This window comes from Chenopodium album, chromosome 11 (assembly GCF_948465745.1).
Source record: "Chenopodium album chromosome 11, dcCheAlbu1.1, whole genome shotgun sequence".
In the NCBI taxonomy this organism is placed as follows: domain Eukaryota; kingdom Viridiplantae; phylum Streptophyta; class Magnoliopsida; order Caryophyllales; family Amaranthaceae; genus Chenopodium; species Chenopodium album.
The window spans coordinates 49478558-49550646 of NC_137844.1; the positions used below are offsets into that span (position 1 = coordinate 49478558).

The 72089-nt window shown below is 33.8% G+C and overlaps 4 protein-coding genes and 1 non-coding gene across 5 annotated transcripts; 3 read left to right on the forward strand and 2 right to left on the reverse strand.

The window, feature by feature from the left end:
• Positions 1 to 16388: 16388 nt before the first annotated feature.
• Positions 16389 to 21452, reverse strand: LOC145566757 (uncharacterized). The gene has a single exon (XM_081626075.1). The coding sequence runs from the start codon at positions 21450 to 21452 to the stop codon at positions 16389 to 16391; it is 5064 nt and encodes a 1687-aa protein (XP_081482201.1).
• An 8741-nt stretch (positions 21453 to 30193) lies between these two features.
• Positions 30194 to 32669, forward strand: LOC145566758 (uncharacterized). The gene is made up of 2 exons (XM_081626076.1): positions 30194 to 30705; positions 32303 to 32669. Exons 1-2 carry the CDS (start codon positions 30194 to 30196, stop codon positions 32667 to 32669), a joined length of 879 nt encoding a protein of 292 aa, XP_081482202.1.
• Positions 32670 to 37406: 4737 nt separating this feature from the next.
• Positions 37407 to 41592, forward strand: LOC145569048 (methylsterol monooxygenase 1-1-like). The gene is made up of 5 exons (XM_081628425.1): positions 37407 to 37896; positions 38412 to 38734; positions 40620 to 40767; positions 40865 to 40897; positions 41213 to 41592. Exons 1-5 carry the CDS (start codon positions 37567 to 37569, stop codon positions 41264 to 41266), a joined length of 888 nt encoding a protein of 295 aa, XP_081484551.1. The 5' UTR covers positions 37407 to 37566; the 3' UTR covers positions 41267 to 41592.
• A 6194-nt stretch (positions 41593 to 47786) lies between these two features.
• Positions 47787 to 47859, forward strand: TRNAK-CUU (transfer RNA lysine (anticodon CUU)). Its single transcript has one exon. It is a non-coding gene; the product is annotated as a tRNA-Lys (tRNA).
• A 3462-nt stretch (positions 47860 to 51321) lies between these two features.
• On the reverse strand, positions 51322 to 55564 carry LOC145567671 (dentin sialophosphoprotein-like protein). Its single transcript, XM_081627014.1, has 3 exons — positions 55438 to 55564; positions 52340 to 53577; positions 51322 to 52216 (listed from the first exon to the last, which is right to left on the reverse strand). Exon 2 carries the CDS (start codon positions 53407 to 53409, stop codon positions 52375 to 52377), a length of 1035 nt encoding a protein of 344 aa, XP_081483140.1. The 5' UTR covers positions 53410 to 53577; positions 55438 to 55564; the 3' UTR covers positions 51322 to 52216; positions 52340 to 52374.
• Between the last annotated feature and the right edge of the window lie 16525 nt (positions 55565 to 72089).

The window sequence follows — 72089 nt, forward strand, 5'->3', positions numbered from 1 at the left end:
CTTTGAACTCATAATGAGTAGGAGTTGATTACTTGTAATTCATACTTTGGGCTTTTAGTCCCATCCCCTCTGATGTTACCAAAACTAGTTTTGTACAAGGCCTTTAGTTAATGGATCCATAACATTTCTTTTAGACTTTATGCAGTCTAGTGATATCACCCCATTCGACAAATCATCTTTGACATCAACCATTATAGGCATGGTTTCAATCAAAAGTAACCACGACTTGCAAATCACAACGAATTCCCCTACATGGGATATTTGCAAGCACATATGCTCATAAGATCAAGCCATATACTCTCAACCGTCATGCCTCATAACCTGCCAATTCAAGAGCAATAAATTTAGATTATTCCAAAACAAACATAGCAAAACAAGGTTGCTTTGCACAATTTCCAAAACATAGCTCCACCACTTAGTGGTGCAGACATAAACACTTGAGTTTGAACTCATTGTCGAACTCCAAGAACTCATGGAAACTTGCAATAGTACAAACACTAATCTTTTGTACTTTTCAAGTACCTATGCAACCTTCTCAAAACTATCTAATGGTCATTGCTCGAGTTAAGAGTATACTTGCTTAATCTACTTACATAATAAGCAATGTCAGATTAAGCATAGTTCCCAAGAAACATAAGATTACCAAATGGACACAAATTGCTCCCATATAATTAATAAATTCAAAAAATTTATCTAATAGCAATGACTCATCCAAATCACAAGTTTAGCCTTAAAGACTTCCAGCAAAACTCAGTGAATTAACAACAAAATCCATAGAAGAAATATCAAGCATTACAATCCTAAGAAAAAAATTGTAGAATTCTACATATAGTTAGACATAACCTAACTCATAATCAAGGACTTCTTCCATGAAAACAATCACTCTTGACATTTTACATATTTCAAGTTGATACTCTAAAGACATAGAGATACCAAAACAATCTTGTAAGGCAAACTCGATCAAAAATCGTCTGTAGCTCATCACTTTTAGCAGGCTTCGCATTAAACAATAGAAAACTCTAACATTAATGCCTCTCATTCCTACTATATTCAAATGTCCACCACTAATAAAAGAAGAAAGAAAGACATGGCATTCCAATGTGCATATCTAATCACTTGAAACATAGTGCTAACAAACATATATGCTCAAAGACAAATTATCCATATAAAGGATCAATCATTAGTAAAGACTTAAGATAAAATTACTCCAAGACTCGCCTACAAAGTCATGAACTAAATGCAATTATCAAGCAAAAACTAAGCAAGACTTAGAGTCCAACACTAATTCTTTATTACTTCCCCCACATTGGACAACAAAGTCCGATTCAAAACCCTTACCAATACACCCACATTCTTAATGAATGAAATATTTGGATATAAAAACCTCCTCAAAAATTCACAAGGGGTCTTTATTAATATTTATAAAGAAAACGCATAAGTTTATAAAACATGAACCCCCACATGAAAGCATAAGGTTTAAATACCAAAATAGAGCATAGACATGGTTGGGAAAAAATTCATAACTATGTCATAACACTGGGTATATAACATATAAGGTGGACAAGAGCAGAGATCTTTGAAACATTGAATTAATCAAAGATAATAATTCAACAACACTTCATAATATTAATTCTCGTGCCAACATATGAAATTCAGGGTATTTACAAATTACTCATGCTTTATTCATAAAGAATTATAACACAATAAAGAGTCATAGGCGGGAACAATAAATCATCATAAAACATTGGAAAAATTGTAGTCTAATTTCCAAAATACTTTACTCAAAAATTCTCCAAAGAGAAAGTCATATAATATCCTTATAGAAAAATTATCACATAATTTCCCTTCACAAAACTCAACAAGTTTATGAATTATAAATTCTACACATACATGTTAATGAAATATCGAGAATAAAGTAATGAAATCAATTGAGTTATGAACAGAGCTTCTCAATACGAGTATTGCATATCATGGATTCAAGAACTTGACATAATACATCTCAACTCCATGCTCAACACATACATGAATCATGATAAAAGTAGTACTCAGAGTACATACATGCACCTCAAAAACATGTTAAAAAACATTGTTCAAATCATTCCGCCAAATAAATATTTAAATCAGTAAAGTTATTTCTAAAGTCCAAATTCAATCCACAAAAAGTAGAACCAACACATTAGAGGTAACCGATTATATGCAATATAATGTTATACTCATAAAATATCGACATTATAAATTTTACTTTCTAATAATCATTCAACAAATATTTAATTGACAAATTCAACATCCAACATTCCTTGTCAAAAACCACAAAAGCATATATTGGTTAAGATGATCACTAGAAGTTATACCAAATAATAAATATAATAACATGCGACTTGGTTTAGAATGAACTTCCCTTGAATTAAATCAAGTAACATGTGTGAGACCTCTATGAGATGCCCAACCGTCCTCGTTGTAAATGTGGGCCTCAAGAGGTCACCATAACTCACTAATTTGAGCATCTAGTGAGAATCCAACCGTTGTAAAATAAGCCTCATGTGTCCTAAACATGCTCTCAAAATTTTAGCCCAAACCGATCAAGGATGAACCTTGATCGGGAGTCATCTATGAGACTGCTCCCAAAAATCCGCGAATAACAAATTCTTAAATCTCAAGAATATTTGCAAAGACATTAGAATATAATAACTACAAAGGAGATATATCTTTGTAATTAGACTAAATCAATATGCAAATCAAAGATTGGGATACACACGATAACCATAGGTAAACAAAATCAATCCAATTAAGAGATACAACATATGAAAACATTCCCAATACAAAAACAATGTAACTAAAATATTGTTAATTTAAACTCCATCAATTTAAGCGTATAAAATAACAAGTTTACAATAACAATATAATTGAGTTCCCAAAAGAAATGACTTTCTAACCAACAAAAATGTCAAACAACTTTGGCCTTGTAAATAGACTGGTCAGCAAGAGTGACATTGAGATTGGAAGTACTACCATGAATCACATGATAATTGGTAACTATGTGACTTTGTGTATCTCAAATCTATTAAATATACTAGCAACCATTGACGTCATTTTTCCCCCAAACCTGTACACATGTCGACTTATTATGAAAAATTTTCCCGCCTAAAAGTGTATGGCTTATTTTAGAAAAAAAAAAAAAAGAATTATCATGTGATAATTTAGATACATTGTACCTAAATAAATCATACCTAAATAAATCATTTAAAGCTAAACTATTATTTCCTAAAATAATGGGATTTGAATTGGTATAGTTGTTTTTGTATTTATCCCAAGTTACTACACATTTTACATAAATCAATAATTTAAATTAATAAAAATAAATTGACTACTATTTTCCTAAAAGGTAGGGATATTAATGGATAGTTGTTTTTCTACTTCGAATTCATATTACTGATTGGTTTGCTTTTAAAATAATGATTAATTATACTGCTGGGGTTGCTTCTTAATACAAGAATTTTGATTGGTTTTTTTTTTTTTTTTTTTTCAAATCAGAATATTTTCTTAATACAAAAATTTTGTTTGTGTGTTTTTTTTTTTTTTTTTAAAAAAAAAATCATCAACCTTAATATTTTGACATACTATTGAACATGTTGTTGATGATACCTTTTTTTTTTTTTTTTTGCTTTCAAAGATTGATAAATTGAACTTTGTAGTATTTTTCTATATTTGATATATTGGGTGTTGTTTCATTTAATTTTAAGTTGGCCACTACAGGTCAATTATATTGAAAGTGTTATTGTATTATTAGTAATATATCACTTAATAACATAGGCTTATGATTTTATCTATGGCAAAAATGTGGAAATATTAATGTAAAATTAACATTAATTACCCGATTGATGTGTGATTTTGTCATAAATTACAAACTTAATACGGAGTACTATTTTAAGTAATATATTAATTAGTTATCTAATGCCTCACTCGAGAATATTATTTGTAGAGTATATGCGAGTTCAATACTATAATTTTATTTGTTAAAACCGTGCATCGCACGGGGCTAATCTAGTAAAGACTAATAAAGCAAACCCTCGAGATTCTAACACATCCAATGTAAGCATATTTCAATCATCACAAACCAATTAAAGATTAACTCAAAAAACATAATCTAATTAGATGTTACAAATACTTACAGAATATGAATTGAAAGCAATACTAAGCCTCAATTAGTTACTGGCGTATACATGCCATAGTCATTAGTGTTAGTTGAAACAAACACTACAAGAGGGGGGATGAATTGTAGGTGAGTTCCTAATGACAATTTTTGCAAAATATAAAACAGAATATAAAGGAACTTAGCAATGCACACAAGATTTTACAAGGAAACCTTCCAGGGCCCAAGTGGAAGTAAAACCTCGACCCTTCTAAGGGATTTCCAAACCAAAATCAATTCACTATAATAGGGCAAACACCAAGTTAAAAACCTATTATAAAACAGACCTTTTACTCACAAGTTCCAGATTGAACTTGCTACACAGTAGAACCCTATCCTACCCAACTCAAGTTCCACACTTGAGTTCACTCGTACTATCACAGTACTACCTCACAGCTTTTCACTCAAAGCTCACGCACCTGTATGCAATATAATTTTTACACACACACCCAATAACCCAACCAATACAGAATGTAAACACCTAAAATATGTTAGGCAAGCAATGCACGAAACCCGAAACTAATATGATAAGATTAAAAGCTTGGCAAACTACACAAATTAAGCTCAAAGATTTCTTCACGCAAAACTCACCAAAACTTATGAAAATGTGATCTCTACTATTTATACAAGATTAACTTGCATAGCAAGTAGGGTTTTTCAAAAGATAAATAAGTTAATTTAACTAAATCACAAAATATAGTTTTATGTAAATCTTTTTAAAGAAAATCTTTTCAGAAAATTAGATAAATAAGTTATAGCAAAAAGAATAATATCTTTTTGTTAGAACCGATTTTAAGAAATAAAACAAATTGAAAATCTTTTCTTAAAATTTATCTTTTATCTTTTCCGTTAATTAAATTTGCCAAATAACTTGTCATGCTTCTAATAAGTTTCGTGCATATCTACTCAACATATTTAACAATAAATCTGGAAGATAAAATCTTAACTAAATAAATATTATTGTGCCGCATTTCTGTACTTGTGGATTACTTGGGCTTCACGCAAACCAGGACCAAGTTCCTGCTGTCACTTTTGCTCCAGTCTTCAACTGGAACTTCGCAGACTAAGTTCTTTTCAGAACTTGCTGTCTTCGGCTTGCTTTCTCCAAGTTCCTGTTAAGGAACTCAGTTCTTGTTAGAGAACTCTTCTTCTACTTTGTTTGACTTTTCTTCAAAGGTCTCTTCATGTCTTCTTAGTTTGAGTTACTCTTTCACCACCATGGTCTACTTTACCTGTGCTAATCAAATACTCGAAAACCTTTATGAGTTGAGTTTGCTTTAGTTTAAGTTCATCATCATCAAAACCTTTAAACTTCAACAATTAGTAAAATAAAATTAGTACTAGACATATAGATCATGAAAATATCCATTTAAGCAATGTCACATTTTCGCAAACGAGTAACAATTAAATACTCGAAATAAGCATAAAGAGAGCTAGAACACTCGGCTGACGATACAAAATTCATATTCCAATATATGCACCAATCGCATGCCGCAGTCGCAATAAAAGAGTAAAAGACTACTCAAAAAATCATTGGATATAGAAGCATGATATGATATCAAATAAAAGAAAACAAAATAGAATCAAAAAATATGTGCATGTATTACTCATGTAAAGAAGCCCAGCAATAAACTAAACTAAATTTCTATTACTAGGAATGCTAGAATAGTGAAGAATACAAATAGTCGAGAACGGCAACTTAACATCTCAACCTTTTCATAACAAATATACATTATAGCCCTTCTCACCGTGAGTGACACCCCTTCATTGGTCTAACAACATACGCAACATAAAATTGCTTCCCCCAAAAACAAACTATTCTAAATAATATGCAACAATCACAAATCTTTGTATCAAGAAAATCTAGTTCGACATATCAAATATTTGGAAGCAATAATTTGTTTTCTAGATTGTTAGTATATAAGCAAATTAAACGAATATACTTATCTCAATGTTGTGTAGACTAAATTGACAATTTCCGCGACGTGGATAACCACTGACCTAAAAGACGATTCCGCGCTATCCTGGTGCAATAGATATCAAGTGGTCGCCCACCAGGATAAGCACGGCGCCGAAATTTGTGTGCACTCACAAACCCGACTGGAACCAGAATACTTGCCCAAAAACTGAAGGGATAAATTTTGAGAGGGTGAAAGAGATAGCTGATATTTTTATTATATATTTCGGAGGTGAATAAGGTTGATTTTATAAAGCTAAGGAATGAAGGAGGCAAAGACCAGCAATTAAAGGGGAAACACTCACCAATCAAGTGGTGTAACATCCACCCATTAATCCCTCATAAGAGCTAGCCTTTTAATCAACAACATTAATCAGCAATAATGCCCATTAATTAGCAATAAGAGGAAGCTAAAATCAAGGGATTCCAATAGCCATTAAATCCCAACATTCAAAAGAGTAAATACTGTAACTTTCTTTCTTTTTACTTCAAGAACTTCCAACAATCTTTAGGTGTTAGGGTTCTTTAAGTATGAAGATCTTTTAAAAGAAAAGGGTTTGACTTTTGAGAAGCTACTCAATTAGTAGTCTTTTTAAATGGCATGTAGTCATATCATTGATTTAAGATAGGAAGAATCATGCATGCTTTAAGTTGGAATTGCACTAAACATAAAAAAACATAGGAAGAAATTTTTTTTCTGAGAAGTAGTAGATTTTTTATTTGTTTGTGATCGATTGTGTATAAAACTAATTTTAAGATACAATAATTAGCTTAAGATTTTTGTTGAGTTGGTCTTTTAACATGATACGTAATCACCAAAAGTCAATGTGACAAGAAGATCCCAAATTCAAATCTCATTCATCCCTCTTACTTTCAAGCACCGATGAGTATGGGAAGGCTCATATTGAATTCACATTAGTTCATTCAAAGGGTTCTCACATAAGAGGATGTGATAGAGTATAAACATTAATCATGAATAACTGTCAACTTGTTTAGAGAGCCATAATGACTGGTGATGAGAATCGATTCCATAATCTCCTAAAATTGGGAAGGAAGCTTTAATCACTTGAGCTATTATACCACTCCTCGATCACTCTCAAACTAAAAGCATATATATAGCATTCCATATATTTAACCAAATTCAGATCATCCGTTCAAATCAATCTAGTATTTGCGAAGTCTTTCAGGTTGAAAAGTAGGTTAAGGATCAAACTCCATATAAACCTCGGCCCACAAGGCCACAATGAATAGGGATATACTTGAAAGCAAGCATTTTTCCTTTTTTCATCAAAACTAAACTTGAATTTAGGGTTATCTTATAGTATTGAGTCATTAAATTGAACCAATAACAAGCTAACTTAAAATCGACCTAAAAATTAATGTGATTTAACAACCACTTACCACTTTTAATTAAAAAATTATATATTGATTCAAATGCAGCGGGCTAATTTATGAGAGCTAACATTATTATGATTATTAGACAATTAGCTAATACAACTAAGCTAAAAAATAATGTGCATGTGTAGCTAATAAGACAACTTGGAGCTTATTAAAACAATTGTTTGTAGCCTGTTTCATGGAGTGGCTAGTTTTGTATCCAAAGCTACGTGCTACCTGTTACATAATTCAATATTCATACATGACCCTTTATCATTGGATCATTACAACAACCGTCGTATGATTTATCATATTTTTAAGTTTATATGTAGTTAAACTCTCTTGTAATATAGGTTCGTGTTAACTTATTAATATTACACCAGTTACACGCTCGCAGCCAGACAGTAATTAAAAAACACAAACATATACTACCTCCATTAATTATATATAACAAACTAATGGAGCTAGTGAAATGAATCCATTGCCTCCATAAGCAGCATGTTTTGACCTTCTTTCTAAGGAAGGGGATCAAGTAATCACGATCACTTTATTTTTTTAAGCATCTTTACATTGATTGGCATTCTTAGAAACAGTAACTCCCCCCTTTATCCGGAGCATGCATTAGTAAAAAAGCCAATTTGGATAATGAAAAAAGGTATTAAAAGCAGTCAATCTCATCATAAGAAAATCTAAGTGACACTTCAACCACTAAGTCGTACTATTTGCTAAGCTATGTAAGGCATGAAAATGATAGATATGTTTATGCTATAAAAAGTCTACATTCCAAATGATTTATAGGCATATTCTGTCATGGAAGCAACAGTTTCATATTTATCCGCATTCAAGAAGAATTAAATGCCAGGAAGCTACTTAGTTGTATGGGGTGTCAGACTGTCAATTGATTCGACACGATGATGCAAGTTTAAAATAAAAAACTATAACATATTTTTTTTTTCTTTTTCATGGATATATACATACTTGTATGGAGTAATTTACAAACATCCTAATTTTCCAAGACCATAATATCAATACTTTGTCTTTAAAATTTTGGCTCGATTTGCTAAGATTATCTTGCATGGGCCAAAGTAATAGTAATGGTGATCACTCTTGCATAGAAAGTGATCAAAAGATAGATACACAAGAAAATAACGGCCCACCTATTATTACATATAGATTCGTATCTTTTCATCACTTTTACCCTTGCACTTACCTCATTTTGTTTAGTTTTTCGTTCTTGTAGATCCATCCAAAGATATGCATGATCCATGTTTTTGTATTTTTTTTGTCGTTACTTAAAGAACACTAGTAAGAGGAGTGAGTCAGATCATCAAAATCTTGATAAGTTGTACATGTATCTTCTCTATTTACCTAGGAATTATGTTGCAAGTCGCATAGAAAGGAGTAGAAATTACAACGATAGTTGCAAACCCTAACAAGTTGATATTATAAAAAATACATTAAATTGAACATTTGAACTTAACAAGATTTTACTTAACTATCTGTTACCTTATATATCAAATATCTTGAAACATACAAGTATCATTCATTATAGAGGAAGGCTCATATAAGAACCCCCCTCTATATAAGAACTCAATCTTATATAAGAACTAATCTCAGCCCTTTATTAGTTTTGATCTAACCATCTAAAATGATCCTTTAGTAATGACATTTCTATAATTTTGAGGAGTTCACGTTTAGAACATAGAAAAAAAAATTTAGAACATGGAAAATTTTTAGAACATAAGCCGAAAAAATTTAAAAGATAGCAAAAATTTAGAACATAAGTGAACAAAAATTTAGAACATAAGAAAAATAATTAGAACATAAATTGAAAAAATAATTTATAGCACAGGAAAAAAATTTATAACATAAGCTGAAAAAATAATTTAGAACATAGGAAAAAATTTAAAACATAAGCTGAAAAAATTTAGAACATAGGAACAAATTTAGAACATAAGCTTAAAAAAAAATTAGAACATACGGAATAGGAAATAATTTGGAACATAAGTAGAAAAAATTTAGAATATAGGAAAAACTTTAGAATATAAGCTGAAAAAAATTAGAACGTAGGAAAAAGTTTAGAAAATAAAGTGTTCTTACATAAGAAAGGGTTCTTATATATATATATATATATATATATATATATATATATATATATAAATGTGTAGGGTACAATAATATTGTACCATTGTAACACTTATTGACTTATATATTGTGGGGGTAAATAAACGGTGAAAAACTTACCCAAGTATTATTAGAGCTTATAAAAGGTGTAACAAATAATGCTTTTTCATAGATTTGCGAAGCTCATGCGCTCCAGCCTTCTCCACTTGAAATAAGGTGGGGGTCAATGGTCGAAGTTAAAATGTGCTATACAAATTGTTCACTCCTCATCATGCCTTTAAGTTTTTATGGATACATATGATCATTGGCCCCTTAAAATGAAGTGAGTTTTGAAACATATATCGCCCACATGGCCACATTTTACATGTGGCAAATGGAGTTATGATGGTTTTGAAGATGGGGGTCAATTTTTATGACCATGCATGGAGTGTCAAATACATACTTGTATAATTTATTTACATTGTATAGGTAATTTTTTAAGAGATAGAACAAAATTATATAGGGATGTCCATTGGCATTTCATGCACCTTATTAATTAATGACTCCGTCATTGAATTGACCACACACCTCCAAACATGACTCGAGAATTAAATCATGTTCTTTTTTTGTCTATACTCTTGTTCTATCATATCATTTCTTAGAGTTATCCTCAGCCAATTTTGTGAAGTTAAGCTCAATTTAGGTTTTTTTGTTGATTTTTTTGTAAAACAAAATTCATTCATTAACCAGCTGCTTAATCAATTAAAATTTATAATATCATTCCATCTAGAATAGGGCTACAACTCTTCCTTAATTCTTTTAATATGGGACTTTTCGTCTAGCTATATACGGATCAGAGTATTACTCTATTTTTGTCTATTTTTTCAGTACCTGACCTTTCTATTTGGTTCATGGTAGGTGTTTATTAATTTAAAAGGGATTCCGATAACTAGAATTATTTTTATTTTGATAATTATATGACATAAGTTGTATATTCTTCATGTAATATAGCAACTTATTACAAAATTCATTCAAAGATTCAGATCCATGGGAGGTTTAAAAAAAAAATGGGAGATGGATGACTACTTATGATATTGTTCATCCACTATAACTTTTTTCTTCAAATAAAATAAATTAAAAAAAAGTGGTTTATTTGACTCGTGAAATCTATATTAGCTGAATCCCCAAAGTTAAAAAGTGCAATGTTCTGGTCAACTGAGTGCATGCTTTTGCCTTTTTATAGATCTTCAAACACTTTCTGTTATACTTATACGAAGTACTAATTTAGATAATTATCATTCAAATCTCTTACAAGATTGCTTATATTATAAAGTTTGGCATGAGGTATGAAAGCGTCATATTAATATAATACAAAATATGAGATTAAATTAAAGTGCTACCTGTTCCGGGTGAGTTCCGATACCAAGATGTCTTGGGGTTGGTAAAGGTTTACCGTCCAATTTGATGCCTGCACAATCAGCACAGATAATCTAGCCCGGGGGTTATCCAGGAATAACCGCTCCGATGCCAAAGTTAGTAATCTGAGGAGGAAGGTTTGAAGAGAGAGAGAGAGAGATTGTACCTTATTGTGAAAATGTGGCTGGGTATATATAGGGGAGTAACCAAGCAGGTGCCACCAGCCCTTATAGGTGGCGCACCGACTTTACAGGTGGCGCACCGACCTTATAGGTGGCAGGTGCCTGCGTGGTTTCAAGCTGCTTTCCACGTGGCCGAGAAACCGGCCATTATGGATGCTAAGTTGGTTCGCTTAATTGCTGGCTAATTAATGTCAATTATCGGCCAAATAGGTGAGTTGTCGGTATTATCCCGTACAACTAGCCCCCCAAGTGGGGACGTTGACAAAAAGTCATCGTTCGCACTTTATGAGTTCGAATGAGTTATGTGGCCCAGCAAAAATTCCAATATAAAATAGATGTAGGAGATTTAAAAATCTCCGATTTGTCTCCAAAGTGAGCAAAGTACCGACAGTGCTTTGCTCAATATAAAATAACTGTAGGAGATTTAAAAATCTCCGATTTGTCCCCCAAGTGAGCAAAGTACCGACAGTGCTTTGCTCAATATAAAATAACTGTAGGAGATTTAAAAATCTCCGATTTGTCCCCCAAGTGAGCAAAGTACCGACAGTGCTTTGCTCAATATAAAATAACTGTAGGAGATTTAAAAATCTCCGATTTGTCCCCCAAGTGAGCAAAGTACCGACAGTGCTTTGCTCAATATAAAATAACTGTAGGAGATTTAAAAATCTCCGATTTGTCCCCCAAGTGAGCAAAGTACCGATAGTTATTTAACCTTAGTCATGCTCCTGTTTGGACATTGTTATGGGCGGGAAAAATTGAAAATAAGTAAAAAGTAGTGGGGCACGTGTCAATCGTCGAGCGTTTCTTGATGAAGAGGTGCTCTTATCTCCGCCGTTGGATTTCATGCACCAAACGTCATATCAAAATACTGTTCACTGGGGGTATAAATAAGGAACACGAACAGTTCCTTTATTTCCTCTCAAGTTTTGCAAAGGATTTCTCAAAAAATTCCCAAAAAATTTCTCAAGAAATTCCCAAACATAGGTCTTGTTTGCTATTCCGCTTGATTTCTAGTGCGAAGATACTTCTGGTTTTATACTCTGGTGGACGGATTTCAGTCGCTTCAAGACTTGGTTGCTCCCTCTTGTTTTTGCGATTCGTCGAAGTTCTTCGCTTCGTGTAGAGGTAAAAAATACTCTGAATTTCTCTTTTTAATTTATTTGTTCGATGTTTGTGACTTGTATGTAGTGGGTTTTGATGTTTCTGCATTTGTTGAGTTGGTTATGCGTAAGTCTATAAAAAATTCTATTACGGGTGAGGCCTGTGAGGCTGACCCGTTTGTACCCTTGTCCTCAGCATCAGAAAAGGAAGCTAAAAAATCTTCTCGGTCTGTTAATCCTGGTATATTAGAAGATATTGATCTTCTTGAACTTGAGTCTGTCAGTGTTATTGAGGACGTTGACTCATACATCTTCCTCGACGAATACGGTTCTAATCTTGGTAAAATTGGTGTCGAAAGAGTCAAAATGCCGAGAACTAAACGTCCCAGCCATGATCCTAGCCAAGGTGAGAGTTCAGTGAGGCGTCCAGGCAAGGAGCCTTTGGTAGAATACGAAGATGAAACAGCCGACATCCCTGATGAGGATGTGGAGTCTACTGAGCGTAGCACAACTTCCGAGAAGAGTGAAAACTCAGGTGATGAGGTTGATGGTAGCGGAGAACAGGTTGAAGGTAATGGCTCTGATGAAGAGAAGACCGATTCTGAAATAAACGAAGACATCAATGTCGGCGAACAAATTATTGCCGAGGAGCGATTGGATGAAGCGTATAATTCAGAAGATGATGATAAGTGGTTGGAGACTGCTATTGAGAAGAATTACTGCGGTGTCGGTAGGAGATTCTTCAGGTTACCCGATGACTATGTGCTTACTCTGCCTTCTTCCGGCAACAACGTTTTTGATTGTCCGGCGGGACATATTGCGGTATATGCTAAGCATTTCGAGTTTGGTCTTCGTTTTCCGCTTCATCCCTTCATAGAAAAGATCTTTAAAGCTTGGAATGTCTGTATTGCGCAGCTAACTCCGACAGCGGTTCGCAATGTTGTAGCCTTGGTCTGGACTATGATTTATATGGACTTTCCACTAACTTTGAATTTGTTTCGCAAAATTCATCGATTGAAAAAAGACAGTCAATCTCCAGGCTGGTGGTCTCTTCTTACTACTACCGGTAAGATTACAGTATGGCCGAAAATGACCAGCTGTAAAAAATGGCAAAATCAATTCTATTTCGTGAAGGTTCCTGATAACTTTGGGTTACGGAAGACCTTCCACCTTCCTCATACTTGGTTTGACACCCTTAGAGATAGAAAGTTAGGCGTTCTTGAACGAAAAGCCTTTCGGTTTTTCGATTGTCTTTATATAAATGAGGGTAGGAAAGTAAAGGCCGTTCCAAGGGAGTGGCTGCCCAATTGTAACTATATTCTGGGCAACGCTCCCCTGTCTCATGTTGGTCTCTGCCATACTGATGAATATGGTATGAATTTAGCCATTGTTTTTAAGTTTGTGTTAATTATCCTTTATACCAGCTCGTTCTCGTGCATTATTTGGCCTCTTGTAATATTTAATTTATTGTTGAGTATCTGCGACCGTTAGTATATTTGCTCATTATACATTGTTTCGATTTTGACTAGTGTTTATTACGTTGGAACTTTTCGCCGTTGTAGCTTTTCGTTAACTGTATTCATACATTTTTTATTAAAAAACAGGTCCTGATAAGTTAGATAACGCTAAATTAGGGCTTCGTCCTGACGGCCGTGTTAAGCAGCAGTGTCCACCTAACCCTAAGGGAAAACTCGACACTCTTCCTAAATTTGCTACCAGAGCCCAGAAAGGCCGTCAAAGAAGTAAGCGAGATATGACAGCCCATTCTCAATCAAGACCTACTGGGGCTACCAGTCTCCCACTTAGACGAGGTGGAGGTACCGTAAGGTCGAAGAGAGCTAACTCGGCTTCTGATCATGATCAGTCGAAAAAGCAGAGAACAACCTCAGCTACTGGCCGAAAGGAGTCTTCTGCTGCCCCGGACGTCGTAAACTTAGAGGATATTGAAATTGACGACTCTGGGAAAGAAATTCAAGGGGCTGATACCCAAGTTCAAGCTGAAAGGATCATTCCTGTTTCTAAGGGGGCTCCCCACGTCCTAATCGGCCTCTCAACAGCTGGTATTCATAACGCTTTTGTGCCCGCGCCGGTTCCAGACTTCATTGAGGTTCCACATGTGAAGGTTCCTCAAGAAATTGCTGACGAACTTCTGGACTTCCCTGTCGGCAATGCTAGTGAGGCTTGGCGTCCTCAGCTGAACGTTAACAGAGGTGAATCCATTTATGCAGATGACCCGTTATCTGGGGGCAGTCTGGGCTGGAGGATGTTGAAGGACTTGCCAACCCCTGCCGATAGGACTAGCAGTAGGTTTACGGCCCCTTGCGGTCAGATGATGAACAATCTTATGAGGGTATTTTTCTCTCTTCTCTTTTCTTCTTCTTTTTTTTTTATTGTATGTATATATATTATTATTATTTTTTATTGTTAAGGGTGGAAACTGTCTCTTTGCAGACTGTCACCTCGGCTGTTGAGGTTGTTCATATGTACTAGCATTATCAGAGGCAGGCCGATAAAGCTGAGGCGGTTTTGAAGAAGGCTGATGAGGAGCACAAAGCTCATCGGATTGAGGTTGAAGGCCTGCAGTCTCGGATCAATCAGCTAGAGCTCAAAGTGGTCGACCAGGAGTCTCTGTCCAAGAAAATTGCTGATTCGGAACAGAAGCTGAAGGCCGAGGAGACTCGGAGGGAAACGGCAGAGAGGGACCTTGAGCTGGCACGGTCAGAGAGGCCTGCGCTGAAACGTCGGGCCGTGAACCAATTTCTGAAATCTGATATCTACTGTCAGAAGCTGATTGACCGTTACACTGGTGGGTGGGTTGCTGCACATCGGTGCGTATGTAAAGCCGAGGACTGGGGCGAGGACAAATGGCAGGCAGTGGAGGATGCTTATGGGTCTGACCGACATCTTTCTCCTACTAGCTACGAGAGGGATTATTTCGATGATCCTCCCAGCCTTGCAACTATGAAGAACCTTGATCCTCGCGGCCTTCCTGATGAAGAATTTGATGACGCCCTTCTTGCTACTCCTTCTCATGATGACGGTTTAGGGAAGGAGTCTGAGCCCAAAAAGAACTGAAGTGTTTTGGGCAGTCATCATCCAGCTGTTTAATTACTTGTCTTTTGAAAAAACTCATATCTGTATGCTATGTCCGATAAGGGACTACTTGTTTTGGTTTTGTATGTCCTCAATCTGACTATGTTTTAATCAGCAAACTTTTCATTTTACTATCGGCTGTAAACGATAATCTGTTCTTTTTTGGTAGCTATGTTTAATTTGTTTATTGTCTGTGATATTGGGCTTGTGCTTGTGTTAGCTGCCAATTTTGTTTATTCATATCATGCTTGCCCCTCAGTTTTGACGAGTAAATGTCTTAACATTTATTCGTGAAACTTAATGTTGTGCTTGAAAAATTACAGCCGTGATGGGCCTGGAAAAAATCCGTTACTTCCCTTAACAAATCTGTGCTCTTTCGTTGCGACCTTTAGCAGGCTGAGCAACGACAGTGGATCAAACCGTCTATTCAACTCACCTTTAGGTGCATGGCTCTTTCGTTGCGACCTTTAGCAGGCTGAGCAACGACAGTGGATCAGACCGTCTATTCAACTCACCTTTAGGTGCATAGTTATCCAACCATCTCAGCACTTGAATGGCTGCTACGGCTAGCTAGGCCGTTTGCATGTCCATATCGAAAGTGGGCAGATGGTCCTCGTTTTCATTACTGAGTGTTTCGCAGTTTTTATTAACGGCTTTCCGCCAAAATGAAATTTGCGTACAAAGTAATCCTTTTAAAGGATAAGTACAAAATACATATTGAATAGTTATGCCGACATCTAAGAACTTCAAATTTAGCTACTACTAGTACAAATTACATAGGACTAAGCATAGTACTTTTTCAGGACAGCTGCGTTCCAAACATTTTTCAACTGGGCTCCCTCTAGTGTCATAAGACGATAGGAGCCTTGGCGTATTGTTTCGTATATTTGATACAGACCTTCCCAGTTTGCCGTGAATTTACCATCAGCATTTCCTTTTCCCGTTGCAGCTGTTCTACGCAATACTAGGTCTCAATCTTCTAACGGCCTATGGCTGACGCGCTTGTTGTAGGCTTGACTCATTCTGTTCTTATAGGCTGCAGACTTAATGAAAGCCGTTAGCCTTACTTCCGGTAAGAAATCTAACTGCTGTCGTAATAGCAAGTCATTTTGATCCTCGCAGAAGTGTTGAATTCGAAATGTCGGTAACCCTACTTCTGCAGGGATGACGGCCTCCAAGCCGAACGCCAGATTGAAAGGTGACTCTCCTGTCGTCTCTTTAGTTGTCGTCCTGTTAGCCCATAATATTTCCGGCACCAAGTCTGCCCAAAGTCCTTTGGCGTCGTCAACCTTCTTTTTTAATGCAGTTAGTATCTGTTTGTTAGCGGCTTCAGCTTGGCTATTGGATTGAGGGTGGCATACCGCGGCATACGCGAACTTCACCTTGTATACACTGAGGAAATCTTTGACCGGATTACAGTCAAATTGCGAACCGTGATCAAAGACCATTGCTATCGGCAACCCAAATCTGGTGAAAATGTTTTTCCAGATAAACTTCTTTACTTCATTAGCAGTTATTTTCGCCACTGGCTCCGCCTCTATCCATTTCGTGAAGTAGTCTATTCCTACTATCAGAAATTTACGGCCTCCTGTTGCCGAAGTAAAAGGTCCGATAATATCCATTCCCCATTGGGCGAATGGGATAGGGTTGAGGATAGGTAATAGGTCGTTAGGTGGTTGATTTATTGCTGGACCAAATTTCTGACACTTATCGCACTTCTTGGCGTAGGATAGAGTATCCGAGCTCATTGTCGGCCAATAATAGCCTCTTTTCATTGCTTCTAAGGACATTGACCTGCCGCCTGAATGATTACCGCAATCGCCCTCGTGTATTTCTTCTATTAATCTCGCTGATTCATATGCCGTTAAACATCTACGCAATGGCAGCGAGAAGCCTCTCTTGTATAGCATGCCCCGAAACATAATGAACCAGACGCTGTCCTTCTTGATCTTTTGTGCTTCGCTTTTATTTGTCGGAAGCACACCCTGCAATTTATATGCCAGAATATCGTCATACCATTCTCGGCTTTGAGTTACGCAATTTACCTCTTTCTGTACTTTTTCATCTATACTTTTTTGTTCCAGAACCTCAACCATCACTGTACGTTCTAAGTTATTAAAACTAGAACTTGCCAACTTTGCCAACGCATCTGCCTCAGTGTTTTGTCCACGGGGTATTAAATTGATCACAAATTGATCAAGTGTTGTTGTTACGTTTCGGAGTTTTTCTAGATAGGCCATCATTGTCGGCTCACGTGCTTCGTACGTTCCATCAAAGTGGTTTGCTACTAACTGCGAATCTGTGGAAAGCTCTACTTTCTTTGCCTCTGCTGCTATGCATAATTGGACCCCGGCCAGCGCCGTTTCGTACTCGGCCTCATTATTGGATGCCTTAAACTTGAATCTTATTGCATATTCGAATATATCTCCCTGTGGGGAAGTCAGGATTATACCGGCCCCGGATCCTGTTGCGGCAGAAGAGCCGTCAACGGACACTTTCCAGATGCCGATTTCGTCCTCCTCTTCATTGTAAGAGGTCTCGACTATGAAATCTGACAAGGCATGCGCCTTAATCGACACCCTTGGCTTATAGATCAACGCATATTCCGACAATTCAACCGCCCATTTCAGCAGACGCCCAGAGGTTTCCATCTTTTGCAGAGATTTTTCTAACGGTTGATTTGTTAAGATCTCAATGGTATGTGCGTCAAAGTACGGTCTTAGTTTTCTTTCCGCTATTACGACTGCGTATGCGGTTTTCTCTACCAGGGGGTATCGTCGTTCTGCGGCATTTAACACATGGCTTACAAAATATATTGGCATCTGCGTCTTCTTGCGTTCCACTAATAGTACTGCCGCTACTGTTTTTGGGGATGCCGATATGTAAAGTTGTAGTGTTTCCCCCATTTCTGGCCTTGCTATTGTGGGTAATGATCGTAGACGTTTCTTAACGGCTTCTAATGCTTTGACCTGCTCTGGCCCCCAAACAAAAGTCTTGTTTTGACGTAAGACTACGAAAAATGGTATTGCCTTGTCTGCCGATTTGCTGATAAATCTTGTCAACGCCGCCATCCGGCCCGTTAACTTTTGTATGTCTTTAATTGATCTCGGTTGCGGAAGGCTGAGGATGGCTTCAACTTTGTCGGGATTAGTATCTATCCCTCTTTCGCTAACCATGAAGCCCAAGAACTTTCCGGACTTGACTCCGAACACACACTTCTCGGGATTCAGCTTCATCCGGTATTGTCGGAGAGTATTGAATGTCTCCTTTAAGTCTTCAATATGATCTGCAACTAGACGGCTTTTTACAATGGAGTCGTCAACATAAACTTCGACATTTCTCCCTTTTTGGTCGGCGAAAACTTTATCTACCAGTTTTTGGTATGTTGCTCCCGCATTCCTCAGCCCAAAAGGCATGGCTTTATAGCAATAAACTCCGGCATCTGTGATAAATGCCGCTTTGTTTCGATCCGGCTGATAGAGGCTAACTTGGTGATATCCAAAAAAGGCATCCATAAAACTTAAAAGTGCATGGCCTGAGGTGGAGTCGACCAATCTATCTATTCTCGACAATGGATAGCAGTCTTTTGGGCACGCCTTGTTTAAATCCGTAAAATCAATGCACATCCTCCACTTTCCTGACGGTTTTCTAACCATTACGACATTGGCTAACCATTCTGGATATGTGCATGGCTCTATAAAACCTGCCGCCAACAACTTATTCACTTCTGCTTGTATCGCTTCGATTTTTTCTGTTGAGAAGTTTCTTTTCTTCTGTCGTACTGGTCTGGCTCGCCTATCAACATTCAACTTGTGCACCATTATATCTGGATGAATACCTGGAATTTCATCGGCCGAGAACGCGAAAACATCCGCATTCTCCCTCAGGAGTTCAATCAAGTGGCACTGCATATCGCTATCCATATCGGAGCCAATCTTAACCGTACGATTAGCTACTCCGGGCTGTAATTCAACATCAATAGTTTCTCCTCCCGGCAGCGGTCTTGGGATGGTTATGGGCCTTGTGTCAAAATTCCTCATTGCTAAATCTTGGGTAGAAGGGGATCGTTCCCTTTTCTGATTATGCAAGTTCGTTGAACTTTGTCGGCCAGGTTGCTTTAATGCCGATACATAGCATTCTCTTGCCATTGTCTGGCTGCCTCGGATACGTTCTGTTTTGCCGATATTAGACACATAAACCATCGTGAGGTGATATGTCGATACCACTGCTTGTACATCATGAATCAATGGTCTACCAACGATAACGTTGTATGCTGACGGCACGTCTACAATCAGGAATTCCGTCATCACGTCCCGTGCCATCGATCCTTCTCCAATTCTGACCTGTAATATTATGCTTCCTTCGGGTCTGACTGTTGACCCGTTAAAACCGATAACCGGGTACGACACCGGCGTCAAGTACTTTCGGCCTATCATCATTGCATCAAACACTCTTGCGAACAAAATGTTTGCTGAGCTGCCCCCATCTACCAACGAGCGCTTGACGTCGCACCCATTAATTGCCAATATCAACACTAACGGGTCGTCATGAGGAAAGACTATACCCTTTGCATCGTCCTCGGAGAATGATACACATGGCATCATCGCAGGCCGAGGCCGTTCATCCACTCCTAAAGCATTCACAACATGCTTGAACTCCGACAAGCTTTTCTTTGCTCCGCTAACGGAACCCCCATGCACGAGCCCTCCGGTAATTACCTTTATGGTTATCTTACGTCCAAGAGGTGTAGTACCTTGCCGGTAAGAATCAGCATGACCTGGACGGTATGTATCATCTTGTGTTGACGGATCTCCTTGTTTCCGATATTCTGTTTGCCGGGCCAATGGTGCGGGTTGTCGGCTTGTTCCCCCCTGAGACCGATATTGGGAGAGGTGTCCCTTTCTAATAAGGTCTTCAATGTTTTCTTTCAACTGGATACAATCTTCAGTATAATGGCCGACGTCTTTGTGGAACATGCAATATTTCTTTATATCTCGGCCCTTCGTTATCATTGGTGCTGGCCGAGTCCAATCTTCCTTCTGCTGATTTATTGAATAAATAGCGGCCCTTGGTGTGTTCAGTTGAGTATAATTATTGTACCGTCCCAGACCTCTGGCAGGTCTATTCGCTTTCTGTGGGTTCTGCCTTCTAACCCCTTCCACCGGGGTTTCTACTGGTACATACGTGTTTTGTCGCCGAGACGGTTCTGCCGAGACAGTCTGGTTGCCTGCTTTCAGAAGTTCTTCGCTCTTGATATATTCATGAGCTTTGCTGAATGCTACCCCCAGGTTGGGGAAGGATTTCCGCGCCATGTATCTCTTAAAATCACTGTCGGCTAGACCACTCATCAAAGCCATGACGGCTATCTCTTGCTGTAATTTTGGAATGGTATTAGCTTCATTATTGAAACGCCGAACGAAATCTCTTAGTGATTCGTCCCTTCTTTGCCTGATAGACATGAGTTCCCCTGAGGTTCTCTGTCTTGCACTGTTGCTCACATACTGACTTGTGAACATCTCGACAAGGGTCTCAAAACAGTCGATAGACCCGGGTGGGAGATTAGTGAACCAATCTGAGGCAGCCCCCACCAACGTTGTAGGAAAAACCTTGCACCACACCGCATCAGTATCGGTGTATAACAGCATATGGCTTTCAAAGGCCGCTACATACCTCTTTGGATCACCCTTGCCGTCATAGGTACATGCCGGCATTTTTATTTTTTCCATTTGCTGATCAAGGACCTCTTGCGTAAAGGGAGACGTCCTTGGTCGAATGATGGTCCTGGCTAAGTGCCTCGGCGGCCCGCTACTGGCCTCCTGTCGGTATGATTCTGATTCCCCCCTTTGCGCAGTTCTTGTAACCTGTCGTTCAGAGGGCATCACCGTTTCACGCGGTGGTGGTCGTGGCTGAGGCTGCTGCTCGGCCTGATTGAACTGATCTTCGAGGTTGATGATTACGGGTGGTGTCGGCCTTCTCTGTGGTTCCTTCGTGGCCGCGATCCCGGCCTCTTTCCTTTTCCGGGACATTGCCTGCATGACTTTGGCCGTTATCTCTAACTCTTCCGGAGTGAACTCTCCCAAGGGATCCAGGATAGCCTGAGTTCTTTCGGTGTTAGCGGTACGTTTACAGTGTCCTTATGAAGAAGGTGGGTTTCATCCTCCACCGTTATTTCCGGTACGGTGTTTATGGCCTTGTTGGCGTCAGTGGCCAGGATGCCGCTATCAAAATTCCGATTTTCTGATTCTGGGATGGGTGTAGTTTCGGTATTTCCTTCCATGGCTGTGGGAGGTCTTTTTTGGACGATAGAAAAAATTACTTCCCCTCCTTCTAGCGCCAATTGTTCCGGGTGAGTTCCGATACCGAGATGTCTTGGGGTTGGTAAAGGTTTACTGTCCAATTTGATGCCTGCACAGTCAGCACAGATAATCTAGCCCGGGGGTTATCCAGGAATAACCGCTCCGATGCCAAAGTTAGTAATCTGAGGAGGAAGGTTTGAAGAGAGAGAAAGAGTGTAGAGAGAGAGAGAGATTGTACCTTATTGTGAAAATGTGGCTGGGTATATATAGGGGAGTAACCAAGCAGGTGCCACCAGCCCTTATAGGTGGCGCACCGACTTTACAGGTGGCGCACCGACCTTATAGGTGGCAGGTGCCTGCGTGGTTTCAAGCTGCTTTCCACGTGGCCGAGAAACCGGCCATTATGGATGCTAAGTTGGTTCGCTTAATTGCTGGCTAATTAATGTCAATTATCGGCCAAATAGGTGAGTTGTCGGTATTATCCCGTACACTACCTTTATTCAAAATAAAATAAAATAAAATAGAAGTACTGTTTTTATTTTTAATTGCAACAAAGAATTTTTTTATGTATCACGAATTACTCTTTGTTGCAACTAAAAATTAACGAAGGTAGTATTTATAATTTTTATATTATACAAATGATTTTCTATGATTCATTATATAGCTTTTATTTGCAATTCTTGGTTTGCTTAGTATTCTCATTCAATACTTGTTCAATAAATATTACATATTGGCTAGCGTACTTAAATTAGTTGATAAAGTGTTGGTAAGGTATATCCATGACCAAGATCAAATCCGCCCTAAATTAGTGTCATATGCAACTATTATCCACATATTAAATGATTACAAAAACCTTGATTTTAAATTTCTCAGAAATTACTAATCATTCTTGAGTTATTTAGATCGAGATGATAAGACATTATAATTTAGTATATTTTATTAATTATGCCGTCATATATATATGTTGATGTGTTGTTTCAATCCCTTTAATTTTCATGGTAATTAAAAGACAACACCATCTTATGAAAATTAGATGTATGTGTTGCTTTAAAATGGCACATGATATTGATAAACCGACAAAGGTAGAACCATTTTCATCATAACTCATGATGTTTAAATTGAGCGATCCAAATTAAATCAAAGTCCCTACTCCCTAACATATGCTCTATCCATTAGACCATTACTAGGTCTTAAGGCCTGTTCTCATACAATTATTTTCAGTTCACTTCAACTCTAATAAGTTCAGTTCAATTCAGTTCAACTCCTAATTTCCTTCTCTTATAAAATATTTATTTTAGTTCAATTCAGTTCAGTTTAGCTCTTAATTTCCTTCTCTTATAAAATATTCAGTTCAGTTCAATTCAGCTCTAATAAGTTCAGTTCAGTTTAACTCTAATAAGTTCAGTTCAGTTCAGCTCTAATAAGTTCAGTTCAGTTCAGTTCAAATAGGCCCTTAATAAAATTCAGGAACTAGTCATCATCGTTCCTCATAGTGATTGTAATTATCAATGACTAATAATAATGATAATGAGTTCACAACGTTAGTAAAAAGAAACTGCATTATATATAATTAGTACTGTAAAGATTTTCATGACTTCAATTTTTTGGATCAATTCAAAATGCATGTCTTACCGTTTTGCCTTGCACGTCATATTTTTTGTGTGGCCATGCTGCCATGCAATACTAGTGGATTCATAGTCAATGGATCCTCTTTTTGTAAGCTTTCTTCTACCGTTTTCAGCACATGATTTGGCATTGTAGCTAACAATGTGGTAGGGCCGATAGGCACTCCCACCTTTTAAATAGACATGAGATCAAGTCCTTGTTTAGAAAAAAAAAACAAAATAAAATAAAAGCGAGAATGATAATATAGGGAGAAAGGACGTTATTTTTTTATTTGATTTGTAGGTAGATCACAAGATAAAAGCAACCGTTACAATTTCTTATAAGGTAATAAAAGATACGAACATACGAGTATATATGATTTTTTTTTGACCCAGAGTATATATGTTAGCAACATGCCAATATATATGCACTCATCTTCACCCTAGGGATTATGGTTCGACTTTCAAGGAGATTTAGGATAGTAATTTAGGTTTTTTTTTTTTTTTTTTTTTTTGGGTAGGTAGAGCCGTAGAGATATATAAGGAGTCTATAAGACTATATATAGTTCATCTTAATTATTACAAATGTGATCAAATTAAATCAAATAAGTTCAAATCAGATTAAAATTTAATCCTATTTTATCAAGTGAGACCTTGTATGTGGGTTGGGCTAATTAAGGAGAGAGTAATACTAACAAAAGTAATCTTTATATAAATATTTCTTTGTTATAACGTTTTTTCGCTTGATTGAACTTGTCTTCCAATTTCACACGTATTGCAAAACAATCCCAAGTGATTGGAGGAAATAAAGTTTTGATTTTTGCCTTTCCACATATTCTCCCGTCTCTTATCTCTCCTTAAAAGCAGGAAAGTAGGCGTGCCTCTTAGATTTTACTTGTAATTGTTTTTTAGGCATCTAATTGAAGATGATTGGAAGCTGACTTGAGAAAATGAGATGTTGGATAATCATCATATAATATACAAACAAACAAACAAACACACAAATTATCCAATGATTTTAGGCCTGATTTCGTTGGATACTCTTTATATTTATTTTTCTGCTTTTTATTAATTGGATCCCAATGTTAATGCAACTTTATGTAAGCACTCTCCTCTTAATAAAAGTGTAATTGAGTGAATTATCAAGTTTACTTTTATTATTATTTGTGAAAGCATTCCAAAATTATGTGGACAATGATGTAAAAGGCAATAACCAAGAATGCTACTCGTACTACTCTAAGCCCTATTATGCCCTAATGAGGCGAATCAAGAAATAAATTCCTCACGCATGCTATTAAAATCTACAGTTGTACGGTTTTTGTAAGGCCCTTTGATAATTATTAAGTTTGTGCAATATCGTGACTTGTGTATTCCATTTAGGGTTAAAGAATAGGTGTGTAATGACAAATTTTCAATGCACTTATACATAATATAAGTGCAGGTTTGGGCCGAATCTGTCAATAAGAGTCCTAAGAAAGAGAGTTTATTTCACAAGTCAAAGGAAATCTCATCCCAAAACCATATAGCAATAGGAAGACTAGCCTCTTACTTAGTCTTATAAAGTGCAACTTTCTCTTCATATTTCAACGGTGAGATACTTACATATGTGTAAATGTGTTATTTGATAAGTTAATACCTCAACAATACGTGTTAGGAGAGAGATTGACAACATACTAATTAACTACTTTATACGTGTGTTATCATCTTAATACTTCTTCTCATACCTAATTACCTATGACATATGAGAATATCATTTTCGTTTGCACCAAAAAAAAAAAAAAAAAAAAAAAAAAAAATCATTTTCGTGCAATATAGAAAGTTCACACCATACTCGTTGAGCCTTCGTTTGGACTCCCTACATGAAGTCACATGATTCCTGCTTGGAGTTGTGGCAATTTTTCATGTCAAGCTTCTAGCTCAAAATAAATATTCAATTTAAATTATTTAATTTCTATCTCGCATTATCCAAATCAAAGGGTCATCCCTACTTACATTGATATTTGAACTATGCCCTATGATCATAACCTATGTTCATTAGAATAGTGCAATATATCAGTAGGTTCCATCATAAAATCAATCGATTAAAAACCTTTACTCATTATTACTATGTTGAATCTATACGTGGACCTAGTTTATTTTGAAGTTGACTTGTGCTAAGTCCATTACGTACAGTTTATAATACAATTAACCATGCTTATGATTTGAGGAAACCAAGTATGAAAATGAAACTTATTGGTACAATAGATGAACGTGTATTCACATTTTTACATTAGTATAGACAGTTACAAACACCGCACATACATGCTTTAGAAAGTGATCACGTGCTACAGATAATAAAAACATATACAACCTCCGTTAAATGTTATGTGCAACTATGGGGTATTATTTGTGAAATATAAAATATTTCAAAGTTGCACATAACATTTAACGGAGGTAGTAGTTATGATTTCTGAATAGTGTAACCCTTATACTTCGTATTATCCACATAACAAGCCATATATATTAGCTCAAATGACGAATTAAGTGTAAAGTTGATGATATATACTTCGTAATAAATAATACATATTATCCACATAACAAACCATATATATTAGCTCAAATGACGAATTAAGTGTAAAGTTGATGATATATACTTCGTAATAAATAATACACAATATCAGTGCATGCTTTTTTTTTTTTTAATCATGTCATGACCATAATAGTTACGAGTACATAGTAAGGGCATTTTCTGATTAACTGAACTGAGCTGAAATGAATTTATTGGAGTTGAACTGAACTGAATATTTTATGAAAGAAGGAAATTAAAAATTGAACTGAACCTATTAGAGCTGAACTGAATTAAACTGAACTGAAAATAAGTTGAAGAGAACAGGTCCTAAAGTGTTCTTGATTAGGGGTTTTTTTTTTTTTTAATGTAGATGTTGTTAACTAGTTAAAAGTTCAGAACTTTTATGATAAGAATTTTTAAAATCAATAAGTACAAGAGTCTTTCCGCACCCTGGACCCCAAAATTTGGTTCAAGTGCAATATGGAACTCTTGAAATGATGAATCTCAACTAATACTAGACCACGAGTGTAAAGGCTTTCAATTTATGAATTATAAGATGATTAATGGTTTGAAGCCAATTAGGTGATGCGGCAATTAACGAGCATCGTTAACCCTTGACTAATTTGAACTGTTAATTACATAATTAGCGGCAAATTTAGACAATATAGTACAACTCAAGCTTGGCTAGATTTACAAAAAAGAATTCTTATTTTAGTTCAATTATCATACTACTCTTAATATTATATGGACAAAAAATAATCTATGTCTAGATGTGGCTCAACATACAAAGTAACAGACATTTGGAGTTTGGATTGGAATTAAATATTTTTACGCAAAGAGATTAAGGGACACTTTGGCTAAAAGCCTTTTAGACAATGCACTAATAAAGCAGTATAGGTATCACGTGTGATCGTCACGTGACGGTAAGTGACAACATAAAAATTTTTGATGCATATGTCTAAGTAACCATATTGTTTGAGTTTGATGATAAAAAGGCAATGCAAATAATATTTCATTTCATCAATTGGAAACTAATAATCCCACCTTTACATTTTCTGCTCAAAACAATTCCATCTTTTCGAATTCCCAAAATAATCCCACCTTTGACCCTCATTTGCTCAAAATGAGTCTTTTACTGGTTTGTGAAATTGGTAACTTGTTTTAGAAGGTGACTTGCCACATGTCACCTTCTGATCGGTACAATTTTGCCACGACACTAATCTACACCAGCGACAACCCAAACCTCGCCGTCAACACCCCCTAACCCTTTGTTGACTACCGAAAATCAATGTAGTCGTCGTAGCCAAACACCAGCAACGCGCTAAACTCTGAAACACCCCAGCCCTAGCCCCGATTTGGTTTGGGTTTTGGTTTTTGGGTGCGGGTTTGGGTGGGTTTAGGTGAGGGTAAGGGTGAGAGGGGGGAGGCCAAGGGGTTTCGAGTTGTCGACGGCTTTGGTAGGGGGGAGATCAGGGGGTTCCGGCGGGTTCTTGGCTATCGACGACTTTGGTAAGGAGAGATCGGAGGGTTTCGGCGGGTTTTGGGCTGTCAGCGGCTTTGGTAGGGGGAGGTCAAAGGATTCCGACAGGTTCTGGTCTGTCCGCGGCTTTGGAAGGGGGGAGGTCAAGGGATTCCGGCGGGTTCTGGGTTGTCGGCATCTTTAGTAGGGGGAGGTTAGTGGTTGTGGTGGTCGTGGTTAGTGGCACTGGGGTTGAGGTTAGTGGTGTTGGGGTCGAGGTTAGTTGTGGTGGGGTGGTTGAGGTTAAGAGAGAGAAAGAAGGTGGTGGGGTTAGGTTGTGATGTGGTGGTGCTAATGGAAGGCGGTGCTAGTTATGGTGGGTAGCTAAGGTGGGAGATGAGAAATTGAAAAAAATAAAAATTAAATAAAGTAAAGTAAAAAAAATTAACATGTTAAACTAGTTGTAGGTTAAAAAGGCTCATTTTGAACAGATGAGAGTCAAAGGTGAGATTATTTTGGAAATTCGAAAAGGTGGGATTGTTTTGAGCAGAAAAGATAAAGGTGGAATTATTATTTTCCAATTAAATATTTCATGATGGACTTGATGCATATTACTCCATATATTTATTATAAGGTGAAAATAGATTGGATAAAGTTACATTAATTAGGTTCATGTAGAAATGTTAATTATATACGAATTGGATCGGGTATATTTCAAATTTGAATCATATTAAACAATTGTGTTCATACTAGTCAAAATCTAAATCTGATTAATTTTCTAATCGACTTGTTCAGGTATTTGGCACTTCTAGATTTAGGAAAATTTATAATTATTTACCACCCTTAAAAAATACACTTTTTGATTTAATTAAGACTCCGTTTTTTTATTATTATTTACTTTAAAATATCACCTTTTAATTTTATTTTTTTTTTAAAATTCGACACCATTGCCTGAGTCCAGCCATTTTTCCAAGGGGGGGGGGGGGGGGGAGCCCTTTTATTTTCCCTCCCTTGTTATTTTTCTGACTTGAAGGTCCGCCAAGGAAATTAAAAACCAATGGCGCCAAAAATCAGTTCTTAATTTCCTTCGTGGGCCAACCGATTTTTAGCATCGATTGGGCTGATTTTGGGAGCCGATAGGGTAGGTAGCGGGTAATAATATATATAAAATAACAACTTTTTCGCAGATGAGGGGAGGTTGTAGGATGCTAGTGAAGGGAAGGTTGTGGGTCACTGATGAGTGATGACGGGAAGAAGGGAGGTGGTTGCAGCTGCAAGGTGGTGGTGAAGTAGTAAGGTGTTATATAATTTTCCATTCACACCAAATGTTAACGATAGTGATAAATATTATTGGTTGTGCAGTGTTTAGCGATTTACTTTTATAATTGTTACTAACGTGAAATTGAAGTTATTCATTTAATAAAAAAAAAAAATAAAAAAAAAAAAACTCAAGATTGTGCAAAATACAAACGGGAAGATCTTAACTAAAAAAAAAAAACTCAATAAATATCTTAATTAAATTAAAAGGATCTTTTTACCATGATATATTACTACGTAAGTACGTAGTAACAAGTACTCCCTTTGTTTTCTTTTTCTATTGTCTAGAATGTCTTAATTTCAAAACAAACCTTTAACAATTTTCACCATTACAATATGTACATAAGATTGAAAAAAAAATTCTCATCATTTGATATCTTAATATAGATTCGTCTTTATATTTATTTTTCAAATACTATGGAGAACAACTGCTTTTTGAAATCTTTTAATTATTATATTATTTTGCTCACTAATTCAGATGAGAGATAATTATGATGCAGTGATTGAGTGTAAAAAAAATGAATAAAGTAAAACAGAATGTAATGGTATGCGTAAGAAAAAAATGAGTAGAAAAGTGTAAATATTATAGGGTATGGGCAAGAGGAGTAAAAGAAAAAAGTTATTGCATTTATAAGAAACTAATACGCGATATATTTTAAACCTTAAGAAATAGAAGAAAGCAATGAAATTTGTACTAGTAACGTACTTTCATAATTTTTGAAAAACACATACTTCCTCTGTTAATTGTTAATTGCAACAACGGGGTTGCGCGCGGACTCCAATGCAAAACTTTAAAGAGTTGTTAATTGTTTTCTAAAGCCATGTGATTAAGAATTGAATAAAAATGAGGGAAAGTGTGTGGGCCACATGACTTTTTAAAAAACATTTCCAATTTGAATTATGGGTGGGTGTACTTTTCCCTCCCAAAATCTTCACCAAAATTCAAATTTTCAAGTTTTAGCCCTAAAATTAAAACTTCCACTTCCAAAATTTTCCCTCCATGCTAAAAACCCAATGCGAAGGAGGGTATACATACTACAGACCATAAAAAATTTCACAAATTCAAAAGTACAAACCAAATTCTATCACTAACCAAATTACATCCCAATTTAAACCACAAAAGTTAGCACTAATTCTATCCTAATGTTATCTTAAAATCCCAAAAACTACCATCCTAAGTCCTGCAATTAGTGCTAAGTTAGTGACAACATATTCAACAGCATTTGTACATGATTCGGTTCAGCTTGAGTTGTCCAAAAAATCGCCACCTCCACTTCATCACCTTCCTTATCTGAAAATTCACAAGGGATAAAACAAAATGACAGATTTTTTTGAACAAGATCATTGTGGAATTGAGCAGCTACTAATGGAAGAAGAGATGAATGCATTTTCAGATTCAAGCTCAAATGAAGAATCATCATATGAAGAAGACACAGAAGCAAATCAACATGCAAACAACTAAGACAACACACATGGCAGAGCACCAAATTATGGCAAAAAAGACCTCACTATTGAGCAAAAAAGAAAAATTGTGGATGTTATTATGTTAACAATGACAGATGGTGAATTGCCAAGGGGATTTCTCACTCAACAAGCCAAGAAATTTAATGTTCACATGTCAACATTATCAAGATTATTCAAGAGCATAAAGCAACAAATGAGTGAGGGGAATGTAATTGATGTCAGGTCTAAAAAATTGGGCAGATATGGTCCAAAACCCAGAGAATATTCAGATGATGAGCGGTTGATGTCAGTCCCACTATACAAAAGAACCACAAAAAGAAGATATGCAGCAGCTTTGAAGATATCTCATGTCACGCTGCATAATTTAAAGAAAAAAGGAAGGCTCAAAACACACACAAGTAGCAACCATCCAGCCCTCACCTCTAACCACAAAATTGCAAGGATTAAGTGGTCTTTAGCTCACATTAACCCCATACCTGCAGATACAGACCCTACATTTGTTAATATGCAACATGTTATTCATATTGATGAGAAATGGTTCTACTTGAACCTAGATGAAAGGAGGTTTTATCTCCTTCCTAAGGAGAAAAATCCATACAGGTGCCAACAGTCTAAAAGAATCAAGGTTAAGACTATGTTTATGGGGATGATAGGGAAGCCCCTATCACTACTAGAAAACGGGCCGTTTCCGACGGAAACACCCTGAATTCCGTCGGAAAACCCGTTTCCGACGGAATTCCGTCGAAAACGGTTGTCGGAAAAAGGGTTGTAGGAAAATCGAACTTTTCCGACAGAAATTCCGTCGGAAGCACTTTTCCGACGGAAAATCCGTCGTTGCCAAATTATCCGGTACCGGAAAAATCCGTCGTAAATCTCCGACGGAAACAAAGTCCGTCGAAACTTTCCGTCGGAAATTCTGTTTAAAAAAATAAAAAAAACACGCCGCACCACCACCGGTGCGGGGTATCACCACCCTAACCACCGCCATTGTCCCCTATCGTACCACCACCACGATCGACCACCACCACCGAACCCAAACCCAAACCCACCGTATCACCTTCCCTAGAAATTCCTAACTTAAACCACCACCGCGAATTCACACCCACCACCACCGAACTTTCCCACAACCTTAACTTCAACGACCCACCACCACAACCCACAACCAACCCAGATCCACCCATAATCCAAACCCTAACCTGGATCCACCCACCCAAACCCTAACCCGGATCCATCCACCCAAACCCAAACATCAAAAATTTCGACCAAAAAAAAAAAATCAAAAAAAATCCAACTAAAACCCAGATTTATCAACCATCAACACAAATTTGTTAAAAAAATCCGAAAAAAATAAATATAATCAAAATTAAAAAAAAAAAAGAGATACAAACCTTAATTTGACCACAAAAAACCACGAAATTGGGTTTAAAAGGCCAAATTCGAACATGAAAACTCTAGATCTAGAGTTTTCATGGTCGAATTCGACCTAACAAACCTTCGTTTGCACCGTTGATGTTAAAGTCGACGTTCATCGTTGGTGTTCACGTCGGCGTTCGATCTTGTGGCGGCGGGTGGTACTGTTGGCGTTGGAAAGAGAAGGGGAAAGAGAAAGAGGAGTGAGAAGGTGAATGAGAAGTAGAAGAAGAGTAAGAAGGAGAACAGGGGACGAAGAAGAGGGAAGAGGAAAGAGGGGACAAAGAAGAGGGAACAGGAAAGAGAAGGGGCAGAGAGGAGGGAGGAGTGAGAAGGAGAACAGGAAGAATGAGGGAGGAGAGAGAAATGAAGGGGTAAGGGTAAGGAGCGGGTTTATTAGGGTTCTGAATTTTTTTTTTTTTTTAAAACAAAAAATCAAAATTCCGTCAGAAACTTATAATATTCCGTCAGAAAATTTTCGACGGAATTTAATTCCGTCGGAAACTTTAATTTCCGACCGAATATTCCGTCGAAAAACAAATAATTTACAACGGAATTTTATTTCCGTCGTAAATTTCCGACGGATTTTCGGTGGAAATTCCAAATTCGTCGCAAATTTCCTACGAAAAATAAATCCGTCGGAAATTAAGTGTTTTCCGACGGATTTTCATGTCCGTCGGAACCGTTCTGTCGGAATTAGACCTTTTTCTTGTAGTGTATATAATACATCAGGGCAACTAGTTCATTCAGGAAAGTATGATATTTTCCCTTTTGTGTACACCACAAGGGCAAAGAAAAAGAGCAAAAATAGGGAAGCTGGAACTTTGGAAACAAAAGCTGCTCAGAGTGTCAACAAAGAAGCCATAAGGAAAATGATACTGGAACACATCATTCCAACTATACAGTCCCAATGGCCTGCTTGTCTACCCAAAAATGTGATAATTCAATGGGATAATGCTAAGCCCCATCAGATCCCTAGGGATGATGAGTTCATTACAGCATGTCAAGCAAATGGATTCAACATACAACTGGTATACCAGCCAGCACAGAGTCTAGATCTAAATGTCTTAGACTTAGGGTTGTTCAAGGTGATTCAGTCTTTACAATACCAGTCATTCCCAAAGACTCTTGATGACCTTATTGAGAAAGTATAAGAAGCATATTGGGAGTTTGATCCAACTCTAAACAAGTACACATTGCTAAGTCTCCAGGAATTCATGATTAAAATTCTAGAGAAGGATGGAGGTAATAATTTCAACCCTCCTTAAATCACATGGCCAAAAAGAAGTTAGACAAGTTGATAATTCTCCTTTAATATTTAGATGTACCAAAAGAACTCATTATATGAACACAATTTTCATTCCAATCACAAGGCCAAGTGGAGGACACAGAAATGGAGGTGGATGCTAACTAATCAAAGTATGGGTGAATTCATTATCAACATATGGACTTCCACACATAACCAGTGAAGAAAGAAGCAAGTTAGTCATGGTAACATCTTAGTTTTTGCCTATGTCTTAGTAGTGTATTTTGGTGGGTATTTTGTTGTTCTTGTAAACTGGTTATGTGTATTTTGGTTTTAAAAGTATGTACTAAGGTCGTCCTGTATTAGATTGTATGTGCTAGCTTAAATTTTGGAATGTATGTTTTATGTTATGTCATGTATGAGGTGTTATGACAATCCAATGATGAAATGAAAGAAGATAGACTTTTGACCTCATAATTGCAAATGTCAAGATATTTGTTTTACTCCATTAGAAAGAGTGTTTGTTTTCACAAAAATAGGCCAAGTTGTTACCTCAACAACAATTCATTTCTGAATATGTTGGAGCAAATCAAACAATAGCCATTCTTTTACAAATGAATCCCTTCATCATTTGGAGTGTGTCTAGGATTAAATCATTAACATGAGGGACTCATTTCACATAAGGCAACCACAAAAACAGTCACATATGGGACTCATTCAATATACTGTAGGTGAAATATTTAGGCTAACACATAAGGGACTCAGTTCTCTTTACTAATGTCATTGAGAACATATTCATATAGGGCATCTTTTCCATCCAACACTATCATTAAGTTGATAGAATTTACAAACAACATCATCATCCATCAATTACATTCCCCAACAGCACACATATATAAACAAAAAGTAGTCACAGGCAATCAGTCAACAACAAATTAAATAACTAGCACACTTCCAAACATGCCAGATATTTAACTCAAAAAAGGACTCACTAAAGCAACTCATAACCACAATACAAAATGAGCAGAAATTTAGGGTTAGATTGTAGTTATGCTGCTTAATCAATTGTCAGGGAACATTTCTGGATGGAACTCCTTCAAATAAGCAAGATAGTTTTCATCAACATTGTCCATATTAATAGGGTACCCTGATCGAACCCTCTTGTGTCCAGCCAGAGCAAGGGTGCTTTGGCTTTGCTGCTTACCATGAGCAGATTTTGCAACCTCAAGGTCAATTTTTACAGCAACATCAGTGGAATCAGGTGCCTTCCTTTCAGATCTAGATGGTGGGGATCAATTTCAATCTGGACAACATGTTGTTTTCCTAGATGTGGCTCAGGAACGTTCTGCCCTACAACTTTCTTGCTCGGTTCTGTCTTACCAAAGGAATCCTCCTCATCTGAGATGTACTCAACGATTTTAGCATCACCCCCACCTTTTTTGAATCTGGTCCAAAGCAAAGAGCATCAACGAACTGGTTCCATTTTACCATTTTCTCGCTCGCACTTGTAGCGTTGGATCCATGGGGGTGGAAGATCGTTCTCCTCCTTCTCGACACCCAAATTCCCATACGAGAAGAGATCAGATGGTTTTTATTTGGGGAACTCATATTTTTGGGAGGAAATTATTCAGATAAACAACAAGGTTGAAATTTGGAGAAGAGAGAGAAGAGAAGTTGAGGTGAGATGCAGAAACGTCTGGAATGTGAGCAGTGAGGGTTTTATTGACAGATCTAGGTTAGGGTTTGAAGCCATGGAGCAGGGACGAAGCCATGCAAATGAACCCACTTAGCTTCTTAAAATTGGTTAAAAGTAGGGAAAGTATTTATACAAAATTAATAAATTTCTCCAAGAATGAGTGGATTGACCCCACATATACTAGCCTAACCATGCATAAAAATTACTTTTCAATATAAAATAACAAAAGTTTAAAAGATAATTACATTAAATTACTAGTATAATTTGTTAATTTTATAGCCTTTTATTTCAAATATTGGTTGTAAATGCCTAGAACATAGAGGGAATACATAGTATTCTATATTATTAGTGCAATATAAAGTATGTTGTAGAGTTTTTTCTAACTTCTTTTTTCATTACGAATCATTCGTTCAAATCTACAAATACATGCAGATTTATATAATTTTAATTTATTATTATTTTATAAAAAAATTAAATATTATGGAACCAACTCAATTAAAAGCTTAATATAATGGTTGAAACTCAAGATTATGTTTTATATTCTATATGTTACAACAGTAATAAAATAAATAGAATATAATGTCAAAAATATATGGTAATGGTAAAATTTAAAGCGCATAAGATATTTTAGAAACAAAGGATGTACACTAAAATTTGTCAAATTTACTTAATTAAACCCACTTGGGCCAAACTCTAGATCCGCCACTGCCATGGAGTAAATGCAAGTAGTTGAAGGTGTTGCATTGAATGATGCAGATGGGAAGTTGAATAAATTTGGGGGAAGTGATATTAAAAGAATTGAATGAGGAAGTGGGACCTGTTTTTATTTTTGGTGGAATGGTTAGAAACCAATGTTAGATTATGATTTTAATTGATTTTAGTTAAATGTATAAGTATATTTTATTCAGTTTTAATAAGGGTAGTGTCGTAATTTTGGTATTAAAAAATTGCCATAAAAAAGAAGAAATTTTTTTGTTGCAATTAAAGCTTAGCACCCATTTTTAATAATTTTTGCAATTAAGAATTAACGGAGGAAGTATTTACATATAAACTTCCTTTAAAAAGTAATCCCAACTAAAAAGCAAACATGAAGAAGTTTTGGTAACAAAGTGCGTACCTCTAATAGTACAAGTAGTCAGTACAAAAACATATACGGAGTAATCAATTTCAATTCCATTGATCAAACAACAAATTATGTGCTAAACAAAACCTTGTAATCAAATCAAGATCTTAAGACCCACGTGGATCACTACTTAAACAATCTAATCTCGATGTAATTAAACTTAATTTTATTGTTAACAACACTAATTTTATATTAAAAGGGAGGACAACTTTTAATAAAGTCCTACAAACATCACGTATGCTCGATAACTACTAAAACCACCAATCCCATTAATATCCATCATCCTATTGCAACAACCCTAAACAATTAGAGCACCCAACTTAAGATATTCAAGGTTTTTGCCTTTTCGGGCATTGCCCCCCATTTCAACATTACATAGGGTCCACATATTTTGCTTTTGGGAGCTTTGGTCCCTACTCTCACTTTGCCTTACTTCACTAAGGGCACTACCACCACAAATACATAGGATTACTTCTCCACAATGTTTATTTATGGCTTATTTAGTTCACTTTATTTTTGCTTATATGGACTATTTTAGTATAATCTGATTTGATTTGATTATTTGATTACAAAACTTAGACCTTATTTATACGATAATATATAAAGAAAAAATATTTTTAATGGTTTTTTTTTTATATTTGTAATCATGTGTATTTTATTAATATATAATTTTCATTATGAAATTAAAGATATTTAGCGATAAAAGCCCACACATAAAACGATAGAGTGTACTGCGTCAGAACTTATTTTTCTGATCTGTACTTATTTTTTCTGAAATAAGTAAATATAAGGTGAACTAAACATGGACTTAATCACAATATATGTATTCATATCATCAAATTTTTATAAGTTAAACTAATACCAAATTAAAGATGTTAATGGTCAAAATTATGCTTTGGCTAATTCAGTTATATACTCCATCTTTTTTTTATAAGCTAGATTTGTATTTGCACATTTGCCGAGACACAAACTTTGACCATTAATATCTTTAATTAGAGCTTAGTAAAAAATGGTGATAAAATTAATTTATAAAAGTAGACATTATGACAAATCCAACAACATACTACATGATCATATTTTTATATTATTTCCTTTGTTATTTTATAGGTACAACAGTTTGCCTTTTATACTTTGACTAGATTTGATGATTTATACTAAAGCAAAAATATAGTTATGTGGGATTTTGTTAGATTCGTCTCTATTTATACTATTTTAATATCAAATATTTATAATTTTTACATATTGGTAATTAAAAATATTAACGATTGAAATCATATATCGACAAACGTGAAAAGAGAAATGTTGCAACTATTAAAAAAACAGAGGAAGTATATAGTGGTAAAAAAAATTAAGTCAATGATGGCATATGAACAGTGGAAAATTCCAACTCTAACTTATACAAAAAGAGAGAGAGTTTATACGCAATATACTTTTTTTTTTTTTGAAATACGAGATACGTAATATACTAATATAACATTTTTCATGTAAATCTATATTTTCTTTTTTCTAACTCGCAAATACAAATGTTACAAATAATAAAGAATGAAAAAAAAAAATAACTATAAAAACACATTTAATGCATATAAATTTCAAAGTAATCATAATCATCTACGAAGTATAATATATTTAATGCTTATATGCAATCCGTCAACCCAAAGTAGCGAATTCGAATTCGATTTAAGAAAGACAACCTCTCACAACCTCTCACTCACTTCTTTGTACTTTAGCCACCAAACATAATATTCCAACCCAAACAGTAAACACCCCCTTCAATTTCTTTAAATAACAATCACTTCTCCTCCTTTTGCCAGCCCAGTCCAGCACACCATACAAATTACAAAAACACCTTCCCTAAACAAAACAAATCCAAAAAAACTAATCAAACGCATAAATCAAACCCAAAAATAGAAATCAAAACTCTAGAAAACAAAAACCACATTCAATTCATTCATACTCTGCTTTTCTGGAAAATTCTACATACATACAATGTTGCCATACTCTACGATCGGAGAAGCCGAAGCTGCTTTGAATCGAACACTAACATTCCCAGAAACTCTTTGGTTTAATTACTCTGCTAATAAATCAGATTATTTTTTGTACTGTCACAACATTCTCTTCCTTTTTGTCATTTTCTCTCTCATCCCATTCCCTCTTGTTGTTGCCGAGCTTCTTCGCGCTGCCAATGTCGAGCGTTACAAAATCCAGCCTAAAGTCAGATTATCGTTTTCTGAGATCATTGCTTGTTATAAGACTGTTATGAAGATGTTCTTCTTTGTTGTGGGTCCTCTTCAACTCGTTTCCTACCCTTCTGTTCAGGTGATTTTTAGTGATATTCTTTCTGGGTTTTCTTTAATCTGAAGTGGGTTTTTGTGTTTTTGATGATTTTCTGGAAAAGTTCTTGTAATTTTACCCTTTTTTTTTTGGGTGGATGCATGTTGATGATTCTTATCATGTTTTATATAAACTGTTGTATTGATTTTTTTGATGATTATGTTTGTGTTGTAGATTGAGTTTTGAGTTGATTAGGATGTTTATTCTAGTAATTTTTGTTGTAGATTTGATGAATTTTTGTGTTTGATAATGTGAATTTGATATCTATGTTCATTAGATTTGGGGATTGATATAGTTGACAAGGTTGATTTTTACTGCATTAATGCATTTGGTAGAGAATTGGAGAATGTGCAATTAGAGGATGAATATGATTGATTGGACAAAACATTAATAGAAAAATGCTAAAATTATGAAATGATTTAGTGAATATCTTTGTATTGAGTGGTTGCAAGATGATAATGATTAGTTGAACTGAATTGATTGATTATGAAATGTGATAGTTAATTGGGATAAGAACGGGACTACCATTGCCATCAGGATGGGAGATGTTGATCCAATTAGCTGTATATTTCATAGTTGAGGACTACACAAACTATTGGGTGCATAGATTTTTACATTGCAAATGGGGGTACGAGAAGATTCACAAGGTACACCATGAGTACACTGCACCGATTGGTTTTGCAGCTCCGTATGCGCATTGGGCTGAGATTTTGATCCTTGGGATTCCATCGTTTCTCGGCCCTGCAATGGTTCCGGGCCATATGATTACGTTTTGGTCTTGGATTGCATTGAGACAGATTGAGGCGATTGAAACCCACAGTGGGTAAGCATGCTTATGGCCCTCCTCTCTTTCTTTTTTGTTTATGCAATGGTCATTCATATTAACATAATGATGAAAAAACAGTTAATTATCACCTTTTACGCCTCTTTTATTTCATGTTCTAAGTAGACGATCAAGAAAGTGATTTGAACTTAATGGACCATTATTAGCATCATGCTTCTTATCCACTGTGAATGCAATCACAAGCCTGATTTTTTCTTTGACTCATTGTACACTTTTTGAATTTCACATTGCTTCCCTAACTGTATCTGTTGATGAACTGTAAAATTAGTGCTTTAGCTTTAATCATTGACTTAATAATGAGATGTGGGTATTAGCATTAGTTTTTTGTAGCTTACTGTTCTCTTCTGGCCTCAAAGTAGAAGTTGACATTGCAATTATGTACTATAATTTATTTGTATTGACATGGTCTTTCAGTTTAATAGCAAAATGTATGGCTTTCATGTCTTCAACAGCATATTCTCATTCAATCCTTGATTAGTAAATGCTTTATATGTTAATTTTTGCATGTTGTGCCTTGACTGAACCATCACAATAGTAATTGTATCCTCTAGTTGTAAGTTTCGTTGATTTCCAGCATTTCACAGTCCAAATTTACTCCAGTTATGTATGGCTAGTTTTATTTCTTTCTTGAAATAGAAAAAAATGGCAGTGTAAATGGAAGGCTAAGCAATGTAATCAAGTATCATGCATTTATGCAAGCCAAATTGCAACACAGCCACATTCCATTTCATTCGATTGTGGGTCATATTTATCATGGTCTTTTCTGGCTGTTATAATATACAAGTACTTCATACCATTTTTGCTTGGATTCATATTTTATGTGTATGAACTCTTAGTCATGAAGTCATAGAAAGGATGAAATTAATTGTGATAAACACTTTGTCATCTTTAACTGGATCTTAATTAAAGTAAATAAACTTAGATACATTATTCGTGTGTTGGCCTGTTGGGCTCTGAAGTTTTTGGACATTTAAGATATCAGGGGTTCGTTTAAAACCATCATCACGAACAGGGGGTGGGATGGAATTGTCACCTTTGATGAGTTCCTGATCTACGGCTAGATTGTAATTAGCCCTACTTTCACCATACCCCTAGAGTCCTGTAGAGTTTATTTTTTATGTGGGAAATGGTAAATGTAGTTTTCCCTTAGGTTCCTGCAGAGTGATTGTGAACTTCCTCTTAATCTGATTGGGCATGATCCTGAACTGGCTTTCATTTTTTTTGACAGTCAGGTGTAAAATAATGATATTTGCAACTGGGTTTGTGCTTTGGGTATGCTTGATTAGCTTTTAATTGAACAAGTGTGGTATATTTGGATACCTTTTTTCTGTTTGCTTTGACTCTATTTTGTGCATTAAGAATTTAAGATACATTTTGGATCATTTCACATGCTATTAACTTTTGGTTGTTCAATTTAAACTTTTGTCATGATGGGGATATTGGACATTGTAGTGCATGATTTTTCCTGTATCCCGCCCATACTACAAACATATCACTTTGTTTTCTTGATAGAGACCAGAGGCTAACAATAATCAGATTTTATGTTAATCTCTGTTCAGTACTACTAATTGTTTCTCACTGTGGATTTTCCTCTTCAAAGGCATAAGCTTTTATAAATGAAATGATTTAAGATTTCTAGTGCCAATTAGATGAGAGATGAGACATAACATTTGTATAAATAATGGCGTACTTCCTTATTGAGCTGCTTTGGTGTCTCACCATTGGAAGGTTTTTATTATTCCTACTTTCCATCATGTAACTCACCATCGTTTATGGGTTCTTTTTGAGCTTTTTGTCGTATATTCTCGCTAAATCTTCATTGTTGCTTATCTTGATATGAATTAGACTAACTGTTTTCTTGCAGATATGATTTTCCTTGGAGCCCCACCAAGTATATTCCTTTTTATGGTGGTGCTGAGTACCATGATTACCATCATTACGTTGGAGGACAAAGCCAAAGCAACTTTGCTTCAGTCTTCACCTACTGTGATTACATCTATGGGACTGATAAGGTGATTACATTCTGTGTCCAGTGATTATTAGCTTTCTTGTCAAATGATCTTAAATGTGATACTCACTGCTTATTCCTTTCTATCCGTTGTCTTACAGGGCTTTCGTTACCAGAAGAAGCTCCTTGCAAAGGTACACATTTGACATCGTGTCTTATGTGCTTGATATTTGCTACTTATCTATGTTGATAAAGGAAGCTTGTCTTAAGTTGGTTAACAGTTAACAAACAAAATTAGATTAATATTAGGTTGGCAAATAAACAACCTTGATCCGTCTAGAATTGTACTCATGAACAACAGAATAAGGTCTAATTATGTAGTTTTATATCTTTCATACCCTATAGTTTTTCAGTCACATTACAGATCAGTTTGTAGATGCTGCTGCTACTTTCACACTAAAGTGTCTCTGGTCTCCATAACTAATCTTGGTGAATTATTTTCCATGCAGTTGAAAGAAGAATCAAGCAGCAATGGCCAACAAAATGGCCTTAAATATGATTAGGGATTTCCGCGGGATGCTTAGTTTTCTCTCTGTGGGTGCATTCTCAGCTATAGTTTTAAGGTAGATGATGCTCGCTATGCTGAGCTGAATGTTCAATTGTGCCCTATGTAGTGTAGTCAGCTGTTGCCCCTTCCTTTCCTTTTTTTTTTTTTTTTTTTTTTTTTTTTTTTTTTTTTTTTTTTTTCCTTTTTCTTTTTTTTTGGGGGAGGGGGAGAAGGTTGTTAGAATATGTAGTTCATACTTACTTTTTGGTATGTAGTTATATGTTTTAATCTCCCATAATGTGTTGATATTTATGAAGTGTTTATGGCATTTTGTGTCTATCTTGGAAAACGATTTGTGTGTGAATACGACGAATACAAAGTTTTTAAATGCGTGCTTTACGATTCAACAACAATTTTTCTCACAATATACAAAGTATTAACATTGAATTTTTTTAAAAAAAAATTTATGAGTAAAAAGGTAATTAAGCTATTTTATGATGAAAGAGTATTTTTGTAATTTTGTTAAATTATTTTGTGAAATACGGAGTATTACTACTCCCTCTGTTTCGTAACAATCACAATAATATAGTTTGTACAAGTTTTAGAAAATTTATAGGGTAGGGATCATAGGGTGAATATTATAAATTTATAATGTAAAGTATAGTCAGTGAAGATACATTTAAAGAAAATTGGTTTAAAATAATTCCAACTATTATCAGTGTGTACAAAGTAATACGATTTCAACTGTTAGCTATCAATGGTATCATCTTTTAAAGTATATGTGTGATATGGTATGTTGGCCGCAGAATGTATCTCGAGAAATATTTTGTCCATATTCATTATTATATTATTTTTATTATTATTTTTTATATTAAATATTACTTTGTTTTCTTAAAATACATTATTATGTTACTTTGTCGTAAACCCCATTACTTAGTTAATTACTTATGTATGAAGTAGTCACACACTCACACTATGTGGCTAACCTCATATAAGAATTTGTGTTACACAGATTAAATATTTGAAAAAGGCAAATTAATACTATGTATTAGCATATATGTTTGTTTGTTTTTTAATTTTTTATTTTTTTATGAATTAGCATATATATATATATATATATATATATATATATATATATATATATATATATATATATATATATATATATATATATATATATATATATATATATATATATATAATTCAAATGGTAAATCAAATCAAATCAAACAATTAAATAATAATAATAATAAGTTCAAACAAGATTAACTAAATATAGTCTTACGGTGGAAATTAGGTTATTGAGGATCATTACTTAAAAATTCCAATTTTAAAAAGTCTTGGATTACTACTTTGAAGATCCAATTTCCCTACCTTTTACAAAGTATGAGATATCTCTTATAAATAGTGTTTGAATAATTATAAGTGATAACCTCTAAAATGTTTATTTACTTAATTGCCCATTATTATTAATTAGTTTTTTTTTAAAACTCTTAAGAATAATATGCGAATATTTATACCCATAAAAATATTTGTTTACCTATTTTCCTTTATTAATGCTACTAATAAATAAAATTGTGATGTAAAGCCAAACTGAAAGAGCTTCTTGAATATTGCTAACTATGATAGGCGCGTTATCCACCCTAAATAGATAAAAAGAGATGGGACAACTTTGGGAGATGGCTCCAAAATTCAAAAATATAAAAAGCAATTACTCAAACCTCCACAACCACGAATGTGTCGTTTTATTGTAGGATTGCAGTACCCTTGTCAAATAGAGAAAGCAACTATTTTTGGCCAAATACCACCCCACACAAGTTCACAACATAGGCTCTGAGAAATAGAAAACTTTGGTCCCCGCTCCATTCCTATTTTCTAGTCCTACTAATCTCACGTTTGAAATGAATAATGTTTGAAAGCTCAATTCCAACAATTTTAGAGAAAATTGCCACTTATAAGATTGGTGGAGGAAAATGACCATAAAATCAAGAAAATTTTGTTAAGAACTATGTATCAATTAAAAAAAAATTTAACTAGCACTACCATTCTAACAATTCTAATTAGAATATTCGGCATGTAGGTTTCACTTTTTACCTTTACCTCATGAAATCATCATCTAAATTGACTAAATTACCCTTCATAAAGGTAAAAAGTGGTAAAAAAAAATGAGACCCAATTGTCGGAGATTCTAGCCGAAATTGTTAGAGTGATAGTGCTTGTTAAAGTTTTTACAACTTTGTGGTAGCTTAATTCTTTTTTTCAAAATACGTGCTTTAATTGGTATTTATTGACAAAATTTTCTAAAATCAACCATCATAACTCAATAACTCATAACAGACATTTTGACATTTTGTGATATCAAATTACTGAATTAGCATTCTTCAATGTACTTATGCAAGGAGAGCATTGTTAACAAAATGGGCCACATCTTATGTCTATTTGTATAACATGGGCCACATCTTATGTCTATTTGTATAACATGGGCCACAAAATATTAGTGGGTTTAAAATTGATAGATGAAGTCATGGAGGCTAATAGTAGGACGTGACTTCCCTAAAAATAAAAAAATTACTCGTAAAAAGGATGGTAGGTTTTTTTTTTTTTTTTTTTTTTTTTTTTTTTTAAATATGGTAGTTATTTGTTTATTTTTTTATTTTACAATGGTAGTTTTTTTTTTCCTAAAGAAATTAAAGATTAGGGGTAAGGTAAAATTTATCATCCAAAATCCCTTTTCATTCCTTATGTTGCTGTAGATAACTAATACATAAAATGGGCTACATCTTAAGTCCATTTGTATAAAATGGGCCACATCTTATGTTTATTTGTACTTATGCAAGGAGAGCATTGTTAACAAAAAGAAGGCAAATCTTTCATTTCTTTCCTACCAATGTCATGGTCATACCACCAAGTTGTTCTACAATTTAGTTTTCCTTAATCCTGATAGAGTTTGGACACTGGAGTTATAGTGAATATTGATTAATTTGTCCCCATACAAAAGTTACCAAATTGCCTTCATTTCTTTTTTGTTTTTATTCACTCAATTACCTAGAATACATATTTTCTCTATATATTTGTGCCTCCACTCATGCACATGTACTTTTTTCTCACAATTTTTTTTGTACTTTTCTCTCTTCTTAATGCATTTTAAATACTTCCTTTTCTGATATCTTATTTCCCGTAAAATTGGACAATTGGGAAAAACAATATGGTCTTATGAGACATGAGGAATAATACACAATTTAATGGATGTGAAAAGATAAATAAAATACTACTTTTGTTTCATAAAATCTGCAACAATTTTTCAAAACGGAAACTACACATTATGTGCAACAAACCAAAAGTTACCTCTTTTAGTAAATTTTTTTGTGTAAAATTACCACCATACCCTTACTAAATTTTACTTAACTTTAATAAACAACATATTAACTCTTTAACCCAAATTAATTTATCTCCAATTAAAACCCTAACCCACATTCTCTCTCCTCCCTCACAACCATATCCACCACCAACACCACCAATTTTTCATTCTCCTCCCTCTCAACCACCACCAGCACCATCCCTACCCTCTTTTCTCTCTCTTCTCTTACCGCACCACCACCACTCAGATCCACCGCACCATCTCTTCTCTATCTTCTCTCTTCTCTCGTGGTTGGGGGGGCATTTCAGATCATGGTGGCGATATGGGGTTTCGATTCTTGATGGTGGTGAGGTCGGGTTTCAATTTGATGGTGGTGGTGAGGTAGGTCGGGTTTCAATTACCCTCGATTGTCGCGCGACCCTCATACTCGTGACAGTCGTCGATTTCTCCAACTCCAGTTCGCCGCCCCTTTCACCTTTTTCAAAGCCGTGTGATTTGGTTGAGTGGGTTTTGTGTAATTGTGGTGGGGTTGTTTTGGTGGTCGTGCGATTTGGTTGGGTGGGTTCGTTGGTGGTGGTAAGTGGGGGTTTTGGTTCTTTGGTGGTGAGTTTGGGGTTTTGGTTCGTTGGTGGTTGGGTGGGGATTTAGTGGTGGTGCGAGTTGGTTGGATGGGTTTTGGGTGGTGGTGAGGTGGGGCTTCGTTCGTTGTTGGTCTGGTTGAGATGTTGGTGGTCTGGTGGTGTTGGTAGTCTGATGGTGGTGGTGGTCTGTGGTGGTGCGAGTTGGTTGGCTGGGTTTTGGGTGGTTGTGGTGGGGTTGTTTTCTCTCTCATCCAATTAATCACATGCCCTTTTGTTTACTAATCGATACTTAAGAAATTTTGCCTTGGGAATTGTGCAAGCCCCTTTGTTGCATATTTTATGAAACGGAGGTAGTAGTAAAGTTTGTTTGATAAAGGTCAATATAGTATAAAAATATAGTGTGGTTGATTGATTATAAATGAATAAAAATTAATTAAGAATATATTCCTCTATATTCTGGAATAGTCACATCATCTTGAGTTCTTAATTGACATGTCATGTGTCGATGCACAAATTTGACCTTTATGTATATTTTATTATGTATTGTTAAATGGGCAAAAAAATTATGCAAAGAGTAAAACATTAGTTAGAGCATTTATCTATTTACCAAACAGTGATAAAGTTGGGCTTCAATTTATACATAAGGTGTGGACTTTTGCATTATTTATGCTTTAAATGGATTAAATCTAGTGGACTTCTGAATGGGAAAATTTACATGTTAGAGGTAAAATGGGCCTCTTATAGTCCACATGATCCATAGATTAGATTTCTAATTTAACAACTGTTAATGGCTGAGGTCGACCTCAGCTAGTGTGACTGAAGTCGCTCCCAAAATGAACATATATTATAGCGAAAATGAACATTTTCTAACTGAACATATTTTACAATAATTTTGTATTTCTCAATAATCACATGTTTATTTTCATGCAGTATGATGTTCATTTTTGTAAAATAAATGTTCATTTTCATGATGTATGATGTTCATTCTTATAAAAAAAAATGTTCATTTTATTTTAAAATTAATACAAATTTTTGTGTTTGTTCAGTTGTATAAAATGTTTGCTTTTATAATAAAGGATGTTCAATTAACATAAGCATTTTGTTCATTATTATAAAACATATTGTTGATTTATTTAAGAAATATGGCCTGTATGGATCTTTTATTTTTCTCCTCCACAATAATCTCTCACGGAAATGGAGGGAGTATTATTTACCCATCTATACTCCAAATCATTTACCACGACATTTACATCTTAACATGGCTTAAGCCTCAAGCATTGCAACATTCTTGAATTGGATCCATAAATATGAAACATAAATATCACATAGGGCTCCAGAAACATAATAGCTAGAATCATACTTCGCATCATATAAGATATAACCTTCGTGTCTGACAAAGCAAGAGCGGAATAAAGAGTAACAATGTAAATGAATTGATCTGATCAATTATGCCACTGATACTTCTGCTATTAATTCCAGTTGTGTTGATCACATGGCACAAACTGATCGTATTATCAACTACACAACTCGATCTTCAAGCCCTGGTTGTAGGCAGCTTAACCTGGATGGTTCCGTCGACAATAGGAGCCTTTATTCAAGCTTTGTCACTCAAGTGTGGGTCGGCTTCTTTAATTTGTTAAAGGCTAACTCTTGATTGCAATGTTCAGAAATAAATGTTCATTTTTCTTCTAGTAAATATTCATTTTTTTCTAGTAGATGTTCATTTCCTGAGCGTGACCTCAGCCAAAAATATGCGCTAATTTAATACTTCGTATTATTTACTTATACTACATTGCACGGCCAACTAGGCCTGGTCTATCTTAGGCATATTAAAACTGCCCTATGCAATTCTTCTTATGTCAACCCTTTTCAATGATAATTTTAGTTTATTGTTAAGAAACGAAAAAAACTCTCCAACTCTGTTTATGCCTTATTTTCTCTCACAAGAAAATCATCCATACGTTGTTTTACGGAATACCCTTTTTTTTGGTATTAAAAGGTATCCGTAATTCAGTGCAAACGTACAGGATATTGTATCATTTACATATGACTTTTTTTGGTTTTTTCAAGAAATGTTGGATTAAGGTAGTTATTGAATAATTTTGGATGTATGATGACAGTTTTTGACTTTTTGAACGAGTTTGAAGTGATTCTTTATAAATTAATGGGTTAATTGGAGTTTTGGATTGATGTAGTTAAAACAAACATTTTAGGGTTCGTTTGGCATTGCTGTGGTTTTCTTTTTTTTTGGTTTTTTGTTGTATAAAAGTATATGATATATGTTACATAATGAATCAAAAATTATTTAAACTTATTAAAATCATAATAATTTTGAAAACTGACAACAAAAAAGTGAAAACACCTTTTTTTTGTTTCCTATTTTTGGTTTTTAGTTTTCAAATAAACACAAAACTGAAAACCAAAAATGATGCCAAACAAGCCCTTAATTTTTTATTTTCTAAAGGTTACCATTTTTATTACTAACAGGATAAGATTTCACTTGGAATATTTTTATTCCCCCTAAATATATGCTTTTTCCAAACTGTTTTATAAAGTGGTTTGTATTATAAAATTATAAGTGAGAACATGTTCAACAAGCCCGTCTAGCTCAGTTGGTAGAGCGCAAGGCTCTTAACCTTGTGGTCGTGGGTTCGAGCCCCACGGTGGGCGTTTATTTTTAATGTTTTTGTTTTCCATTGAAAACACTATTTCCTCAACAAGGCTGAATAAGGTATGGGCTTTTCTTTAATTTTGGAGTGAGATTTTATAGCCCACAATATGAACGCCAACTACAACAGAAACTGGATTTTATTGTATGGACTATTTCCTTCGATCTTGATCTTGATCTTGATCTTGATCATGCTCATCATGTATATAGGATCAAATTAAATGTAATTAAAAAAAAAAAAAAAAAAAAAAAAAAAAAAAAAACTCTATATTGATATTTTGACGAGAAAAACTCATTTCTTGGCACTCCAACAAACAGCCTATTGTGTATTTGTGTCCAAGTCTTCCACAAAATATGGTGGCCCGTGTTCAATTTTGTGTGACAATTAATCTCTGTTATTAACCTTAATGTTAATTCAATTCAACATGATTTTAGCAAACGCATAAATATTGATTATCATTTTGTTCATATGCACATACATTAGATACGTAAACATATATGGCATTGCCATGCGTCTCATGCACCACATAAGCATATGTGCAACAATGATGTATATACTCTCTCTGTGTTTTAATAAGTATTACACTTTGACCAATATATAATTTTAAGCAATTTAATTGACTTAAATGAAATAATAGGTAAGTGGGGTGGTTAGAGTATTAAAAAAATTGTAAAAGAAAGATAGTGAAATTAATAATTTATTGAAAAATAATGAATGTAAGAGGAAATAAAAAAACATTAAAATGTATTCCATAGCTTTCTGTAAAAAAAAAAATGTAACACATAAAAATACAACCGTATTTGATAAGTGTAATAATTATTAAAACACGAAATGAGTAATAAACTCTACATAGCACGAGTCATGTCTCGGGTTGTACTATTTGTACATACATGGAGGGGTATCAAATGTGAAAAATCCGTACTCTTCCACCCAACGGGTCCAACAATAATGTAAATGAAGCAACCAGCTGTATTAAATCCAGCATTACTGAGTAACAGCCTTTAATGTAAATTGCCTGTTAATGGCCCCATATTTCTTTTCAAGGCTTTTCATAAAGACGAATTTTACCCAATGACTTTTGGTCATTATTTCATCCAGCTTTTGGCTTTCTATAAAAAGTAATTATCATAGGTATAGGTACAAGTCATTCACTCAAATGTTTTTCCTCTTTTCCATTGCCAAACATGTGGCAACATTCTTATTGGTAATCATGGGTCCCAATTATAGGGGATTTATGTACCTTTTCCACATCTTTTCTACTCTACTTCTCCTATTACTATACTAGAGACAAATTCTCTTGCAACTGTCCCAATACCTAATTACCTTTGCTAATTACTCAATCAATAACCAAATTTCAAACTCCATATGATAGTTATGGTCTTTTGTACTAACCAAGGATTAGTGATTTATCATATAATCTGGAGATCATAACTCACAAGGTTAAATCTTGCCAACTATAAGTCTACTTCGTACAAGTATTTGAGGGTGATTATACCTTACCATTTCTTTCATTATAAAGTGTCTGACCTATACATACTATACTAAAAAACACTGAAAGTTGAGATTTAATTATGAGTAGCATCAATCTCCTTATCTTAATAATATATTATGGTATTTTTTACTACCTCTATTTCTTTTTATTTGCATCAAAGGGACATCAATCAAAATGAAGCAAACTATAACATGGTAAGTGGATCTCAATCGGAAGATATCGGGCATGAATCGAAGCAAGGTTAGTAATAAAGTTGGGCAATATAATAGCAAGGTTTGTAATAAAGTTGCAAGTCTTGCAACAAGGATAGCAGCGTATGAACAATGGAGCTATCACTAAAGCGGGTATAGACGACGCAGGTGGTGTAGACGAGAATGGAAGTGCATGTGTGCGCACAAGCATGGTCGTGAAAGTGTTGTGGGATTGTGTTGATGTAGTTAGGGGTTGTTATTATTCATCCATGACAAAAGAGATGCGAAGCTTATCAAACAATAGGAGCCATGGAAAGCCTGTATTTTTTTACAGTACTAGAATAGAGGAAATGAGATCTCTAAGAGGGTGTTTTAGATTGATATGGTGTTGATTACATGATGATAAAGGGAATTTTGATATGATGTTATAACATATGACAAAAAACAAATAAGGTACTAGGCAACTTTTAAGTGCAGAACAAATCTAACGAAATCAATATGGAGTAATTTCATATTCTGCTATAATTAGTTAAAGATGCAATCTTTATAGTCTCTTAATTGAAATGTCTGTTTCTAATATCTATTTAGAGTATAATTTTTTAAACAATTTACCTCACTAATTTTTTTTTTTTTTTTTTTTTTTTCCAATGGAGAATTCCAAAGAGTTGAGATTTTACGATGGTTGTCTTATTGCTATGGGATTCTGTCTGATTTTTGTGAACCGTGAACGTGCTATACATTGACCTTAGTTAGAATTTAAACAGCCTCTGAACTAGTATTTGACCAGTTAAAGACAATAAGACAAGCTAAAATTGCTCAAGTGTTGTAAATTGATACAGTACCCATTTGAAATTGAACTACTAGTACATTTACATCACTTCATTCTTACAAAAAAACAAAACTTCTTTTATCCAAAAGATATTTTTTTTTTCCCCTTAGGCCTTGTTCAAATTGCCTTATTTTCACTTAATTTAGGAAAAATAAAATTCACACAAGACCTTAAGGGTTATTGAATTCAGATAAATAAATTAAAAAGAAATACGGAATATGTTCAAAGCAATTTTAGGCGGCTTAAAAATAAGGCTACCCAAATTCAATTAATAATACAAGTTCTACTCCATAACAAGTTTTCACAAGTTCAAATAAGTTAAGCATCACTAGTGATAAGTTCATTTTGAGATAGTACTATTATATACGGAGTATAAACCATACTCCATATATTAACAAATGAGTCCACAAATTCATGGAATTGCTTACCAAACATAAGTTCCATAAATTACTCTACCAATTATCCTCTACACCAATTACTCTATACCCATTGTCCCATTTATATTTATGTTTTTGAGGGAATAGTCCCAATTAATTTGAGTTATCGGCCATATTGGCAGTTCTTTTTTTAATATATATAAAGCAAGGTTAGTAAGGGTCTAAGCCTAGGCTTTACTGTGATTAGCTCAGGGTTTTGGTGGGTTATATACTATTATTAAACAAAACTAACAGAAAACGAAGTCTCTAATGGAAATTTTAGGTGCTTTGCTTTTTAAAGTGAAAATTTGGTCCAATCGATCCGAAGTGATAAAACGTAACACAAAACAGTACAGTACCATATAGTAGTGCTTGTTACGTAGTATTGACTATATGATATGAGTAATAGATAGCTAGTGAAGCAACTAGTAGACCGTGGATGCAAAAAACGTGCTATATATATCTACTATACTTGCATTTAACAGAATGATCCAATACATGGGCATGACCTATATGGAATATGTGCCGCGAGAGGGTTTCATATAGTATGTGTATATTCAATAATGGGATATGTATGCTTTGACAAAGGGATGTCAAGAGGTCTTTTGAATAACACCACCCGAAATAAGAGAAAACAACATGCACAACATAACAAGATGGTATGTATATGTTCAAAGATGGCACTGGGATGTTGACGTTGAGTTCATTTCAAGGGATTGCAAAAAGTAGAGAACTAACTGAGATTGTAACAGTCTCAAGTAGTACTTACCAAGGATATATCCTCAATAGAAACTGAGGTACTCCAGGATGGCAGTTTGTTCATCATTCTCCTTCCAACGATCCACAATTTGGACTAGGAAAGTAAGAGGCCACAAGAATTGGGGACGGACATTCAGGCCAGCAATGTATACTCATACAGTAAGGTTCCGCCCAACATTATTACAGTGCTTTCTGGGAGATAACAAGTTGCCCTTGAGACAATCGCTACATAACCTACAGTCAGTTGATTCGTAGAAAAGCTTTTTTGGGGGCAAGACAAACAAGCGAGTGATTTCATGAAATGACACTGCAGTAGCTAGCTACTAAATGTGTTGTATTGAGTTGATTAGATCCTAACTATCTTCTAGACTTATATACATTCATTCAACCACCCAAATGGTCGAAAAATCAAATAATTTGTTAGATGCAACGATGTCCTCACTGGGATTGTCATGATGTGCTTAAGCATTGAACTTGAAGGCAAGGAAACAAGAAAGCCCACCCCATCATTGAAATTACAAAAGAGCAGAGACAATAGGAAGTGTAATACCGTTAACCAGATGAAAGCCAGGTTACCTTCTTAATCAGCAATCCTTCTGTTCATCAGTATCAAATTGTCAGTCTGCAAAGCACCAACCACCAACTAGCATGGACCTGACTTCCCAGGAACACTGCAAAAAATTAAATATGTTAAGGGCACCAATTGACAATGTAAATCTAAAAAATAAAAAACAACTTTTTCGCCTCAACATTTTTTTTTTTTAGAGGGGAAGCCAGAGGGGTAGAGCTCATACCTGAATCTCTACCCGGTGGAAAGGAGCTCACAGGCTCAAGTTGTATTCTTTATTCCATTAGTCAATGCAAGGGGTGTACTTCTAAAGGAAGCAAAAGGTGTATAGTTAAGCTGGTAATTGACTGGAGTTGACCCAAAAATGTTATACGTTGCAGCACTACTATAAGCAACTTCAGCATCTGAACGCTTCTTAAATACCACTCTAGCACGACTACTTTGCACATCTATTTCTGTCTCAGATTCCTTCAGAGGCCCAAAACGCCTTAACATTTTGTTCAAATTCACTTCTGAAGGTACAGAACCCATCTCACCAAAGTTCAGCCTGAGCTCTGCTGGCAGGTCCAGCTGCTTCTCATCCTCAGTTGATACTATAGGAGTTGATACATGATTACTATGATGTAACTGTTTCCTGGAATGCTTCCTAGGATTCCGTTGAAGGGGCTTCTCATGATCACCAAAAACAACCTGTTTATCCTTTCTCTTGCGACTACGTCGAGCTGATTTAGCTTCAGCACTATCTTGGACAACCATGTCCGTCCAATAGGAGTCATTTCTGTCATCAAATTCAAAAGTCACAGGGGACCCAACAACTGGAGCAGATGGCTTCTTTTTTCTGCTAGACCCTTTGTGCAATCTTTTACTCTGAGTTGTGACAGCTACTTTTCTAAATTCAGAGAAAAAACTGATAATGTCATTAAAGAAGCTGTATCCTTTCATGGGATCACGTGCAGATAAGTGAAGCTGTGAGAGCAATTCAACCAAAGAGCTTTGCTTCGCAGTGCTTTCAGTCAGAGTGTCATTAGGAGGTTCCAAAATTTCATCAGCAACATCTGAATGCTTGTCATTGCTTTTCTCGCTGCAACCTTTGATGGTTCTTGATGATCCAGTCAGCTGGGTAGCAACTCTGCGAATACAATCACCAACTTTAAAGGATTGCTGGGGATTTGGAGATGCTGTATGTGAAACCTTGGCCACAGAAACAGTTTTTGTGTTCTGAGGAGCAGCGAAATCGTCTTCAAAGGATCCAGGGTTTCTCCCAGCACCAGCAGTAGGGGATGCCTGTCTTAGCATTGACTCTGGTCTTTGAATCTACATGTTCATTCTTAATAGACATCCCCTGATTTCCAAAACATGTACCAGCATTTTGGAATGCTTCTGAATTGTTTTGCCTTTCTGCCTGGGAGAAATGGTTTCTGAATGGCCTTAATACTGATGCTTCATTCCATGCAAATGTCCGATCTCCAAAATATGCCACCAAATAACAATCCTTTTTAAAATATTTCAAAGTAGTACGTTGGCAATCATGTGAAGACAAAACATGTATTTTGGAGATGTAATAAAGTTACTTAAGAGCTTTTCATGCTTATATTTTGGATAAGAGAAAATTGGAGCCATAGGGAAGGCCGTTCCAGGATTAAACATCATCATGGAAATGAAAAAGGTAGGGGGAAAAAAAAAAAAAAAAAAAAAAAAAAAAAAAAACAAGGTGAAACACACAAGGGCCAACTTTGAACGTATATGACTCAAGTCTCAACTCTCAAGAGACAACCAGACAAGGTGTAAGACCAATAGACCACTAGAAGGTGAAATTACAGTTCAAAAACTCTCCAAAGAGAGGTCGGATGCAAAATTAGGCCAAGAAACAAGAGACATATGACTATTCTAAATTTCTAAAGTTATATTGTGTCACCTCACAACCTGGCCAGGATTGGCTGCTTCTTTTGTTTTCACCGCTGACAATGGCTCATAGCCTACACTTGACTTACTCTTTAGCCTCGACTAAACAACTTGGCATTCATTATTCTGCTATATGTTCCACTTATTACGCTATTAATTCTCAACTTTTTTCATATTAATCTAGGGCCTAGATTAAGAATTTGGTAGAGCTAATGTTTTCCTTAGAAGCTTCCTTTCAAATAGTAGCTAAGAAGATAGAGGAGATTTGGATTAATTGAATTTTCCTCTATACCGTTTTCTGGACCAAACATTAAAACTACTGAATCTAAACCGAATTTCTTTTTCGGGATGGGTTTGGAGTTGTCCCCTGGTTTCCGTACCATAAACACCAAAATAAAACAATCCCAAATTTTCCACTTTTCTACCAAAACAAATTAACCAAAAATCTAACTTCCAATTCGGCCTAGCATTTTCCACATCTATATTAGCAAAATTTAATCTTCACTCCACAATTAGAATCAACCTAAATGAGCTACACATGAAATTAACTAACATCTTTACCAAAAATGGGTTCACCTAGAAATAGATGTATCAGCACGCTTAATATCAACTATTATCAACGATGAAGGATATTTAGCTTCATAATTCCCTGGATTACAACTTACAAGCATCATTAAACAACTGATTTATATAGCTACTAAATGTCTACATCACCAATAAGTTTATTAACCAGCAATTTAACACAAGTTCTTCTACAAACCTCATAGTCAAGCAAGATTCTCCAACCATGATTACAAAAAACATGAACAATACGTCGTTTAGAAGCTTAAGACCTAATACTTCCTCCAAACCCACTCAAAACAAGTTCCCTAATTCCATTAAAATAAGTCTCCATAAAAACAAAATTCAACTAAAACCAGGCTCGTCCCTGAGCCATGGCAGGAGGGGCGGCTGCCCGAGCCCGGTGAGATAAGGTCCAATATCATAATTCCATTCTAGCATTAAAGGTTCTGCAACAAATTAGCAACTAAACTTGATCCCATTAACAATTTAGGCTCGTAAAATCACAAGATTTTTGGTCGAAAAGGTCCAATATCATAATTCCATTCTAGTATTAAAGGTTCTGCAACAAATTAGCAACTAAACTTGATTCCGTTAACAAATTAGGCTCGTAAAATCACAAGATTTTTGGTCGAAAAGGTCCAATTTCATAGTTCCATCCTAACATTAAAGACAAATTTGATTAAAGCAACAAATTAGGGTCGAATAATCTCATAATTTTCTTCTCTAGCAACAAAATCAGTCGTTATGAAAAATGACTTTCGAATAACCCTAAATTGAGTATACTGAACATAAAATTAAGAATAAACCCTAGATTGTGAAATTGATAATCGATTAATACAAAAGAAAACAACAGTTTACCTAAAAAGCTGCTTCAATGGAGGATAAAGATTGCAGAAGTCGCCTCAGTAGAGAGCGTTCAGCGCGCTACAATGGGAATTGGGAAACCGGGAGAGAGAGCGGGAAACTGAAGACAGATAGGTTTGCGTTCATCAGTTTTTTATTACTCCATGTAATTATGTGATGCACGGGTTTATTTATAGCTTTTTATTTTTATTATTTTCTTCAATATTTATTAATCAAATACATTTAAAATAATGAAGAGATGAATTATTAATTTAGTCGATATAATACTGCAATTCTTTACAAAGAAAAAATATAATTATTTCAACTTATTAAATACTACTTTTTATTAATAACGTAATTAGAAATATTTTTATTAATAACATAATTAGAAATAAAACTGCTAATTTCAGACGGATTTTATCTTCATCTCCTCTATGGAGAGTATACTTTGCTTATGTAATTGTGGTGTATGAATCTTGGTCCTCCCGTGAATGATACCGGCAAAATTACTCTATTCTCCTTTTCCATCTCAAGTGTTTAGTATGTAGTGTCTATTCATTTTATATAATTCTGCTACATGTATCTTATGTCTCCGAAGAATGTTGGTGTCAAGATTGTTCTTTTCCCGTCTTCGGTCCTCGCAGTATCTTCGTTTTCCATTGCATCCCTCATCATGTCGAGCCGTGGTTGATGTTGTTGGATATTCTCACCATATATGTTTTGCGAAGGGTATTGTAAAGCCATGTAGGTTTGATATTAAACCAATGATTATTATTTTTACGTATTGTGTGGTTAATTGTTGATGCATGTATTATGAAATAGTTTTATGTCTATTTATAAGGAAATACAATAAATATTATCTTTTTTACATAAATTTTATCATATTTTTTTTATTGTTGATCTTATTTAATATTTTGTATTCCAATCCATATTTCCATGTACATCGGGTTAGTTTATATTTTTTTTTTATTTTTTTTTTGTAATATTATTATGATTACTATTATTATTTTGTATTATTATTTTTATTGTTAATTTGTATGGAAATTTTTTTTTGATGGAAACACTTGTATTGATTATTTTAATTAATTGGTTACCCTTATTTTCGGAACGGTTACGGATCGGTTTTTCGGGTTTTTGGTTTTTCGGGTAGATTTGAAAAGGCTACCCCTTTCTTCTTTCAAAAAATATATCAAAAATTTTCCTCTTGTAAATTTTTTTGTATGATATTATTATATTACCCTTTCTTAAAGTTTCCAAATCAAAATTAAAAGACAAAATGAGACTTGATTAAATTACATGCACGATCATATATATATTCTCATAAGAAATTCAAGTTTTACGGCCTGAATTATAATATGGTCACTATATTTTCTTAAAATAATACTACTATCTACTTGGTATCACTTAAGTGCTCTTTCAATAATAATAATACTACTAATAATAAACACTAATAATTGATTTTCCTTTGGAAAAAGGTAGGATACGTTGAAGAACTTATGATCATGACTTAATTTGTTTTTCAAAAAATAAAGTAAGAAATAAAATTAAACATAGCTAAAAGAAGCAATGTAGTCCCCTGTAACATACAATATTGATATCAGTTAGATTATCCCCTTCGATATATGCGAGAGATATTATAGTCTTAAACTTATAGAATACCATTGCAAAATAAGGCATTCGAAATACAAGTAAATGTCTTATGTAGATTGAGTATTTGCAATAAAATCAATACTCGTTTTTAATGTAGTACTCGTATCATCAATAAGTAAAAATTATACTCCGAACTTCATAACAACTCGATATTTATAAGGAAAATCAATTCTAAAAAGTACCCATGATGAATAGCGTGAAAAGTGTGATTGTGAGGGCACTGAGGCTCGAACACTCGACCTTATTGCCATGTTGAGTTGGTGTCATGAGTGATGAGTCTTCCTCCTGTATCTTCATTGTGGGAATGAGGTATGATTGGCTGAGGAGTGTGGCTGGAAGGATTCAAACCGAGGTTGGTGATGCTACAGCCATCTTATATTTGTTGGGGATTTTCTAATAAACAAGGGTCATAAAGAAATGGAAAGGAAATTATTGGTAAAACCTTCGAGGCGTGAACGGGATCACTTTCCCAAAAGTATAATTCCGACCCTATATATACTACAACCGGGTATCACGGAAATTACTCAGGAGATACAACGAAGAACAATTACTATCACTTGTAGGATGATAGCAATTCAATGTATAAAAGTGTTTGTGATTTTGTGAAAATGAACAACTGATAATAACTTCCTATGCCAAAGTGATAAGATAGAAATTATATTTCATCTCACAACCTCCATCCATCATATGAGGAGTTTCTCATATATATAAAATAGTAGTATGTCACTACATTTTCCAAACGTAGCAATGCATAAAGTTATGCATTAAACAATGTATTAAGTACATTAAGTAATGCATTAAGACATGCATAATGTAACAATGCATTGACTTCCAAATGTTATCAAGAGATATTAAACTGAAACAATGTATCAATACACGTCTTAAACAATGTATTAAGACATGCATTAGTCATCAATTGAAACATAAGCTATTATGCATTAAGTAACGTAATTGCCACACTAATACAAGAGATATCAAATCCTTATGTAGCGGTTGCAACATAATTAGTGACGAATAAGCCACTATTTTCCTTTCTCTTGATTAGTTAAACACTACTACCTTAATCATATGTTGTCTAAGTCATGATACCTTAACCAAATGACTTAAACTTAACATAACATGAATAATAATCAACTAAATACTCTAAAATCTCCAACAATCGTCCCCCATTTAGAGTATTAACAACGATTTAGTGCATAAAAACATCATCATCACAAAAACAATCTTATGAATACATGAAAGTGTACAAAGACTTGAACTTCCACTTAGTGCAACATACAATCCAAGAATCCGTATCCATTTGGTATCGTAAAACGTTTTTACCAAAAGCAATACATATTGGATACTTGAAGATATTACACACACAAGATTAATTACTTAAATACATATTAACTTGACACTTAAGCCATGTGTCCATATCTATTCATAAGTACATCAAAGCTATGCCCCAATAGCTTCTTGAAGCGGCTAAACTTCGTACTTATATAGGTAGACTTCCATAACATGCTCCTGTGACCGAGCACTATATTAGGAATTTTATTAAGTTAAAACAACCTCTTTTCATCACAGTATTACCGAAACTTAATCTTGGATGATTAAACAAGTTCCCAATCATCAAATAAGAGAATTGATCTCATTGAACTTAAGACCCAACGTCTTATTAGGCGTTAAGTTGAGATTATCATAATTGTGAATACAATAGGGCTCCAATCTTAAATGATTGCCATCCTTTTATTAACTTCTCTTACCCATGCTTTTGAAGCAACCGGTGAGATCAAACTTCGTACGAAAATAAACAATAGATTTACACTATCCTTGTTAAGTCATTGGATATAACTATACCTTACACCAATATACCTTAACTCATCATCTTACAATTTTACACTTGGCTATATGCCTAAGCCAAAATTACATTGTTATCCCAATTCATCATTATTAGTGATATTGGCTTTTACAACAAAGGAATCTCATCATGCATTAAAACCCTTAACCACTCTGCTTTTTACCAGCGGAATGTAATGCAATGAACTCCAATGTCTTATAGAATCCGCAATGCAAGTTAACTTTCTTCTTAGATACCCATGAAATGGCACCTCCCCCATGTGAGAATACCCATCTACTTGTGGAGGAATGATCTCTATTCGAGATCCAACTTGCATCCAAATATCCTTCAACAATCGAAGAATATCCACTATAAAACACACCATAACCCATGGTTTCCTTCAAGTACTTATACAAACAATGAACCGTTTAATGTAGCATTCTAGGATTACTAGTAAACCTACTCATTTGACCAATCACATAAGCGATATCCGGCCTAGTACTCGTCATGGAATACAACAAAACATCCTATAACTCTAGCAAATTCTAGTTGTGAAAATTGCATTAACATTACTAGGTAATAACTTTATGCTAGTATCCATAGGTGTTGAATAAAGAAAGGTCGAACCTTTTATCAACATTGAACTTCTTGAGCACTTTCTCAATATAATGAGATTGTGACAAGATGAACTTTTCTTTTTCTTTCTTTATTCTAAAGCCCAAGATGACATCTGATTCTCCCATATCTTTCATGGAAAACTGTGAACTAAGGAAGGATTTTGTCATTATAACTTGTGACAAATCCATTCCATCCAAAGATCTACATGTCATCTACATATAAACAAATTATGACAGCTTAACCGTTGTCATAAAATAAGCTATACATACACTTGTCTGAGTTGTTCAACTTGAAATCATTAGACAACACAACCTCATCAAACTTTTGATGACATTTCTTAGGTGCTTGTTTTAGCCCATACAAAGATTTAATCAACTTGTAAAATTTTTTCCTTCTAGACATTTCACAACAAACCCTCCCGGTTGTTGCATGGAAACCTCTTCCCCTATATCTCAATTCAAGAACGTTGTCTTGACATCCAAAACATGAATCATAAGATTATAAATAGCTACAATAGCCACATATAATTTATAATGGAGATTATATCATTAAGTGCATGCCATTAACCAGGCTATATATTAACCATTTTCAAGTTTCTTGAAAATTCATTCACGCTTAATTAATGTACACTCAAGAGGTAAGTTAACTATAAACCAAAATAATTTCCGCTTGATAAATTTCTTATTATAAATTTCCACATTCCAATTGGAACACATTAATAACTTAAGTCCTCAATCAAACTCAAAGAATCATCCTCCACATTGAACACATGTGGAAACACAGTCATACAGTTACTTGATTCTTTAATCAAACATACATGATCAATCGAGCCAACATTTGTTCACCAGCTCCAGCTTTCCTAGGTTGTGACGATATGAAAACTTTTCTCTAATTGAGATTCAGCATCTAGGCCTTGATCAAATATACTTTGACCAATTATGCAAACAATGGTACTTGGAGTTACATTCCTTGATCTAGAAACTCATGAGTGTATATTCTCATCACTTATTGCATCCATTTGACTCTTTGGTGGTGTGAACCAACCAATACTTTTGTGTTTTATGGCATAAAACCTATAGGATTTGCTATGAACCACACATCCTATATAGATGCATTCAACTTTCCTTTTACCCAACTTCACAATCGGGTTTTGGCATTTCAACTATTGCTTTACCTTCTCCAAACCTTGAGAAAACTCAAGTTTGATTTTCTTTAGTACCATAAAGATGGGGTCATCATTCCAACTTAGTTGAAATTATATTAGAATAAATCAAGTTGTTAAAACAACTCTTCCCCAAATTCATCACTTCAACCTAAATAGAGTAACATAGATTTAACCACTCTTAGAAATTTCTATTCTTCAAACTTTCAGCTATACCATTGTGACATAGCATATACAAGCTTTAAACATTTCATGTATAAATTCTATAGTTTGGAAATTTCTTGGTTCATAGTACTCACTACCATTAAAGTTTAAATCTTTAACTTGTCATGTATAACTTTAGACTACATCGTGAAAATGTACGTCACAAAGTCCTTGTCTTAAGAATACATAACTTTTGTCTAATACATGCATACCCTTTTATAACCAAGAGTATAAACTCAAAATTACAATTATCACATTCAAATAACTTGAATAAATTTCACGAACAATACCAACAAACACTTCATTACACTATACCAAAGAGGCATAGAATAACATCAATAATCAAATTAAACATTGACGTAATTCATTATAATAATTTTAATACAAAATCCTTATGTCATAGACCATGACACTCATTGCATACCTTCACTCTATAAAACCGTAGTTAATTCATTATTGTAAATTAAACACCAATTCTTGACATATAACTCATAAACCTCTAAACCAAGGAATTATATATTCATAATTAATTCACTATAACTGCAACACAAGTTGTTATTGCAATTTCATTATTCTATTTTACCATAGAATAATAACTTGAATCAAATTAATCATTAACATATGTCAACATTTATATCAGGACAACAAGGCATTAATAAACCTGATAATTATAACAAGGCTGAATATTCTACACACATATTAATCAAAAGATAATACTTTGCATGAAAAACAATACCGTCAAACCACAAAGTGACATATAACAACTGTCGGCATACATGCACATACACTTTTGTCAAAAATAACTGACTACTTGAATTAATTCATGCATATAAACTTACAATCCCAAAAACGAAAAACAAGGCCATTCAACCTTTCATGGATAAGTACTACGAATCGGAGTATGACATTATAATACAGCCAATAGCCTTATAGCCACATCGCTTAAAGCAACATAATCATCATACATGAGTAATCGCCATACATGAAACGACATCAATAATTAGGCCGTACAAATTAAAGTACAAGCTATCAACTATAAGCGCATGTAATAAGATGAGATAATACATACTTTGTATAACAAATAATCATGGCTATTAAACAGTCCATACATAGCAAGCATTAACCATCTAGCAAATGTATTAACTATACCCAGAAAAACATCTAAACTATCATGCTTCATAAACTATAATACCAATGTAAAACAAACAGTGATTCAATTCACACCCATTTCATGAACTATAATAATTAGTTCATTCATTAACAATGTTAAATTACATGGTTTTAACCAACCATCTTTAATGGGCATAATTACATGACAACTTATCTCTAATACTAATCAAGACATAAACAATAAACTTAGAATAAACATGTCAAGAATTAACCATAGAGATAAATAATCAGATATATAAAACACAAATAAGAAACCTCTTACTTGAATGGAGTGACTTTGATGATATAACTCACTAGAGAAATTCTTCCATCAAACTCTCTTTCTTGTAGTCCCTCAAGAAACACCATCTTCGTTTCCATCTCCATACAAGATTTACACCCTCGAACTTGTCCAATTTCTGAAAATTCGTCATTATTGTCTTCACATTTGCCATCTTTGTAGAGATTATACTTTTGGACTGTTGGGGATTTTATAATAAACAAGGGTCATAAAGAAATGGAAAGGAAATTATTGGTAAAACCTTCGAGGCGTGAACGGGATCACTTTCCCAAAAGTATAATTCCGACCCTATATATACTACAACCGGGTATCACGGAAATTACTCAGGAGATACAACGAAGAACAATTACTATCACTTGTAGGATGATAGCAATTCAATGTATAAAAGTGTTTGTGATTTTGTGAAAATGAACAACTGATAATAACTTCCTATGCCAAAGTGATAAGATAGAAATTATATTTCATCTCACAACCTCCATCCATCATATGAGGAGTTTCTCATATATATAAAATAGTAGTATGTCACTACATTTTCCAAACGTAGCAATGCATAAAGTTATGCATTAAACAATGTATTAAGTACATTAAGTAATGCATTAAGACATGCATAATGTAATAATGCATTGACTTCCAAATGTTATCAAGAGATATTAAACTGAAACAATGTATCAATACACGTCTTAAACAATGTATTAAGACATGCATTAGTCATCAATTGAAACATAAGCTATTATGCATTAAGTAACGTAATTGCCACACTAATACAAGAGATATCAAATCCTTATGTAGCGGTTGCAACATAATTAGTGACGAATAAGCCACTATTTTCCTTTCTCTTGATTAGTTAAACACTACTACCTTAATCATATGTTGTCTAAGTCATGATACCTTAACCAAATGACTTAAACTTAACATAACATGAATAATAATCAACTAAATACTCTAAAATCTCCAACAATATTGATATTTATTAATGATATTTATTATCATAGAATATATTGATAAATTATGAATGATTAATACCATATGATATGCACGGCCCTATTTTGGTGAAGATTTATCATATGATATGCATGGCTCTTTTTGGTGAAGATAGTTTTTAACCATCTAAAATTTAATATTTTAATGTAGTAGGTGTTTACTATCATATGATATTTAAACTAAAGATGTTTCAAAGAATTTTATAACTTTATATTATCATGCAATTAAATAAGATAATTATTTACATGGCATTAAAATTGGAGATATATCGAATCTTATTCGTCACTTTTATCTAGTTGGCGAGTGAATTTTTTAATTCTAAAATAAAATAGAAATCTAATTTTTCATTGGTCCAAAATCTACCTTTGCTTACATGGCGCTCCCAATGCTCTCCAAAAATGCCTACTTTATTTATATATATTAGATTAGATTTGTCAAAAAAGTCATCTTTGTGTGATTAGCTCAAAATAAGCCAACTTTTCAATTAACTAAAAATAAGTTAGCTTTTATAATATATTAGATGAAAGTCCGTGTGATGCACGGTTTTTTTATACATATCTAAAAAGATTATTTTCATAATGTTAAAAGATATTTTTTTATTACAAAATTTAAATTCTAAATAACTATTCATAGTTTTTTTTTTTTGTTTGACACTTGAAATTATAATTTAAAGTATCTCATTATTCATCGGATATTAGGATTAAATTTTTGATGTGAAAAGATATTATTTTGTTTTTAAAATAATTTAAATCATAAATCCTCTTCGCATTTTCATTTGTATAATGAAAACGTGTTGTTCATCTATACATATATAGTTATAGAATCACTATTTTTCTTTCACAAACAATAACTTAGACCACTATTATTCTTTTCCTCCATATTATCTTTATACAATGAAAAATTAATAAATTTAACCCAAAATTATATTTTAAAAATAAAGACGGTGGGAGAAACAGTAAAAAGATATGACTTTATAAATTTTTAAATAGTTAAATGAAAAATATGTACCAAGAGTGTTGCATTACTGAAATTAATCTAATTGAATAAAATTAAATCTTTATAATGAAATTTCATTATCACATTTGATTGTTTGATATGAAACTATTACTCAATCAATCATTAGAATATAGAAGTTGCGAAAAAAAAAAAGAATTATAATAAGATTAGTATACTAATATCATGATTTTTTGAATGAAGCTTAGCATAAGCATAATAATGTGTACAAATCATTAGTATCATCCCTAATGAAAAACTAAAGTGATAAAAATAAGTTAATCATTACTCTGCAAAATAAATCTAGAAGGTTGATAAACCTCAACCTTCCATGATAACATTACTTTCCATCCATGGGGTGAGTCCAATGGTGAGCTAAACAAACATTTATAAGAGTGAGTGGGAATGACATGGGAAGTCAAGCTAAATAAACGTTTATATGGGGTGAGTCCAATGGTGAGGTAAAGAAACGTTTATAAGAGTAAGTGAGGATGGGATGGAAAGTGCCAGGATGAAAAAATTGCAGCCACAACCCACTGCTAGCCCCCCTGCCAGGCTGCCAGTGGCCGGTGACTATCGGCCACCTCTCTTCCCCGTCGCCGGCTACCCCAATCCCACCCTACTCCCTTTCCCCCACGTAGGCACGACACCCCAATTCTCCCTTTCCCCAATCCCGTCCCTTAAACCCAACCTTAGAAATCCACTAATCTCATCCATGGCAGCAGTAAAAGAAGCTTTTATGGAGATGGTAGAAGAAGGAATGAAGTTCTCAAAGAGATTATACCTTGGCAAAGATCGGTCAGTAGCCCCGCCAATCGCCAAGACCTCCGCCGTCGATGTCGAAAGATGTGATCCTTCGGCGTTAATTCCACTTCAGATGAATAGTGTTTCAATGGAGGATTTAGGGGTTGGCTTTAGGGACGGGAAAAGGGAAAGGGAGGGGTAGAGTGTTGTGGGTGGGGGAAAAGAACGCCGGCGTCGGGGGATAGACCTGGTCGCTGGCTGGAAGTCAGTGAGGGAGGGGGTGGCTGGGCTTATTATTATTTTTTTTTTTAAAAGAAAATTTTGTTTATTAATTAATTATAGTTAAACATATAATTAAATACGATAAATCTAATATATATATATATATATATATAAAGGGGAGTTTTTCCCAGAGATTTTAGAGAGCCACGTATGATTTTGTTATTTAAAAAAAAAAATCAGAGCGTCACATATTTATGTGTGCCACGTAGGATGAAATAAAAACAACAAAATGAAAAATTAAAATTATCATACTAATCTAATTATTTATCTAAGTATTTCAAATAAAATATGTTAATCCTTTAAAAATTTATTAATTCTATCCTACCATTATCTTTCCACGGTTCAAAGAACTATACAAAAAAAAAATGTAATTAAAATTATCATATTAATTTAATGATTTATCTAATTATTTGAAATAAAATATGTTAATCCTTTTAACAAGTTTCACCGACTTTCAAAGAAGTGATATTAAAAAAAAACATAATTACAAAAAATCATAATATATGATTATTGTTATCCCAAATATCCAAAATCACGTAAAAAATGTAATATGTATAAAAACAAAAAATAAAAAAAAATTATTCATATAGATAATAACTAAAAAAATGATAAAATTTTAAATTAACAAGATAAATTACCATGGCATATTCATGTGATTGGTGTCGTTAATAAAAACAACATTGATATGGATAACAATTAAAAAGGATTTTATAAAGAATGATAAGATTTATGTAGAGAAGATATGATGTATTGTATTTCCTTATAAATAGGCCTTAATTTAATTCACAATACATAGAAAAATATTAATTGTTTCTTTTCATAGTCGGAGATCCCAAGATTCATGGCTACACAAAGTGAAATTTATAATACCTTCAAGGATGCAATGGTAAACAAAGATACAACTAAGGTTGGAGGTGGAAAAAAATTAATCTTGTCACCGTCATTGATTGGAGGCACAAGAAATATGTACCACAATTACAAAGAAACGATATACTTTACATACTACATATTTAGGGCTGAAAAAGAGAATAGGATAATCCTGTCAGCGTCATTCACAGGAGACACAAGATACATAAATCAAAACTACAAAAAAAGAATAGAGTACTCTGCATAGATGTGTAGAAGAGAGAATCCTATTTGAAGCACACATTGGTTTTTTTTTTATTATTATTATTTTTTTTTATATATATATATAATTTTTGTTAATATAATAATAATAATAATAATAATAAATGTCGAAACAAATCTAAAATAATATTAAAAATAAAGCCGTGCAACGCACGGGCTTCACACCTAGTTATTTTTAATTAAAAAAAATTACCTGTTTGGTAGGTTGTAGGTCATTTGACCTATTAATAGAAAATACCCTTTAAAGTCAACTTAGGCCCCGTTCTTTAGAGTTGCTCTGCTGAAATCTGCTCTACTCTGTTGAAATCTGCTCTGCTCTGCTCTACTATGCCCTGCTCTGCCCTGCCCTACTCTGCTCTGCTTGAAAATAATACTTAATATTGAATTATTATAATAATAATAATTAATATTTAATAATAATAATAAATAATTAATCATAATAATAATAAATAATTAATATTTAATAATAATAATAATTAATATTGAATTATTATTATTATAATAATAAATATTTAATAATAATAAATAATTAATATTTAATAAAAATTTATATTGAATCATTATTATAATAATAATAAATATTTCATAATAATTATAAATAATTAATACTTAATAATAATAATAATATTAAAATTAATATTTAATAATAACAAAAATAAATAATTAATATTTAATAATAATAATAATAATTAATATTGAATCATTATTATAAAAATAATAATAAATATTTCATAATAATTATAAATATTTAATATTTAATAATAATAATAATAATATTAAAAATTAATATTTAATAATTACAACAGTAAATAATTAATATTTAATAATAATAATAATAATTAATATTGAATCATTATTATAATAATAATAAATATTTCATAATAATTATAAATATTTAATATTTAATAATAATAATATTATTAAAAATTAATATTTAATAATAACAACAGTAAATAATTAATATTTAACAATAATAATAATCATAATAATAATTAATATTGAATCATTATTATAATAATAATAAATTTTTCATAATAATAATAAATATTTAATATTTAATAATAATAATATTATTATTAAAAATTAATGTTTAATAATAACAATAGTAAATAATTAATATTTAATAATAATAATAATAATTAATATTGAATCATTATTATAATAATTATAAATATTTAATAATAATAATATTAAAAATTAATATTTTATAATAACAACAGTAAATAATTAATATTTAATAATAATAATAATAATAATTAATATTGAATCATTATTATAATAATTATAAATATTTCATAATAATAATAATAAATAATTAATATTTAATAATAATAATAATATTTTTAAAAATTAATATTTAATAATAACAACAATAAATAATTAATATTTAATAATAATAATAATATTAAAAATTAATATTTAATAATAACAACAATAAATAATTAATATTTAATAATAATAATAATTAATATATAAATAATATTTAATAATAATGATATTATTAAAAATTAATATTTAATATTTAATATTTAATAATAAATAATTAATATTTAATAATTAAAATAATAATTAATATTGAAATATAATAATAATAATAATAACAATAATAATAATAATAATAATTATAATAATAATAATAATTAATATTTATTGATAATAATAATAATGACAATAATATTTTCTCAAAAAAAAAATAATGATAATAATAGTAATAATAATACTTATTATTAATAATATTAATAATAATAATTATAATAATTTATTTTTTATAACATAAATTAATATTTAAAGATAATAACTAATATATAAATATAATACTAATTATTAATAATAATAAAAATAATAATTAAATAATATTTAATGATTATTATTATAATAATTAATATTTAATAATAATATTTAATAATTATAATAATAATGCGATAATATTAATAATAGTTATAGTAGTAGTACTAGTAGTAATAGTAGTAATATTAATAATAATATTAATAATATAATAATAAGAAAATTTGCTCGGCTCGGCTCTGATCTGCTCTGCTTCAATCTGCTCTGCTCTGCCAGAAGCTCAAAAGAACAGAGCCTTATTATGTGTTGATTGAAAAGTTAGCTTATTTTGAGCTAACCACACAAAGATTGACTTATTTATGTTAAATTGTCCTATATTTAATTTATTTTGATACATTTTATAGTTTTATACTTTTATGTTCGTTTTTTATCATTAAATATCTTTAATTTCGTAATGAAAAAAAGTATAAAAATTACATAATAATACAATCAGTGCGTTTTTTGTGTGGCTGGCCACACCATGTGGTCGGAGTTATTTATTTAGAGGTTAAATATTCTAGGGTAATTAGATGGTTAGCATATTTTCTGTGTGGCTGACACACACCAAAACCCTTAATGAGTAACCGCTGACTGAGTAACCCTGAATGACCGAGTAACCCTTGAATAAGTAACCTCTAACTAAGTAACTCCGGCCAGCTTCATATGAAGAATAAAATACACATTATTATGAATCTAACAAGACCCTACTTGATTTTTTTTCTTTATATATTATCGTACACACAAGGTCAAATCAGAAAATCAGGTCAGATCATACCAAATTATATCAAATCCTAAGCAAAAATAAAATGAAATAAACAACCCGGGTAATAACATAAACTTTTAAATAAAAAAAGGTGTACAATAAATATTGTACTCGCACATTGATGGTAAATTACCCTAAATTCATCAAAAGTAACCTTGACAGCAGGCGTACATTAAAGACACCTATGTTTTTATTACTCGTTCAAATTTTAGGTCATGTTTACTTCACCTTACAAAAATAATAGGAAAAATACATTTTAATAATCCCAACTATAGACGATTTACTTTTAACAATCCCAACTAAGGTTTATTTTTTAATAATCCCAATTTTGGGATCAATTTGCCTCCAATAGTCCCAACCGATCAACGATGAGTTAATAACTTGTTATAATAGGTGACCATGACACATGTCAACACGTGATTAGTCTAATTTTTTATTTTATTTTAAAAATAATAATAAAAACCATAAAAAAAATAAAAAAAAAAACCGAAATCCCAACCACCCTCTCCCCCACCCCTAACCTCGCCGGAACCCTAACCCCAACCCTCAATCTCGCCGGAAATCATTCAGCCAACCACCGAAAATGGTCGGTCGACCTCTACCACCCATCCCCAATCCCTGAAACCGCCCAGCCAGCCCTCCCCAACCCCCAAAACCACCTTAAAGATTGCGAATTCTAACGAGCCCAACCTGGAATTCGACCACCTTAAAGGTCGTCACATGCCTGGATTGGGTCTGGAGGTTGAAGATGAGGTCGGCGTTGAGAATTCGATGGTGATGTGTGATGAACGCCGGAGAAAGCGTGAGGGCTTGGTTTTCATGGGATGGGTTGGTGGTTTTCAGAGTCGGGGAGGGCTGGCTGGGTGGTTTCGAGGGTTGGGGTGGGTGGTGGAGGATGGCCGTCGGTTTTCAGTGGGTAAGGGAGGTTGGTAGGCTGTTTCCCGGTGATATTGAGGGTTGGGGCTGGGATTTTGATTTTTTTAAAATAAAAATGATGTTTTCATTTTTTAATTTTGGACCATTCACGTGTTATCACATGACGATTGAAATTTTTTAAAAAAACTCTTTAGCATGTAACCGGTCATTGGGATTATTGGAGGCAAACTGACCCTATAGTTAGGATTATTAAAAAATAAACCTTATTTGGAATTATTGAAAGTAAATCGCTCATAGTTGAAATTATTAAAGTGTATTTTTCCAAAATAATATTCAGTAATGATAATTTTAGTTCAATAAAAATAATTTCAATTCAATTTTTCGAAAAAAAAAAAAATTCAATTCAACAAAGAAAATGAAAGAGAAATAATCTAATTTCTTCCTTGTTTTTTGCTAGGGTTTTCCCTCTAAGTTTTTTCCTTGGGAGGGTATTTTTCCTAGCTTTTTGCTAGGGTTTTTTCAATTTTTTAGGGTTTATTTCGATCTTCTCCCTTCTCCCTTTTTCCTCCTTCATCCTTCTCTCCTTGATCTCAATTGTGATTATTGGTAGAGGTTACCACCGGTTCCTTGATCAGTGGTAAGCCCTAAATTCCCTTTTTAATCGTTTATAATAATAGATCCCATCCTAATGATGGTCTTGATCGGTGTAGATGAATTCTCTTTTGTCATTGGAAGTTTTATTTTTTGGTGATGCTTCGTGCGGCGTTGAATCAGTTGTCAGATCAACAACTACAATTAATTGAATCAAGTTTTGTTCAATTCAAAAACTATCAAAAATCGCAAGGCCCCCTTATAGAAGAAGGCTGCAGAGGACAACAATTCAAGAGACGAGGGTATTCATCAATGTCAATTCTCACTTGCGATCGTAGTTCCACATAAGTAGAATTAGAATTGTTATTTGATTCAATTTTCATTGTATTTATCATTTCTGATATCTTTTGTAGATGTCGTATGGCTTCTTATTAATGAATTGATCTTCCCTTCCAAAAAAAAAAAAAAAATGAAAATGAAAGAAAACATAGCTTTATTCCTTTTAATAAAGGAAAAAAATATATTAAATAATTTAACAGTCAATTTCGCAACACTTCACCATAATCTTTCAAATCCCAATACTCAAATTCTATGCATTTTTAACTTTTTTTTTTAACATCTACAACTAACCATCCCACTAATTCACTTTTTTGTTTTTTTTAAGGACTCCAATAAATACCAACATTTCACTTTCCGTTATTTTCTTTCGTGTATAATATATCCGGCCAATGCATTAACACGAGTCGGGTATGCTCTAGTTGTAAGAATTACAAAGATTTTCCAATGTATGTTTTTTGGTGTTCTACCATGTTCACCCTTTGAGCTATTTCGGATTCAGGGATCAGTTCTTGGTGCTTAGGTTCCAGTCTCCTCCCAGTTTTTGTTGTGGGGGATTGAACACGCATTCCTCCCTACCAAGTGTAGCCCCAATCACCACTGCATCGTAGAGATAGAGTTAGGCGTATTACCGCCGCGTGATTACGCAAAGCTACTTAAACTACTAACTTAATACCAAAACTTTGCAGTGGTAACTCAAACTATTTCTTTATTAATAATAGAAATAGTAACTATTGTTATGAGTACTCAAAATAAAACAAAAATCAATATTCCCCTAATCCAGGTGAAACAAATCACGGGACTCCCATATGTTCACACATGACTCCACCTGAAAAAGTCAACACTGCTTACCATTAAGGTAAACAGGGCGAACTAAGACAAATATAAAATATTGATTAGCAAAATAAGCTAAGTATGATAAGTGCAAGATGACTCAATTTCTTAGCAACACATGCTTTAAAACCAATCATAGAAAACTCCAATATTTATTTCAATATTCCAAACTCCATAATTCAAAACCAATTCTCAATATTCAAAAACCATTCCAATTATTCAATAAAAATGATTAATAAATCAATTCCTCTCCTAAGTGTGCACACCCCCCAAGTTAGGGTCTGTTCTGATTGACTGAAATGAGCCGAACTGAACTGAACTGAACTGAACTTATTGGAGCTGAACTGAACTTATTGGAGCTGAGCTGAACTGAATTAAATATTTTATGAGAGAAGGAAATTAAGAAGTG

What these genes read in the sequence shown, in the direction of transcription:
- LOC145569048 (XM_081628425.1), top strand. Translation starts at nt 37,567, where the DNA reads ATGTTGCCATACTCTACGATCGGAGAAGCCGAAGCTGCTTTGAATCGA. An exon ending in ACATCTATGGGACTGATAAG is followed by an intron (nt 40,768 to 40,864) that starts GTGATTACATTC and finishes GTTGTCTTACAG; the next exon opens with GGCTTTCGTTACCAGAAGAA. An exon ending in AGAAGAAGCTCCTTGCAAAG is followed by an intron (nt 40,898 to 41,212) that starts GTACACATTTGA and finishes TTTTCCATGCAG; the next exon opens with TTGAAAGAAGAATCAAGCAG.
- LOC145567671 (XM_081627014.1), bottom strand. Translation starts at nt 53,409, where the DNA reads ATGCTAAGACAGGCATCCCCTACTGCTGGTGCTGGGAGAAACCCTGGA.
- LOC145566757 (XM_081626075.1), bottom strand. Translation starts at nt 21,452, where the DNA reads ATGCAGGCAATGTCCCGGAAAAGGAAAGAGGCCGGGATCGCGGCCACG.
- LOC145566758 (XM_081626076.1), top strand. Translation starts at nt 30,194, where the DNA reads ATGACAGATGGTGAATTGCCAAGGGGATTTCTCACTCAACAAGCCAAG. An exon ending in AAGGAGAAAAATCCATACAG is followed by an intron (nt 30,706 to 32,302) that starts GTGCCAACAGTC and finishes GTACACCACAAG; the next exon opens with GGCAAAGAAAAAGAGCAAAA.